This window comes from Schistocerca cancellata, chromosome 6, assembly GCF_023864275.1.
Source record: "Schistocerca cancellata isolate TAMUIC-IGC-003103 chromosome 6, iqSchCanc2.1, whole genome shotgun sequence".
NCBI lineage: Eukaryota > Metazoa > Arthropoda > Insecta > Orthoptera > Acrididae > Schistocerca > Schistocerca cancellata.
The window spans coordinates 729,813,277-729,885,365 of record NC_064631.1 but is presented as its reverse complement, the minus strand read 5'-3'; the positions used below and the strand labels follow the sequence as shown (position 1 = coordinate 729,885,365).

General features: G+C 41.7%; 1 non-coding gene and 1 pseudogene across 1 annotated transcript; both read right to left on the bottom strand.

Annotated features, from left to right (window-relative positions):
- Positions 1–28,251: 28,251 nt before the first annotated feature.
- On the bottom strand, positions 28,252–38,375 carry LOC126088495 (protein DEK-like; annotated as a pseudogene).
- A 30,004-nt stretch (positions 38,376–68,379) lies between these two features.
- Trnal-caa (transfer RNA leucine (anticodon CAA)) lies at positions 68,380–68,454 on the bottom strand. The gene has a single exon. It is a non-coding gene; the product is annotated as a tRNA-Leu (tRNA).
- Between the last annotated feature and the right edge of the window lie 3,635 nt (positions 68,455–72,089).

The window sequence follows — 72,089 nt, the reverse complement described above, 5'->3', positions numbered from 1 at the left end:
CCACTATTCAAATTTTCATATGTTTTACAATGATTACAAACACTTGCTTACCATTGTACATCAGCTTGTTGTTGGCGTCCATTTATTAAAGTTCGACCGCAGGAACAGTTAGAATTTCAACATAAAAATTCTTTCTCTCCTCATTAATTTCATCAACAATATCATTTGACTGATCACATAATTTCTCAGCAAAGTATGATAGGCTATTGAAGTGAATATTGTATATTTCTTTTCTTTTGTCTACTCTGTGTACACCAAAATAAATCTTGAACATTTGCTCTACTAAGTCGTAATCTGTACCTTTGTATTTTCTGACATAAAATAATTTATTGTCTTTAGGTCTTCCACTATTATAGATCAATAATCATCCTGACAGATGAGTTACAGATAATACACCACCAACTTTAATATAATTTTTCTTGGCATAGTGTTTTGATGTTGCAATGTATATAACTTGTTCTTTTTCCATCTCTACTACATCAGAAATTACACCTCTTAAGTGAAGGCATTTTTTTTCCTTTTCTTTTAATTTTATTGATTTCTGTTCGATAATTTTTTGAGATTGAATGGCTTTATTTTCTTTTACAAACTCAGCATAATCACGAAATATTTCTTCAAGAGCAATATAGAATTCTTTAATTTCGTTAGCTACCTTAGTTCTCAAACAAAGTTTTTTTAAGTTTTTAATCGGCACTGAAATCCATGTTTTTTTTATTATTTGGTGTTATCTGTTTAGCTTCATTTTGAGTATATTCGTATTGTAGAGCAAGAGGATCGTTATATTTCATTTCGGTGTAATTATTTAAGGATTGTACTAAATTCCTTTTAATGATGAGGTAATCTTCAGCTGATGGCACCACATTGGCTGAAATTCCATACTTAATAAAGCATAAATTGTCGATTTCATAAAAACATCCTTTTTATTAAATAAAGGAATCCAAATGTCATTTAACCAACTTCCTAAACTTAATTCATACTTCCTTTACTAGTGACAACTGCCAGTTTATGTAGAATGAAAAAAACATTAGTAATTTTTCAGGGGTGACGCTCTGCATGCCTGCAATTTTTGTGACAGACGTGGTTGAGAGCAAATACTGTTGTTTAAGATCTGCAGGGGGAGAATATTCTCCTTCGAAAAAGTTGGTGAATCGCCCAGAGAGACGAGCACAATTGATAAAATAGTATGCGAGGGGAAGGAATGTATCTTCAGATAATGAATATTATAAGCAACAGGTCGATTAATAAGTAACTGTAATTTTAACTTCTTTATGTGTAATCTGTTCTTTACTACTTTTCATTGTTTTAGTTCTTTGAAGCAATTCCAAATCTTTGTGATGTTAATGTGATGTTCAACTTTTATTTGATGCAACAATTCTGATCTAGTTAAACTTAAATTATTTTCAGTTATGCAATCATCAAGAGCTTGATTTATTTTCTCCTTCATTTCTTCTGGATAAATAACTCCTCTTCTTTGGGCGTTATCGGGTCTAAAAAGTACATTTCCTGTAAGAGATTTTTAGTTAAATCATTAATGAAATGGAAAGGCTCGTTTATGTTTTTAATCGTTAATTTAGCACTCTTGAGCAGTTGTGTGTGATGTAAAACGACGATTTCCTTGTCCTTTTTATCTCTGAAGTTGTCTAATACTCGTGAATCATCTTTTCTGTTTTATGAATATCATATACTTTATTGTAAAAACAGATATAGAATTTATCTTGCTCATTGTGTGAAGAATTGAAATTCAAGTTTCGAATAGACAAATTCCACTGTTTTTCCAACTTTAAAGTTGTTGATTAAGGAGTACCTTTATGATGTAATTATGTAAATGTATGCACTTTTTGTTTGACTTTGTCAATAAAAACTTTCATACTCATTTTGAATTCTTTGATTCTTTTGTTTTCCTCTTTCAATTCGTCTTTCTCTTTTGAGTCGAACGAGAGTCTGTTTTGAAATCATTGGCGAGTTGCTCCTTCTTTTTTATTGTTTGTTGCAGTTTATATTCGCCGAATTTTCGAATCGAAGGAAGAACTTCATGAGTGACCCATTTTCTAAACACGTTTGCTTCTTCTTTTTATATTTTCAAATTAAAAAATAAAGACCTCCATCATTGATAAAAACTGAAGATTTTTCGTTGTCTCTTGAGGGTGTCTGAGACACTCTTTAAATCTTCAAACATTTTACTGTCATCTACATCCACATTTTCTCTAATTTCCTGTTTTGTGTCTTCTAATATTTCAGTAGAATCTTTTGCTTTGAACCATGGATTATTCTCTTTATCAATTATTACAAGCACTTGTTTCTTGTTGTTTGTAAGCTTGTTGTTCATGAGGTCTACAATCGACTCCATTTTATACAGAATGAAAATACAGTAAATTTCTTTGGCGTCATGGTCTGTTAATTATTCAGGTGCCTGGAATTCCATCTGCAATTTCCTTAAGAGTGTGTTATTATATATCACAATTAGTTTTTCGTGAAATATGCATTGTACTAAAAACTCACAAATGAAATAAAAAACACACAGTAGAAATACTAGTGATAGAAGGAAAATTAAGAACGTAAATACTTTATCTATAAATTTAACAAGCCCACAGCAACATGCAAGAGGATTCATTTATTAAGGAGTAATTTTAACCCTTTCAGACCTGATTTTTTATTTACTCATAAAAAATCTGACATCATTTTTACAGTATGGTGAGTCTCCTGACAACATTTTTCTAAGAAAAAATTTCGTGTGATCTCTAGTTTTCTAGATATTTAATGTACACAAATGTGTTCATCAGGTCTTGAGCTTCATTCATGTCATACATTAAGGAGGTTAACAGTATGAATCAATTATGCCACTATTTATTTCACTTTAAAACAGAGGAAACAATAAAAATAATTCCATATTACATTCTTATTTAAAAAACAATGGTCAACACCTGATTTTAACATTTAGTATGAAACTGCAAAAAACAGTTCATGTCCTTTTGGAGACACAAATGTGTTTTACATTTTCTGCACTGAATTCTTGAACACCCTGTACATTTAGGAAATTTAAGTCTTGGAGCGCTTACATCATGCAAAGGCAAATGGTCAACAGAATCAAACTGTATCTCTGTAGCTGGCCGTAATTCTCCTCTTTTTCTTGGTGTGACTCTCATGTCTGAAGCCAGTCCTTCTTCATACGGATGCCCCCTCTTCTTTTCAGTCACTTTCTTTTGGCACAGTATCAATCCATCTGCTGCCCTGATACGAAAGGAAGAAGGCCCATTTGCTTCTTCTTTGGGACGGACAGGTTGTCTGCATCTCGTCTGTATTTACAACCAACTTTGCACAATGGCAAAGTCAACAGCGTGAAGAATCATACGCAAGGCCATTTTCGAGATCTGATGAAAACTATGTAGCAGCTTATCAATTGATCAAATAGATCCACACTACCCACTGCATGATTATATTTTCTCACAATTTCAAGTCTCTCTACTTTCACATATTATGGTGCTTTTTGTCCCAAAGCTCAACTTCATCCACTGAGCCATTACCAACAAAGTTTGAGCACAATACAATTGGCCTATTGTCTAACCATTTACACATGGTAATTTCATCAGCACTAGTGATTTTTTCATAGTAACCTCTGGTTTGTTTCATTATTGTTTTATCATCTGAAAAAGGCAAGTTCTTTCCAAATCCGTTTTGATGGACAGTACCTGCTGCATTGATGCCTTGAGATTTCAGAACTTGAAACAGGAGGACCTAATCCAATTTTTTTTACAGCATGCAGTATTTAGTTCAGTTGTAGCGCCTTGATCCAAAAGGAAATCATGAAACTCAAGTTTGGAAAGTAGGAGACGAGATACTGGCAGAAGTAAAGCTGTGAATACTGGGCGTGAGTCGTGCTTCGGTAGCTCAGATGGTAGAGCACTTGCCCGCGAAAGGCAAAGGTCCCGAGTTCGAGTCTCGGTAGGGCACACAGTTTTAATCTTCCAGGAAGTTTCATTGATCCATTCTGTTATTTAACCATCGCTGGAGATTGCATGGCTATTTACAGATCCAAATATTTACCGAAAAATACAATCGCTGTATTGAATAAAGAACAGAAAGAGAATTATAATAAGAATCCATAGCTTGGTTAAGCAGTAACAACATTCAACAAGCTCTTAAAGGTGGTAAAGTAAGAATAGCTGGTGCAAAAGTAGATGGGTTTGGTAAAGAAACTAATACTGTTTATCAATACCATGGCTGTTATTGGCATGGATGTAAAAAATGTTTCAAAAGTGAGACGATTAACAATAAAAATAAGGAGACAATAGATGACATTTATCAAAAGACTTTGAGAAGAAGTCCAGAAATACGAAATGCTGGATACAATCTGGTAGAGATGTGGAAATGCGATTGGGTGAACTCAGCAGAATATAAAAGGCTTAAGAAATTAAAGCAGTTGCCTGAAATTGTTGAACTGTTGAATCCAAGAGACACTTTTTGTGGTGGTCGAACAAATTCAATAAAATTAAGAGATAAAGCAGATGGTGTTAGCTCAAAAGTAAAATATATTGATGTATGTAGTATTTATCCTGTGCAATTTCATGATTTATATCCTGAACAACATCCGAGAAAAGTATATAGAATAAAATATTATTCTAAAAATGGTATGGTTTAATAAAATGTGAAGTATTGGCTCTTAGAGGATTGTATCACCCTGTTTTGCCTGTACATATGCAAATCGATAAAAATGGAAAACTGTTGTTTCCTTTGTGTGTCAAATGTGGTCAAGAAAAAATAGATAAGTGCAATCACAGCGATGATGAAAGAAGTTTTATTGGAACTTGGGACGACTGATGAAGTGAAGAAAGATGTAGAAAAAGGATATGAAATTTTAAATGTGTATGATGTTTGGGATTTTAAAAATAAAATCAATATGTTGTTTGAAAATTATGTGAAAGATTTTCTGAAAATAAAACTAGGAACCAGTCAATATAATTTCGAGTCTGCTGAAGAGTATATCAAAACAGTTAAAGTGAAATTGGATATTGACTTGGATCATAACAGAAAAAAGGAAAATCTGGGAAAACCAGCTGTTGCTAAGATACGTCTTAATTAATTATGGGGAAAATTTGGGCAAAGGCAAAATATGAATCAAACAGAATAGGTAACCAATTTACAGCACTTTTATGAGATACTGCTGGATGACCAATTAGATAACTTAGATATCAATTTTATTGCAGAGCAGATGGTTCAAATGAGATATAATTTCAAGGTTTATTAGATGGAAAAAAACACAGCTACAAATATTTTTATAGCTGCATTCACTACATCAAATGCAAGATTCAGATTATGTGATATGTTAGATAAACTAGGAGAATCTGTTATATATTTTGATATCGATTCTGTAGTATATATTGATGATGGTGAAAATACTGTGGAAACAGGCTGTACGTTAGGCGAATGGATTGATGAAATGGGAAATAACTGGATTACAGATTGGGCATCAACAGGCCCAAAAAGTTACTGTTATGAGAAAAATGATAAAAAGACAGAGATGAAGGGAATGGGCTTCACTCTAAACAACAGGAATATTCAAAAGTTGAATGGTGAATCCATGATATGGCTAATTGAGAGTGAAGTGGAAGAAAAGATACAGTTAGAGTACAATCAGATAACTAGAGATCATGAAACAAAAAATCTGGTCAACAAATAGGTTAAGAAAGACTTCTCATTTCAGTATGATAAAAGAGTGGTTCTAGAAAATTTTGCTGCAGTGCCTTATGGCTATTGAATCTCTTCTAATGAAAAAATAAACTTCATACCACATTCTTTATACAAATAATATAAAGTAGTTAGTTGCATTTTGTTGTATTCTGTGCTGTCTAAGTTTTGGGTTATAGAGTGAGATACTTTTAAAAATAATGAATAATCTTTCAAATATTTTTTGTAGTTTTGTTAAGAAATTATTAATAGACAAATTAGAATCAACTATTTGCTTTACATTCATAAAATAGAGAGAACTGGAGTTTTCTAATTCCTCCCATATTTCTGTACCAGTTTCCTCATAGCTATCAAAGTTCTTTTCATGTTTTTCTCCATAAATTCTCTTTAATACATTAACACGTTCAGTATGATTCTGACTTTTCAAGTGTTCTATAATTTATGATGGTTTAAAATATTCTTTGCAAGAATTACACTTAACATGTTTCTCTCTAGGATTGTTACTTCTCTCAACAAAGGTGTCAAATTTAAATTCGTCCCACACATTAGTCATATTTATAAAGATTAAAAATTTAAAAGCTTATTAAAATTTTGTTCTACATAAATGGGCGCTCTACTGAAGAAGCTCAATAATGAAAGCAATTCTAGTTTGTTTAAAAAGATTAATGAGTTAGAAGTAAATAAATTTTATTATATTACAGGGTGTGAATATTTAAAAACTAGAAATGGGGGGAAAGATTGCATGTAACTCGATGGAAAATTCACAGCTACTTTACTAAACAGATACAACACATTAATTAGTGGTTGGGACTTCCAGTATTTTGAAGAAGGTGACATTAAGCTAAAATATAAAGGAAAGAAGAAGATTAAAAATAAAGATTACGAATTTCATGTTCTGGAGTTCGTTGTGTGACTTTTGGGTGCGTTGGTTCGCACACTCAAGTGATTCGTTTATAAAAAATGTCATTAAGTAAGTTTCTAGTGTGCTCAACCTACCTGTTTATAACAAAATGAAAAATGTCAATAAATTACCTGTGAGTGCGCTCAGTCTGCCCACTTACTACTTAAACGATTTACTTCCTTTCTTCCATTTGTCTCCTGCCATTTGACTACCCTATTGCATTCTTTCTGTTCATATTTCTAAGCATTTTCCGAGAGAGAATTATCGGGGGTGGCTGCAAACCAGTTGGAAGAGAGCAGCATATCGTTGGTGAATTTAAATAAAAATAATTATTCATTTGTTTAAATATTAATTTACAGCTTCGTATCACTTACTAACTTTACAAATCAACCAAAAATTGTTCTGTAACACCAGAAGTACGAAAAATTCATATTTAAGTAAATAAACACTGTACATGAATTAAGAATATAGAGGGTGTTTTGAAAAGATTGACCTGGTTTTGGGCAGTAATAATTACAAAACGTGGGACGCGCCGGCAGGGAAATCCGTTTTTTTTTTCGTAATGGACGTGTCCAAGGTTTTAAGAAAATCGCCTTAGCTGTCATTCAATACCTTTTCTCAGTTTGCAGTCTCTCACAAGTAAGATAACGTCTGCTTAATGGAAAGCGTCTTGTTTGCTGTAGTTTTCAAAGAGTCAGTCAGTGATTTCGGCCCAGCGTGCTTTTGTCTATCGTTGGCTGGTGAAAGCATTCTGCTTTTATACTGATTCATATCATTTTACAAAATTGTTGCAAAATTTCACTGACTGTAGTTCTTCCCAAGCGATAGGCGTAGTGGATATCAGCATCCAGAAGCAAAAACAGAAAATACATTTCTTTTCAGGCCTATCGCTGCAAAAGAAATAGAAACATGGGAGAGATACCTGTAACGCCGGAAATGCATATCCTCCTATTTCCATCTATTGTACTATAAATTTGTTTTCCTTATTTTTGTTACCTGAATATATAACATTTCTGTGTCTTCGTATATTGTAATTGTTTTACTATTTGTATATATATATATTTATGCATTTATGTCGATGTATAATTGGTTTGTTTCGTAAATATTATTTGTATTTTTACGCTGGGTCTTGCCTAGGGAAAACTGCTATCGAACAATTACATCGATAGGTCGTGTGAAGAATCAAAGTGTGTAGGATCTTTGGTAGTGTTAACTCTGCTGCGTGGAGTGCGGGCTGGGCAAAGAGGGTCTGGCTGGGGTGGTGCAGTGGAGCAGGTGTGTTGTGTGAAGCTCCCGCGAGTTGCCGCACTTTCGGGGTTTGGCAGAATGTAATTGCGCTCGACTTGCGATGATAGTTTCTGACATGGTGTCGCGGACGGGAAGCATTAGCTGGCGCACATCAAGAGCCCGTTTCGCCTGGTGACCGTGTCGAGAAGAAGGCGGGCCAACATCCAGCTTCTGCAACAGCGACGGCCGACAATGAGTGACTGTCGCCACCTCCTCGATCGACGGCTTCAAACCTTCAATCAACCAACAAGGAAGACTGGGAGCACGTAAAGTCTTAGAACTGTATGGCAGACCTCAGCTTTTAAAACTGTTCCATTTTTGTAACTATAATTACAGCAACTTAGCGTGAACACTTGTTGCTCATTGTCCCAATTGCATTACCAAGCAGGGTCCCTTCCTTTTCTGGAATGAACCCGAGTGTCGTTGAAATTCAAACGCCAGCATTAAAGTATTATAATTCGATTTAAATGCTTTAATTTCGAAGTTCAGTTAAAGTATTCATAGCTGGCCACAGTATTTAGATTGCACAAGCACAAATTAAGAGTGCGAGTTTTGTTACCGTATTTTAGCTTACCTGTGACTGCAGCTCAGCTTGGTACGTACTAAATTTTACTATTGTTAATTGTTCAGAATCGTTTAATTCAAGTTCAAAGTTAAATCTCTTCTTTCTAAATTGCGTAGATTCAAGTAGCTTTAGAAATGATTGTTGAGGTAGTCCAAGACTAACTGTATTTTACTGAATTTCGATGTGCTTCAGAAAGAAAGCTCACTATTAACTTCAGTCACTAAATTAACTTTCGATTTTCCTGTTTTATTAATTCTTTTGCTAAATTAAGTCAGAGTGTAGCGAAATTTATTACTTCTGACAAACTTTCAGTTTTCACACTGCACGTGTCAACCTTCAGTTGCCACACTTCTAGTGCTAATTATATGTGTAATAACCTTTCTTTTTCAGTTACTATAGTAATTGTCCTTAGGACTGGCGACCGTAATTTCCCCCAAATCTCAAATATCTAATTAACGCTAGTTAATTGTTAACGTAACGGCCGCACATTTACTTTCTTTATTAACTTTACCCTTTTCAAAATTAATTTCCACCTGTTTCATTAGCATTTTTCCTTTCATTTAGATGTAACTCTTTCCTCCCTCTTTACCGACAAATTATCTTCGGTGACGATTGCTTTTCCCAAATTTCCATTAGGTACATGCGGTTTAATTTTTCACTGTCATTAAGGTCGATAAGTGAGGGGGAGGTTACACGTGGCGACCTGGTGACAGGACAATCTTCGGATTTGAGGTTGTTCTGGACACGAATTTTGCATTGTGCAAATCTCGTAACAAAGTACTGGTTACAAACAGGTCGTTACGTCAGCGAGATTAAGTAGTGGGAGGAATCCTAATTAGATTTGAGATTTGTCATTTATATTGGAAATTATTAAAATGAGTGAAGGCAACAATTGCCAAAATTTGGTAGACTTGGATACGGAACAATCGGTCGAACAGTGGGAAACGCGCACCGCGGTACCCATTGTTCAGGGGCAGGCGGCTAGCATGAAAGACGCGACAGCCGAAACGCAACAAAGAGCAGAAATGGAATTCCAAACTTTAGAAAATGATCATACAATGTAAGGGACACTGCAGGGACACTTCGACGGTTCCGAAGTTTCTGAAGGTGAAGAGGATGTTTCGCTCGGCCCAGGCACATCGTATTTACAACCGGATGGAGTCTGCAATGCTACGTGAGAGGATTCATCAGGCGCGGCGAACACTGGCGGTAACCAGCAGTAAACTTTTTCATCTCCACTTGTTTCTTAGTAATACTATGCAGTGTTGTGATTGGAATAAGATTGACTGTCTAACATTCAAAACTATGGAAGTTAGTGCAGAAATGTCAGCAAATAGGCAGAAGAAGAAGTTCAATAACTTACAGAACAACATTTCTGGAGGTTCAGTTGAGGACAATTCTCGAACTATTATTAACCTGTCTGATAAAGATTTGTCAAAAGTTGAAATTTCTGTACTAGCGAAAGGAGGCAATTTTGCTGTGACGCCCCAAAACGTACCCACTGAGGATATTGTAGCAAATATTGAGGCCGGTATCCGTCAGCTGCCACAGCAGTCCGCTGACGTAATTAGGATGGAAACGGCTAGGATTTTACGTATGTGTAAGCCACCTAAAACTAATTTGTCGCAGGCTCAAAGGAAGGCGCTGAGGGATATAAATGGAGATAAAAACATTATTGTTCTTAATGCAGATAAGGGTAATGCCACCGTCATACTGAAAAGTGAGGACTATCATGGAAAAATCAAAGACATTTTAGTTCCCTCCAATTACAAAAAACTCCAGAAAGATCCGACTATTAAGATTTTAAGAATGACAAATCGACTGGTGAAAGCGTCTTCATTTGGCTCCGACAATAAGAAGCTGCTTTGTAAAACAGAAGCATATCCACCTAGACTTTATGGCTTACCCAAAGTTCATAAACCTGGGATTCCGTTGAGGCCAATTGTCAGCGCTATAGGCGGACCAACACACGAGTTAGCTAGACACCTGGCCTCAATGCTGCAGCCTTATGTTGGTAGGACGGACAGTCATATTAAAAATTCAGCTCATTTCATTGACAAGTTAAAGGAAATGAGCGTGGGCCCGGATGATATCCTCGTCAGTTTTGACGTTGTGTCATTATTTACCATGATTCCGGTAAACGAAGCTATCTTATGCATAGCGGATATTTTTCCTACCGATATTGTGGCATTATTCCGACACTGCCTCACCACAACCTACTTTCAATACAATAATGACTTTTATGAACAGATTGACGGGGTGGCTATGGGCAGTCCTCTCAGTCCTGCTGTGGCTAACTTATTTATGGAGACTTTTGAACAACGGGCGTTGCAGACTGCCAGTAAGAGACCAGCCAGATGGTATCGCTACGTCGATGACACGTTCGTAGTATGGACACACGGAGCAGAGGAGTTGGATGCCTTCCTGACACATTTAAACAGCGTTAATCCGAAAATCCAATTCACTATGGAGACGGAAAGGAATGGGCAATTGAACTTCCTGGATGTGTCTGTGATTAAACGACGGGACGGAACGTTGGGCCATAAGGTGCATAGAAAGCCCACACATACTGATCGTTATCTACACAAAGAATCAAACCACCACCCTAGACAAAAAAGAGGTGTAATGAAAACTTTCGTAGACAGGGCGTACAAAATTTGTGAACCTGTTTATTTAAAAGATGAGATTGAACATCTACGGTCAACGTTCGTGAAGAATGGCTATTCTAGCAAGGATATAGATCGAGCACTTCGCTCTAGGCAGAAAATCAGGAGTAACGATGAACAACAGTCGTCCAAGGCCAAAGTTTTTCTTCCGTTCATAAGTAAGGTCACAGACCGCATTGGGAAAGTTTTAGGCAAGTATGGGGTGGAAACTATTTTCAGACCCACCAGAAGAATAAAAGAATTTTTAAGGTCGGCAAAAGATGCACGAGACCCTTTGGCTACACCGGGGGTATATAAAATTCCTTGTAGTTGTGGACAGGTTTACATCGGTACCACAAAGAGAAGTGTGAACACCCGTCTTATTGAACATAAGAGGAATTGCCGCCTGGGTCACACGGATAAATCGGCCGTAGCGGAACATGTTTACCAGGAAGGTGATCATGAAATAAAATTCAGCGAGACGAACGTCATATCAAAAACCACGCATTATTATGCACGCTTGTATAGAGAGGCTATCGAGATTGATAAACATCGTAATAATTTTAATAGGAAAGACGAAGGTGTTAAACTGGATAAAATTTGGATGTCAGCGTTGCACCGCAAGCGTGACGATCGATTACATTCAATCGACAATGTTGGCATTACCAGAGACAATCTCATAGCCGACGCCACGTGATCGACTGTGGCGCCCTCTGTACTGCCTATATAATCAGCGCTTCGTCGAGTTCTCTTCGCAGTTCGCCGCTTTACCTCCGAGGATGTCTCCCGCAGTCGGAGACGAAACTTCAGGAGAGTGTTTTATACTTCGACCACGGCCTATCAGCCCGGAAGTTTTAAGTTTAGAAAATGTTTCGGAATCGGAAGTGAAAATCAAATCTGAGTCCCTTGATGACGAATACGGGGGGACAATTAAAGAGGAAGCCGCTACGGAAGTAAAACCGGTAGTTTCCGGGAATTTAACTGATTTATTGAATGTTTTGATCAACGATATCAAGAGTCAATCGGCAGAAATTAAAGCTCTGTCTGCCAAGCTAGAAGATCAGGCTGCCAAGCTAGAAGATCAGGCTGCCAAGCAAGAAGCTCAGGCTGCCAAGCAAGAAGCTCAGGCTGCCAAGCAAGAAGCTCAGTCTGAAAAAATTGAACGGATGCTAGACAATCAGAACAAACCTATTAACGTTGTTAACAACAATGTTGGAGTTGTTAACACAAAAGTTGATAAAATCAAAGAAGATATTGTTGTGATTAATACCGAAATCGGTAATCTTAAACAGGAAATGATAGGCGTTCAGGCGGAAATTGCGAGCATAAATACTCGTTTTGATTTCGAAATTAGCAGAATCGAGAAAAGTGTAGGAGAAGCAGTTGCTCCGATCATCGAGAATAAGGTGACGGAACAAATTCAATTAGTGAAAAAAGAGGATCAAAAGAAGGTGGAAACTTTAAAGGCTTTAGTATCCGAAGTAGATACCAAAGTGACGAAGCAGGCTAATACCTGCGAAGAAAAAAAAGGGAAGTAGAAACGCTTGCGACAACCACTTGCCAAGTAATTACGAGAGTGTCGGAATTAGAAAAGAAACTTGACGAAAAACAGAGCTATGTGCCAATCTGTGCACATAGTTCGGAATTGTTGACGAAAGAGGAGCGGTTCGACCCCATGAAACAAGGCGGTATACACGCGACGGATCTCATTAAGAATTGTGAAAGAGTTTTACCCAGATCATGGACTAATGAGAGGAAAATTAATGCGGTTATTGATGTGCTGGCTGGTGATGCCAAGCGTTGGGGCTTAAACCTCAACATTACGAAACTAACTTTTGACGAGTTTAAAAATTTGTTTCTGGCTGAATACTGGTCAGAGCAAAAACAGCAAAGCGTCTGGCGCGAATTTGTCGTATCGAGACCTTTCGATGCGAATTCGCGCGGTTCGATGAAGGAGTTTTGTGAGGGCTGGATCCGCAAGTTGGAATATTTGCGTGATCGCCGCACGGAATCCGAAATAGTCTGGGAACTCTACAAGAAGCTTCCAGATGATACAAAACGCTACGTAGGAAGCAATTACAGGACAGTAAATGATTTCCTGGAAAGAGTGGAGGACGAGGACAATTGGCGCAATAATCGCGACAGTGGTAGAGGCCGTGGTAACAACAACGGGTACCACAGCAACCACTACAACGATAACCATGGGAATAATGCATACCGCTACCATGGCAGCAATAACAATAATGGTTCGGACCGTAATAACAATCGGTACAATGCAAATAATAACAGGAATGACGGAAACCAGTATCATACTAGCGTGATACGGGCTTCGCAGAATAGTAATAACGCCAGAGAGTGTGATCAGCTGCCTCAGCAGCATCCGGGGAGCGTATCTGCTGGGACGAGACAGGGAAACCATTAGCCGCGCCGGTGAGGGGCCGACAGGGCGTGGAGAAATTTTGGAGGCCCAATAACAAGAGAAAACCCAGGTGTCGCCGTTATGAAAATTCCGTATTGAATAATCAACGGCGGGAGAGTGTGCCAGTGTTAAGAGAAAGGAGTGCGCCCACAAGTAGTAGATCAGCTGTATACGCGGCAGTAGAAAATACATTCTCTGTCAGTGAGAACAATTTAAGTAGTGTTCCGGAAATTGATTATAAAGTGGCAGCTGTAATACCCACAGCGGAACTGGAGATTGAGTTTAATAATGATTCACAAGTGTTCAGAGAAGATCAGATGTCGGATAAAACGTCCGTCATCGAGCGAGGGGATGCAGAGAGGGATGAGGTCTGGTTAAGGCAGTTCGGTCGCTTATACGACGAACTAAGAGATTATAGGGGCCTGTATGAGAGAAGTGTTTATGGGGAGCGCGTGCAGGATTTTCCGCGTCTCGTCCCGCAGGAAGATAGTGTTTGTGAAATGATAGAAAGTTCTGGCCCTAACCGGCAGACTTTACTAGAAATAGTTGATGTTAATGGGGAGCACGAGCAAGATTCGTCGTGTTTCGTCCCGCAGGAGTTGGATGTTGAAGTAGTAACGGAAAGTTCTGGCCCTAACCGGCAGACTTTAACGAAAGTTATAGTGGTAGAAGTAGCCGACCCATCCGACGCAAACCTCCAGTTTAAACATTGCGAAAGTATTAAGGAGAAAGATTACGAAAATTTCAGTGATAGCCGGACACGATTGGTAGAAAACCACGTAGATTACAGCGTGTATGAGGTTAGAGCTGACGTTATACGGTCAGACGGTAGCAGTGTGGGTTGCACAGATCCAGAGGAAGTAATTGCAGATACTACTGGGCACATTCCTCCAGGTAGATTGGCAGATGAGATTAATCTGACCAAAGTGGAATCAACAAAGGTGACGATTAATGAATTGATAGCAAAGCAACACTCACTAGTTGACGAGTTACAGGAAAAGGTTTCGGTATTGGAGGCGAGGCTACAGACTACGCCCCAGGACAAACGTGTTCAAATTATAACGGTATGTGAACAGAGGCTGAAAAAGCCGCCAGATAAGCCGGATTTAGGATCAAAGCCGGATGGTTTTTTCTGGAATGACCTGGATATAGACGAGGATTTACTGTGGGAAAATAAAGAAACAGTCGAGGACAAGTGTAGACAGATAGTGGTGTCTGTTAATATGCACGACCTACAACTAAACGTGTTGATTGACACCGGTGCAGAATTGAGTGCTGTATCTGGGAAAATATTTGAGTTACTGAAAGACAGACCCGGCATCGTAGTTATGCAAGTAACAGGAGTGAAAATTATTGGTGCTACTGGGAAGGCCAGTAAACCAGTCACAAAACAGATTTTTGTCAACTTCAAGATATGTGGGGCACGATTTGAACAAGAGTTTGTCGTCGTGCCAGACTTGACTACGGAAGTAATTATCGGGTTAGATTGGCTATTAAAGTACCGAGCAGTGATTAACTGCGAAAGCAAAACTTTGACATGTATGTCACTAGATAAAACAATGGTAGTTGGTTTTGACGAGGCAGGAGATGGTGTGCATAGGCAATACCAGCCTATACACATTGTTAACTGGCCGGATGACATTGACGTAGGAATGAATTAGAACGGTCGTAACGTGAGGAATTTAGGCATTGAAAAAAGTGTAGAAAGTGAATTGGAAGAGATAATCAAATTCTCTCCACGGATTGACATTAGTATTGGTGTGAAAAAAGATCATTTGCGAGAAGTAATGAAGCTAAAAGCCGATGCTCGCATGCGTCGTCATGACGCTAAAGCGCGTTTTGCTAAGTTTGCAATCGGAGACTTAGTACTTGTAAAAGCTCATGAGAAATTGAGCGAGATAGACAATGAAATCTCTAAACTTAAGTTTGTTTATAATGGACCATATAAAGTCATTGGTATACCTCACACAAATGCTTATTGCTTAGAGTATCCAAGCTCTGGAAAGCTATTAGGTACACGGAACATTGTAGACTTGAAATTGTACCAACCTAGGATCGATTAATACCACACAATGGGTAATTTGTACAGTATGTAAAATAGAGTGTAAGATTTAACGATTTGCTAGATTGCCATGTTTTTGACTGACCAAGGTCATTAAAGAAGTTGTAATTAATAAGTAATTAATTTTGATTAATCAATTTAATTTTTAATCTCTTTAATCATGATCTAATCAACTGAAAAATCCAAGCTGCTAGTTTAAGTTTTCAGCTGAGTCACAGTAGATAAATATGATTTTGTAAATAGCTGTAAGATTTCATGAATGTGTGTTTTACTAGTCATTGCCGATGTACTTAGACGCTGTTTTAAGTTTCAGGCTAGTACATGCGTGTGATGATGGACAGTGTTGAGTTATCCACTGTGATAGTATTGAGGGACTCCTTGAGATTACTCGGGAGTGAGTTTTTCCTAAAGAATTCAGTGAAACGGACGTTCTGGAAATGCCGTTACACAGGCGAGTGAGATCAAGCATGCCGCACAGGCGGGCGCAACAATAGTGGCGAGGCGGAGCCGCTGTCGGCTCTTGTGCCGCTGTCGGCTCTTGTGCCGCTGTCGGCATTCTTCGTACTTGCGAGTACGGAAGGCGGAGTTGTTTTTCTTCCCGGACAGCTGATGTGAAAGAATTCTGCTGTCAATATTTATGTTTTTGTCGATCTGCTGTATATTATTTCTTGTTTAGCGTGGACTTTCATGGCAAGAGTATTAATTATGAAAAGGTTATATAAAATATGTATTCTATGTAATTAATAATTAATTTGCGTATTTTGATCTACCTGTTTTTATGACCATGTACTCTGATTAATTTTGTAAATAGTATTCCGTTTCTTGATAGTGTTACGGATTTTGACGATTTTGGAATAGCTAAACCATTTTCTATATTTTCTATGAATTTTAATATGTTGTCAACCTGTTTTATTTTGATCAAGATGACAGAGTAGAATAAGATTAGGAGTGTCTCCACTCAATTATTATCGTCTAAAAATTGGTTTATGGTTAATTAGGCGAATGCTAAATTTTGTTGATGTTTTGTTGTTGTTGTTGTGGTCTTCAGTCCTGAGACTGGTTTGATGCAACTCTCCATGCTACTCTATCCTGTGCAATCTTCTTCATCTCCCAGTACCTACTGCAACCTACATCCTTCTGAATCTGCTTAGTGTATTCATCTCTTGGTCTCCCCCTACGATTTTTATCCTCCACGCTGCCCTCCAATACTAAATTGGTGATCCCTTGATGCCTCAGAACATGTCCTACCAACCGATCCCTTCTTCTGGTCAAGTTGTGCCACAAACTTCTCTTCTCCCCAATCCTATTAAATACTTCCTCATTAGTTATGTGATCTACCCATCTAATCTTCAGCATTCTTCTGTAGCACCACATTTCGAAAGCTTCTATTCTCTTCTTGTCCAAACTATTTACCGTCCATGTTTCACTTCCATACATGGCTACACTCCATACAAATACTTTCAGAAATGACTTCCTGACACTTAAATCTATACTCGATGTTAACAAATTTCTCTTCTTCAGAAACGCTTTCCTTGCCATTGCCAGTCTACATTTTATATCCTCTCTACTTCGACCATCATCAGTTATTTTGCTCCCCAAATAGCAAAACTCCTTTACTACTTTAAGTGCCTCATTTCCTAATCTAATTCCCTCAGCATCACCCGACTTAATTCGACTACATTCCATTATCCTCGTTTTGCTTTTGTTGATGTTCATCTTATATCCTCCTTTCAAGACACTGTCCATTCCGTTCAACTGCTCTTCCAGGTCCTTTGCTGTCTCTGACAGAATTACAATGTCATCGGCAAACCTCAAGGTTTTTATTTCTTCTCCATGGATTTTAATACCTACTCCAAATTTTTCTTTTGTTTCCTTTACTGCTTGCTCAATATACAGATTGAATAACATCGGGGAGAGGCTACAACCCTGTCTTACTCCCTTCCCAACCACTGCTTCCCTTTCATGTCCCTCGACTCTTATAACTGCCATCTGGTTTCTGTACAAATTGTAAATAGCCTTTCGCTCCCTGTATTTTACCCCTGCCACCTTTATAATTTGAAAGAGAGTATTCCAGTCAACATTTTCAAAAGCTTTCTCTAAGTCTACAAATGCTAGAAACGTAGGTTTGCCTTTCCTTAATCTTTCTTCTAAGATAAGTCGTAAGGTCAGTATTGCCTCACATGTTCCAGTATTTCTACGGAATCCAAACTGATCTTCCCCGAGGTCGGCTTCTACTAGTTTTTCCATTCGTCTGTAAAGAATTCGTGTTAGTACTTTGCAGCTGTGGCTTATTAAACTGCTTGTTCGGTAATTTTCACATCTGTCAACACCTGCTTTTTTGGGATTGGAATTATTATATTCTTCTTGAAGTCTGAGGGTATTTCGCCTGTTTCATACATCTTGCTCACCAGGTGGTAGAGTTTTGTCAGGACTGGCTCTCCCAAGGCCGTCAGTAGTTCCAATGGAATGTTGTCTACTCCGGGGGCCTTGTTTCGACTCAGGTCTTTCAGTGCTCTGTCAAACTCTTCACGCAGTATCGTATCTCCCATTTCATCTTCATCTACATCCTCTTCCATTTCCATAATATTGTCCTCAAGTGCGTCGCTCTTGTATGGACCCTCTATATACTCTGCTTTCCCTTCTTTGCTTAGAATTGGGTTTCCATCTGAGCTCTTGATGTTCATACATGTGGTTCTCTTATCTCCAAAGGTCTCTTAAATTTTCCTGTAGGCAGTATCTACCTTACCCCTAGTGAGATAAGCCTCTACATCCTTACATTTCTCCTCTAGCTATCCCTGCTTAGCCATTTTGCACTTCCAGTCGATCTCATCTTTGAGACGTTTGTATTCCTTTTTGCCTGCTTCATTTACTGCATTTTTATATTTTCTCCTTTCATCAATTAAATTCAATATTTCTTCTGTTACCCAAGGACTTCTACTAACCCTCTTCTTTTTACCTACTTGATCCTCTGCTGCCTTCACTACTTCATCCCTCAGAGCTACCCATTCTTCTTCTACTGTAGTTCTTTCCCCCATTCCTTTCAATTGTTCCCTTATGCTCTCCCTGAAACTCTGTACAACCTCTGGTTCTTTCAGTTTATCCAGGTCCCATCTCCTTAAATTCCCACCTTTTTGCAGTTTCTTCAGTTTTAATCTACAGGTCATAATCAATAGATTGTGGTCAGAGTCCACATCTGCCGCTGGAAATGTCTTACAATTTAAAACCTGGTTCCTAGATCTCTGTCTTACCATTATATAATCTATCTGATACCTTTTAGTATCTCCAGGGTTCTTCCATGTATACAACCTTCTATCATGATTCTTAAACCAAGTGTTAGCTATGATTAAGTTGTGCTCTGTGCAAAATTCTATCAGGCGGCTTCCTCTTTCATTTCTTATCCCCAATCCATATTCACCTACTACGTTTCCTTCTCTCCCTTTTCCTACACTCGAATTCCAGTCACCCATGACTATTAAATTTTCGTCTCCCTTCACTATCTGAATAATTTCTTTTATTTCATCATACATTTCTTCAATTTCTTCGTCATCTGCCGAGCTAGTTGGCATATAAACTTGTACTACTGTAGTAGGTGTGGGCTTCGTATCTATCTTGGCCACAATAATGCGTTCACTATGCTGTTTGTAGTAGCTTACCCGCATTCCTATTTTCCTATTCATTATTAAACCTACTCCTGCATTCCCCCTATTTGACTTTGTGTTTATAACCCTGTAGTCACCTGACCAAAAGTCTTGTTCCTCCTGCCACCGAACTTCGCTAATTCCCATTATATCTAACTTTAACCTATCCATTTCCATTTTTAAATTTTCTAACCTACCTGCCCGATTAAGGGATCTGACATTCCACGCTCCGATCCGTAGAACGCCAGTTTTCTTTCTCCTGATAACGCATCCTCTTGAGTAGTCCCCGCCCGGAGATCCGAATGGGAGACTATTTTACCTCCGGAATATTTTACCCAAGAGGACGCCATCATCATTTAATCATACACTAAAGCTGCATGCCCTCGGGAAAAATTACGGCTGTAGTTTCCCCTTGCTTTCAGCCGTTTGCAGTACCAGCACAGCAAGGCCGTTTTGGTTATTGTTACAAGGCCAGATCAGTCAATCATCCAGACTGTTGCCCTTGCAACTACTGAAAAGGCTGCTGCCCCTCTTCAGGAACCACACGTTTGTCTGACCTCTCAACAGATACCCCTCCGTTGTGGTTGTACCTACGGTACGGCTATCTGTATCGCTGAGGCACGCAAGCCTCCCCACCAACGGCAAGGTCCATGGTTCATGGGGGGGTTTGATGTTTTGAGCATATGCATTTCCGCTGTTTCTTTTTTGGGACATTTTCTAAGTCTGTTTAGGTTACACGAACATCCTCAGACAATGTGGGGCACGTGTAACGCCGGAAATGCATAACCTCCTATTTCCATCTATTGTACTATAAATTTGTTTTCCTTATTTTTGTTACCTGAATATATAACATTTCTGTGTCTTCGTATATCGTAATTGTTTTACTATTTCTATATATATATTTATGCATTTATGTCGATGTATAATTTGTTTGTTTCGTAAATATTATTTGTATTTTTACGCTGGGTCTTGCCTAGGGAAAACTGCTATCGAACAATTACATCGATAGGTCGTGTGAAGAATCAAAGTGTGTAGGATCTTTGGTAGTGTTAACTCTGCTGCGTGGAGTGCGGGCTGGGCAAAGAGGGTCTGGCTGGGGTGGTGCAGTGGAGCAGGAGTGTTGTGTGAAGCTCCCGCGAGTTGCCGCGCTTTCGGGGTTTGGCAGAATGTAATTGCGCTCGACTTGCGATGATAGTTTCTGACATGGTGTCGCAGACGGGAAGCATTAGCTGGCGCACATCAAGAGCCCGTTTCGCCTGGTGACCGTGTCGAGAAGAAGGCGGGCCAACATCCAGCTTCTGCAACAGCGACGGCCGACAATGAGTGACTGTCGCCACCTCCTCGATCGACGGCTTCAAACCTTCAATCAACCAACAAGGAAGACTGGGAGCACGTAAAGTCTTAGAACTGTATGGCAGACCTCAGCTTTTAAAACTGTTCCATTTTTGTAACTATAATTACAGCAACTTAGCGTGAACATTTGTTGCTCATTGTCCCAATTGCATTACCAAGCAGGGTCCCTTCCTTTTCTGGAATGAACCCGAGTGTCGTTGAAATTCAAACGCCAGCATTAAAGTATTATAATTCGATTTAAATGCTTTAATTTCGAAGTTCAGTTAAAGTATTCATAGCTGGCCACAGTATTTAGATTGCACAAGCACAAATTAAGAGTGCGAGTTTTGTTACCGTATTTTAGCTTACCTGTGACTGCAGCTCAGCTTGGTACGTACTAAATTTTACTATTGTTAATTGTTCAGAATCGTTTAATTCAAGTTCAAAGTTAAATCTCTTCTTTCTAAATTGCGTAGATTCAAGTAGCTTTAGAAATGATTGTTGAGGTAGTCCAAGACTAACTGTATTTTACTGAATTTCGATGTGCTTCAGAAAGAAAGCTCACTATTAACTTCAGTCACTAAATTAACTTTCGATTTTCCTGTTTTATTAATTCTTTTGCTAAATTAAGTCAGAGAGTAGCGAAATTTATTACTTCTGACAAACTTTCAGTTTTCACACTGCACGTGTCAACCTTCAGTTGCCACGCTTCTAGTGCTAATTATATGTGTAATAACCTTTCTTTTTCAGTTACTATAGTAATTGTCCTTAGGACTGGCGACCGTAGTTTTTCCCCCAAATCTCAAATATCTAATTAACGGTAGTTAATTGTTAACGTAACGGCCGCACATTTACTTTCTTTATTAACTTTACCCCTTTTCAAAATTAATTTCCACCTGTTTCATTAGCATTTTTCCTTTCATTTAGATGTAACCCTTTCCTCCCTCTTTACCGACTAATTAACTTCGGTGACGATTGCTTTTCCCAAATTTCCATTAGGTACATGCGGTTTAATTTTTCACTGTCATTAAGGTCGATAAGTGAGGGGGAGGTTACATACCTTTCGGAACGGTTATCGGAAGGTCGGCGTTTTGAAAAGCGCATCAGGTGGCATACATGGAAAGCCATGTACATCTACTTTAACCACCTTATGTTTCTTGTAGACGTTATTGCAAGAAATAATACGGATGAAGTTTGAATTCAACTGAAGGAGGACAGCAGGGCACAGTTGTTGAGGTAACTAAGAATTACACTAGACATCGATGTTAAGATCCTCAGGACTGAAGAGGACAAAGGCTAATGACACAGAAACTGAGAACACAGAAGTACAACTTGTTGTGGTATTGAAAGAAGATATGATGACGAACCTTCTGTCATTTTATGTTGTCATTGCTGAATGATTTCAAACGACTGCTTGAGTATCTGAACATATTAACCCAAATCTAACCACGGAACACCAGTTTCCTTAGCACTATCAACCATTAACTAGCTAGTCAGACATACAAGGTGAAGAAAACTGTCGCACTTGGAGGTCGGCATGCGATTCTTCATCCAGATTCAAGACAAAAGTTTCTGTAGCAGATCGGGAAATTTTGTAAACCCACATGACAACAAAGGGCTGGCAACACTGTTGCATCGTGCTGCACATCGAAACGTACAGAGGAACGTGTAGCGCGCTGCACCACTGTGACCTGCTCACTGAGCATAAACTGACTGAAGTGATATTCCATGTTCAGCCTTTCAGAAAACTGTTAATAGTTTAACTGAACCCTGAACCACAGGAAACTAAATTAGTTCATCAAATCAGCTACATAGTGACAGCGCAATGGCGCAATCTTATTCTGTCACCACTATAAACATAGATAAAATAAAGTCCAGTTTGAAATTATCGGCACTTAAGGAATTTTTGTACGAATCTGCGACTGATATTGCTCTGTTACAAGAAGTTCTAATGTCGGTTTTAGTAATTCCTGTTTATGTCAGTTACATAAATGTATCTCACGATACAAGTCTTGGAACAGCGATTTCGGTGAGGGAAGGGATTCCAGTACGTGAGGTGGAACGACTCGAACCCGTAAGGGGAATAGGACTAAATGCCTATGATACATCGTAAACATGTATGCTCCTTCAGGAAGTTCTCACCGAGCTGACAGGGCACGTTTCTTCAAAGATGAACTGATATACATGTTAAGGAAAAATCCTAGACATTTATGATTTTAATTGTGTTTTAAATCGAAAAATCACTTACCTAATTTTAATTTCTCAAATGAGCTAAAACAACTAGTTAACTGGTTTAGAATTAAATGATATACGGGAAATCAAATACCCCTCCATTGTTCAGTTCACTTACGGCCTGGAAACATCTCGTAGCAGGATTGATGGATTATATATTTCTAAATATCTTGAAACTTCGGTGACAAAAGTAGAAACCATTTCTACATACTTTTCAGACCATTCAAGTGTCTTAGCTTGCAGAAACCTAACAAGACAGCCAGTTCGACGATTCAAGAATCAGTGGAATTTGAACATTTCCTTGTTAGTAAATCTTGATTTAGAAAACATAGAAGCATGGGCAATATGCTTGCGTGCTCATAGTAGATATGCCACTGGTGGGTTAAAATGGCGAAGCCAAAGTTGAGGAAAGTTGTTATTCAATACAGTGCCCAGAGCTCAAGAGAAATAAAATGCACTATAGAATATTACTACTCCGTTTTGAGAGATATAGATGATTAGGACCCAGCAGGTTCCTTACTTCGGATAGCAGACATCAAAAAAGTCAAAACCAAGTTACTTAATATCGAGAGAAATCAAATGGAAGGGTTGAAAATAAAATCAAAGGCAAATTCGGTGTCAGAAGACGAAAATACTTCCCTGTATCATTTAGTGAAGCATACGAAAAACGGAAGAGAGGCTTTTATTGATGAAATTCGAAAGAAAAACGGTACGATTCTCAGAAACCAGCAGGATATCATGGACGAAATTTATCGCTACTATTGAGAGCTATGTGAAAGCAATGATGCATCCTTGGAAGACTTTCTTGACATCCTAACCCCACAGCTGACAGAAGAGAACAACGAAATTTTCTCGAGGTAGTCTGTGAGGAGAATGTGTGTGAGACTCTGTGCGCCTCACTCCAGCAGAGTTTTACATCCGTTACTGGCCAATAGTGAGTGCGAAAATCACGGATATCGTAAATGAGGTTGTTCAGGGTACAATGATTCCGGCTGAGTTTAAGGAGAGTAAAATTGTTCTTGTGCCAAAAATAATGGAAACAAAGTTTTAAATAATTTTCGTCCAGTTTCACTGCTGAATTCTGATTATAAATTAATAACTGGAATAGTAAACACGATAATTTCATGCCTTACAGATAAAATTGTTAGTAAACATCAGAACTGCGAGCAAGGCAGAACCCTTTCCAAAATCTAGCAGCGTTCAGGGATATCATTGTAATTACTTCTGTAACAAACGTGAAGTGTCCATTTTTTTAGATTTTTATGAAGCCTTCCATGTAGTAAATCATGAACATCTTCTACAGACGTTGAAGAAAATAGGTTCCAACGATAGGATCATACAGTCGATAAAAAACAAAGCAACTGGAATAAATGCAAAAATAGCAGTGAACTGTCAACAGTCCAGGCCGATACAAATAAAACCAGGTTTTCGTCCAGGAAGTAATGGAGAGAGGTCGTCCAAGGACTAGATGACTCTAAAATCACAGGACGCGATTCTTGAAAGCATTCTTGTTGTAGTGTTTCACGACGAAGAACTGCATCCACAACATTACACGTCAATTCAACGCCAGAGCCCAGAAGATAGCTCTCGACGAGTCCGGTTTTCTTTACAATACTTTGCGTGATGCATTAGAAAACGTTTCACTTGGTGCTCGGCGACAGCTGTGATTTCATCATGATGGCGCATCGCTACACTTTGGAATAAATGTAAATGTCGTGTGAATAGGGCCTCCCATCGGGTAGACCGTTCACCGGGTGCATGTATTTCGATTTGACGCCACTTCGGTGACTTGCACGTCGATGGGAATGAAATGATGATGATTAGGACAACACAGCACCCAGTCCCTGAGCGGAGAAAATCGGCGACCCAGCCGGGAATCGGACCCGAGCCCTTAGGATTGACATTCTGTCGCGCTGACCACTCAACAACAGGGGGTGGACACAATTTGGAATGAATGTGCATAACTACTTAAATGAAGCGTTTCCAGGGAAATGGATTGGTCGCGGTGATCCAACGTTCGGACCTTAATCCACTAGATTTTTAATTGCGGGGACCCCCATGGATGTATACGACCTAACAGGTCGTTTACAAATTTCGCTTTTTTCTTCCCGAATATTTCCAACTTGCAAATGTTGCTAAATGATTCCTGCCCATACAGGCTGCTAGTATAATTGGTATAATTGGGTAGGCTTCCTTGGCCAGAGTCATTTAACATAAAAGTAACAGGCAACTCACATCCCAACTCTGTCCTCCGTAGGCACCTACTATAATTAAGTTCACGCTCCTTCCGCTCCAAGTGACCAATCATAACTACGACCTATTAAAACTATGACGTAACGCCATGCTCAGTCAGCGGCAGTCACAAAATACAGGCGACTCCTCACAGATATAGCGCACAAGTAGACCCAAAAGAACGCCACTGTAACTGTGGTCGAAACGTTGGTTTCTCCAGTATAGCTTTTTACACTTCGACGCGGTACGACACTCGCAAGACTTTTACGTCAAACTGAGCTGCAGAAGCCTACGCAATTATCAATGAACACCTTGTTTCTAAAATCTGAGATGCAGTTAACTGAAAATCACTTTGCAGGTTCATACCAACTTACACTCTAAAAGTCGGTTACCAAGTTCTTGTGATGCAATAAAGAAATTATTGTCTTGATACACCTGTTTTCTGGTCGGGAAACAGATGTTTCTTAATGTGCATTGCATGTTGTGCGTCTTTCTCCCGGATTTTTTCAGGCAGGCGTCAATTTCTATTTCTTCATTTATGTCCGCAAAGTATCCCGAGTATTGCAAGGTTCTCGATGCTGTAAAATGCTGTATCTTGGCAATAATTTCTTTGTTGCATCACAGTAACAATTTCCTTTAAGGTACTCCGCAGTTTCGAAGCTGCATTTAGCTATTAGTAAACATGTTCTTGTAGAATTCCACATAGTCTCCAAACATGAGAATCCGCAGAAATTTATCCAAGACGGGGCAATATTCTAAAATATAGCTGGTTCTGTGAGTTTGAGAATTCATGGTGCCTCAGAAACTAAATTTAAAGGTAACTGCACAAAATCGTTTGCATCTCAAACGACTGACAGGTGTTCACTCAATGTTTACAGATAGGTTACTATGACACTGAAATGGTAAGAATGTTTCAGTAGTACATATTTTGATAGTATGAATATGAATATGGGTGACAGCATTTTGATTCAAAGCTCTGAAATTTCATCTTGTTTATGATTATATTTACGGTATTCAACGAGCTTTTCATAAGGAATATTTCAGTTCATAAGCAGGTAACATTAGGTTTTCTCTGAAAATGAATATATTGAAATAGGAAAAACTTAGAACGGTAAAAATTCTGTCGAACAGCATCAAAAACAATGAACAGAAATGCCAAATCAATACTCCTGAAACTGGAGAAACAAAGATTTACAGTTGTAGGCAGCCGCAAGACGCGCGGAAAATTCTGCGCTTTCTCGCTCTTTCTACTGTCCAAACAATTTCGTATCACTCGTTGCGAAGTAAAGGCGGTTGAAAATGAAAGTACATGACCGATAAAAGTGGACCGTATTTAGAGACTACACTGCGAAGCACATTTACAGATGCGTGCGCGCTGCTTGGCGTCACGGCCTGTTCCTGCCGTGCATTGTGTGGAGGGGCGGGCAGAAAAAGTTCTTACCTGCAGCGAATGTCCAGTCGCTGCTGCGCCCTTGTTGCGCGTTGCATCAATACAGAACATTAAGCACACCTCATTTATATATATTTTACAAATACAAATAATCACATGCAACACAAGTTACACCAAACAAACCAGGAAATAAGATGATTGAAGAAATTGTGTCCACTGTAAACAAAAGAAACACTTTAGTAATTTAATAGTTGTGTGCACTAGAGTCTATGTTTGCTGTGGAACAACACAGACCTTCGACAGTGGTCGTTTATAAGTTCCCGTTGCTGTTGAGCGCACTGAAAGAACTCGTACCGTACCATCAGGACCAGGATGTGTACCAACAATGACACCAGACCACCACACGAGGGGTGGCAAATTGTCTTCGTCGTGAAATTGCCTCGTCGTGAAATGAGTCTTCGAAGAGCACCAATGAAACCTTGGGAGGATAAAACAGTGACAAGCTCGATGTGTACTGCCTTTGTTACCATGCAAACGAACAAGGCAATGTAGACCTTTGTCCTAGTTTTGCTCTTCTTACCTCCATTGCTTACGTGTAGTGGCCCTCCATAGTCAACCACATAACTAAGAAAGGTCTGCTTCGCTCAACAGGCACTGAAGGAAGTTGTCCCATGAGCTGTGTTGCAGTGGTTGCCTTCAAGCGGTAGCAAGGAAGGCACTTGAGGATTGTTTGTCTGATTACAAATCTTCCTTTGGGTATCCTGTACCTTTGTCTGAGGCTTGTTAACGGCAGTTGAGATCCTTGCTGCATGCAACAAACGAAGATGCTCGGTCATGACTATTAATTTAGACGCTCAGGAGGAAATATCGTGGGGTGCTTCTGACTGTAAGAAACTTTTGATTGTTCCTATCAATCACCAACCCTTAACAACTGTTCCTCGTCCAGAAAGGGATGAAGTGGGTTCCGTTTGCTTTTCTTGGAGCTTGGTCGGCCATATTGTAATTCTTTAATTTCCTTGTAATAATCTTGCTGTTGCACCATACGAATGACTGCCTTCGATGCTGTGTGAAGTTCTCCTGCTGTTAGTTTCCACTATGCCTTTCAGAGGATTGGCACCTAAGATTGTTTGTATAACTCACATTAAGTATGGAACTTCAAGGCCTGAAGAAACTGACAAGTTGTAAATTCTCTGGAATATTATGTTAATAATAAGCTTCTAAAATTTATCAGTAAAATGAAAAAGCTTTCACTAATAAAGGTAATCTAAAACTGCTCTTAAAAGTATACAGTTCTCTTAATGTAGAATATTGAAACATTGAAACAAACATGCACTTCAGTACACATCTGGACTCTTTCCCATGGTATTTCTATTAAAGTTTTTTGGTTCTTACAACTGCAAGAGATTATTTCTTGTTATTTTATAAACCAAAATTTAAGTCAAATAATATTCTCTTCATATGGTCATTTTTATTTAAAATTGTATAGTATTCTGCAAGATGCACATGAAGTGCAGATACCAGAATCACAAAAACTTGCAGCAGCATATTTTTCATGTAGATATAAATGATTTTACTGTTACTTCAATGAAATCCTTCTCGTGTGCTAGATCAAATGTGGATAACGAGCATATATTTGTTTACAAACAGTATTCATTGATATTTCTTCGAGGTTAGCTCCTTCCAAAATTTCTTTGACATGCGCCTTTATTTCTTCATCTGTAGGTGGTGTTTTTGCCTTTTTCCATAGAGGTTCATCTTCAGATGAAGACGTGTCATCACTCTTACTAGAGGATTTCCGTTTTTTAGCTGAAGATTTCTTCTCAGGCTTTTTGTTTGGAGTCTTTTAGCATTAGCTTTCTAGAATGTCTATTTAGATTGGCTTCTGCGATCTTTCTTTGATTTTGACTCGTACTCTGAATCATCACTGCTAGCTTCTTCATCAGTTTCATCTTGTTTGTCTGCTGCTTTATCTTCCGATTTCGAAAGGTCGTGATCGTTGGATGTTTGAGCTGTAGAGGGCTCTGGTCTGGTGTCAGGAACAGGCGCACCAGAGCTTTTGGGTTCTAACAGAAATGTTAAAATTATCTTTACAAGCTCATCACGTTTTCATTTTTTCTCAATGTCTAAAATACAACAAATTGTTTTAAAAAGACTCACTTCCATCTTGCTCAGAATGTGTTTCTTCTTTCCTTACTGTTCTGACCCTTTGTCAATGTCAAACCCACAGAATTTTTGTATGTCGTTTCTCACAAGAGTGACCTTCCCAACTGTGTTCAACAGAACTCTTTGAAGCGGCTTTAGAGCATCAGCCTTGAATTTCTTGAGAAATGCCTCATTCTTGGTATTTCACCCAGCGGAGTTCCTTTGCCTTTTGGTATTTCAATTGCCTTCGTTTCTTTAGGCTCATTGAATTCTTCTTTGATTCCTTCCACTTTCTTTCTCTCTCTTGCATCTGATATTTCCGGGAATTGCTCCAGCAATGGATCTTTCTCATCCCTCGACTTGTCGTTAATTCCGTCAACATCCTCGTCATCCTCACCATCATCCTCTCTTCACTTCCTTCTTTTTTCCAGAATCTTTCGATCTGAATGTTACGATCAGTATTGCATGCAAGGCATCACAGCACTCTTCGAGTACTGGAATTAACTGAATGAGGAAATAATTTTCCTGACACATCCCAATCAAATGATGTTTCCTGTAAGGTTGGATGGTTATCCCTTTTCAGCTGACCAGGCTGCAATACATCAAAAAAGATCGATGCTCGAAGCAGAAGATCAATCTCCCCAGGTTTGTTAAATGATGGGTCAGCTAACCTTACGTGCTTAAGAAGCTGCCACGTGGAGCTTTCAAAGGCTGTTGTGGAGAGTGGCCATGTTATACACGGTAGTAATGCACAGACAGCATGTGTGCCATTATCAGCAACTCTTCAGGAAATTTACACACTGCAAACGTGCGACGACTCTACCTTTTGAACGTTGCTGATGCCACTCATTGCTGTCGGATGCCGACTGAGCTGTAGTCCCATCCGATCTGCTAAGCTTCTAGAGATGAAGTTTATTTGTGGGGCGCTGTCAAGAAGTGCCCTGCATTTGTACACCTTTCCATTTTTGTCGGCAATCTTCACAGGTACAGTAGATAACAATACTTCTGCACGCTGGTGGTTTCCTTTCACTGTGCAGTATGCTTGCTGTTGTACATTCCTTTCTCGGTTTCTACTGTCACTATTACTGGCTTGTTCCTTGTGCAATAATGTGTAGTGGTGGTTGTTACAAATACGGAAGTTGCCAGCACGGCATTCCTTCTGCCTATGATTCGAGTCCAGACAGTTGAAACAAAGTTTTTGTCTGTTCACGAAGTCTATTCTACTAGTAGTGTCGCTCTCTTTGATCTTAGGACACCTACTTAGAATATGCGTTGAGTTGCAGAACGCACAGACGGGAGCAGTCGCGAGAAATGCACGTCGAGAACTTAACCTTCTGCCTTAGTATGCTTCACGGCCCGCTGCTGGGTCTGGGGCAGCATTTTGTCGGGATGAATGCTCTAACGTCTAACAGCTGGTTTGTAGAAATGCCACCACATCTTTCAGACGAGGAAATGTGGTGTCAGCTGTTTTACATTCCCACTGTTTCCTCAGAGTCACACTAATGTAATCTAACAGAATGTACGAGGGCAATATTTCGTGCAATTGGATGACGACCTGCATTACCTCAATAACGTTCAGATTACCCATTAGAAGATTAATCAACATTCGTAAGTCCTTAGCAGATTCAATTCTGACGTTGGGTAGATTCAGAAGTTCTTTTAGAGGCAAATCAACAATTAACTTGGGATTGTTATACCTTTGAACAATCAAATCCCATGCAATCTTGACGTTACTTTCTGTAACCGGTAAGTTTTCAACCAGCTTACGAGGTTCAGCAGACACACATGACAATAAATAATAATATCGCTGGACATCAGTTAAGGCTTCATTGCTAATAATTAGTGCCTTAGAGGCATCGAAGAAATGCGTGAATTCTGGTATGTTACCATTGAATTTTGGTAGTGAAATTGCTGGGAGCTTTATTTCACGTGCACTGCATGAACTTGCAGACTTGGGTGGTAACACAACATCTGACTGGAGCAGTGTCGCTGTCTTTGGTTCTAAATCTAAGCACAAGTCTGCATCGTGAGATTCTTCTACATCGTTAATCCATAACTGAGTTTGGATGTCGTTTCATTCTTCCTCGCTCGTATTTAGCAGTGACTGCCTTACTTTAATGTCGTTGAGGTTGGATCCTCCACGAAAGCTATTAATAAACGTCGAGAGTCTAGTCACTCGCGACTTGATTGCTGCTCTTTTCTTAGTTAAATTTCGTTTCTCGACAGGATCCACGTTTCACGAGATTAGCGCAAAGGATAATAGATTAAGGAAATGGAGCCAGGCGGTACCTGTGGACCGCTGACTGGGCTGCAGCTGCTGGCGGAGGCGGCGACGGGCGGCGCTCACCGGTGCACCGGTGCCGCGTGGTCGGGACTGGACTGCTCGGCTGCGTCACGGCGTCTGCTCGCTGGAGGTGCGCTTCACAGCCCGACCCTCGCGGCGTTTCTGCCTTCGAGAGCTCTGGTGCGGACGTCGGTCACTATAGTCTGTCGGTAAACTGAAGAGCGCGCGCGCGAGTCCCCACTCTCCCTACCCAGCTACGTCACAGGGCGCTTCTAGAGGCTGTTCCACAACGTAGTACCGGCCCTGCCGCGGCGCGCGCTTTAAATTTGTGACGACGCCGTGTACAGATGCGTCCCGTCTGCGTTTATTTTTAGACAAATGCGTTAAGATTATAAGGAAAACAAAAGACGATAGCTTCTTCCGAAACACAACATTATATAGTAGATAATATTAACATAAGAACGGAAGTCAGGATTCTACTACAAACATAGAACCGAATGCCTATTCATATGAATGTATGTTCATCTATTCGTAAGACGAACCAGATATAGTGCAATCAGTCTGTAGAATTTAAGGCTTGCTCTTGCTTTGTGTTTCTACTAAAAGGTAGAAGTTTTCTCTGAAGGGTTGCATTAAAACTTAACAATTCTTGCAACACGAAGAGTGTTTAAAAAGTAACCAGAAATTTATAATTACGTGTGTTGTATTAGTTCGATTCGCATTGCTTTTTTTGTCATTGTCTTCGCAAAAATGTCTGAAAAGTATTTCCAGGTACATCCCATTTCACGCAATGTCTTGTGTAAAACATCTTTCTGCAACGAAAATGTATTTTTCGTTTCACGCCAGTGAGTAATTTCCGTAATGTGGGAATTATTTTTTGGTTTATGTAAAAGTTCTCCATCGTTTGTCGAATGACCGATTTTGTGAAACTGTCTATATCGATGGGTTTCCTCCCTAAATTATTAGTTTTCTTCGCTGCGATTCCAGTAAACCATGCGCCTTGTTTTCGCGTTCCTTCCTTATGCGTCATATTTTGGCGAGGCTGACGTTTGCATAAACTGCAACCCTTTGATTGGGACTGGTAATATTAGCCAACAATTTTTTTTTTTTTTTTTGTGCAGCCTCCTTAACACGAGCTGTAATAACGTTACGGGCGATCGAACGCTCGTTCTGTGCAAATATCTCCTTCAAATTCTGCACATTTTCTTGCAATTTAGGGCGATTATTCATCACTTCCGGATACTGAAGTGTATCAGTGAGTACACAAAGTCAACTGACTGAGATTGGCAACCAAGATCCCACGAACAGAACCGACGTATATCACTGCACTCCGAACTACACCGCTAGACAGGTAACTGGCAACTGATTTTGGGCTGCCCTGTAGGCCAGTGGCAGGGTTCTTCCGGGAAAGACCACTTCCCCCACCAAAAGCGCTGCTCGCTCTTGAGTTTACAGACAGACTATACTGACGCTCGAGAGAAATGCAGGACGTATGCCAATCTCGAAGAATCACACAGAAAGACAAGATAACCGGATACTCGTAATTGGCGGTACGTGCAAATCAAAGCACCTAACTTTTGTGCGAGACACAGTTACAGACGCGCGCGCGCTGCTCGGCGGTGACGGCCCGTCTCCCCTGTCCCGGCCAGCTCGGCCTTGCATTGTGTGGACGGGCGTGCAGAAAAAATTCTTACCTGCAGCGAGTGTCCGGTCGCGGCTGTGCCCTTGTGGCACGCTGCACCAATATAGAACAACACTCGCCTTAGACACAGCATCTACTGCAATTATTTTAGAATTCAGCTTTTCGTTGGTAAAGCATCAGTTTAAAATTTCGATCAAGTCTCAATACCTCCTTTTAAAGCTAAAACATGCCAATACTTTCAAAGTTTCAAAATGTACGGTTTTCACGATCATGCAATACCATTGGGCACATCACTTTCGAATACAGTATGTATCCGACTTTTATTTTTGAAGTTATTTGGAGTTGCTTCGCCACAGCATGATATAAACAGAGTGATTCGGGATCAATGTCACGTAATTTGTGAGGTTACTCTATACTTGAAACTGAACCGAAAACGTCCTATGAACATGTGTCCGATTTTCAGTCGCCACGGAAGTGGAGCAATTTGAAGGCCACACACATCCACGAATGGACATAAGTGTGAATATTGCTTACCAAAATGCGGTGTAGGCGTTGTGGTGGGCAGAATAATGGTGGGACCGATCCATCCTACAAGAGCTGTATGGGTTCTCCGTCAGATGGCAGCACTGTGACGAGGCACCAACTGCAAGTGAACCCAGTGCATAATCGTGGGTTGTATAAGTGAGTAGCTGTGAGGCCGTGGGGGTGTCGCAAGCGAGCGTTACTTAAGTGATTAGGTGCACTGTGTGCATGAATACTAAAATGCCGCTAAGTTCACCCACGTGGGAGATGCACAGATGATGTTTATATGCAGATACTGTAATGGCAGTGCCCGTGTGGCTGTGATAGAATACCAGAGACGTGTACTTGATTGACGAAACCCCTGTGCCAAAGTATTTCTCACCCAGTGCTGCAATGGATGTTTTTCAATTTTTTGTAACATGAGGGCTGTTCGGAAAGTAATGTCCGATTGGTCACGAAATGGAAACCACTGTGAAAATGAACGGTTAGCTATACTTTCAAACTATTTCTCTACGTAATCACCACCTCGACTTAGAAATCTGTCATAGCGCCGTACCAAATTTCCAGTACCCTCGTCGTAGGAGTCAGCCGCCTATCCTTTCCGCCAATTCTCTACCCTTGCCTACAGCTCGTTCTCTGTGACAGATGTTGTCTTCACAGCCAACTGTTCATGTGAGCAGAGAAGAAACTCAGGGTAAGCCAACTGCGGACTGTATTGTGCGTAATAAAACACTTCCCATCGATAACGCTGCAGGAGTGTCTTCATGGCCCTTGCAGAGTGCCGCGGAGAATTGTCACGAAGAAGGAAACGACGACAGTTACGTGGGGTGCACGACGTCAGGCGAAATCCCTAGCCGGGCCGTCATACTTGGCGGGAGGCACTCTTTTCTAGGTATCTTTATGCGCTCACTGTGCGTTCAGAACTGAAAAGAGCGGCGTGACACGACCGACGATGAGACCTTACTTTCCGAATAGCCCTCATATATACAATTCCCATTCTGATTTACAAATACTGTATTTCTACAAAGCTAAATGGCAAAATGAGCTATCTGTTTTATTATTAATATAAGTGCTTTATTCTGATTGTCAAAGTATTTCATAAAATTTAATAAATCATGTAATCAAATTGTTAACGAGAAAAACAATGAAAATTCACGTAACTAATGATAAACTCACATTATGAAATGTAAAAGGAATTATAAAAATTTATCTTAAGTTGAAATACACAAGGAAACCATTGTTATTTCTTTGAGACATCATGAATGACCAATTTTCAGGTAGAAAACACGTTTGTAGATGATACTAAATAGTAGTTTAACTGACATGGCTCCAGCAACAGTAAAACGCCTCCTGATTGGCACCAACAAGCCCTGTGACATAAGATGTTACCTCTTGTGTGGGGTGTCGTGGACCCGATGATCGAAGCAATGTATTTTGGATATGAATATATGCTAAAAATGTCGCTTTGACTAGGTATGAACTAAAAGTTATTAGGCTAAAACTTGTGTTTTATGCCCAGTCTCATTTCACTGCCAAAGATATTTTAAGTCTGAAAATGTGAACAAAGGGGGCGGGGGGGGGAAGAGATACACAGATAGATAGACAGAGAGACAGATAGATAAGAGAGAGAGAGAGAGAGAGAGAGAGAGAGAGAGAGAGAGAGAGAGAGAGAGAGAGTGAGAAGAGGGAGGGAGGGAGGTAGGGTCAAGTATTTTATGTGTTATTAAAAGATATAGTTGAAAACAAGACACGGCAATCAAACATAATTTATGGCGGCTTCTACTTCTTTGTACACAGCTTATCTACAAGTAGTAATAGGGACGCAAATTTGAAATATCCTACATGATGCAAAGTGAAATAACAACAATAAAAACAAATTATGCCCTGAATAGCATATTACTATCTAATCTAGAAACTCTGAGGAGTGTCTAAATTTTGTAGTATTCACTTGCGACTTGAACGGAATGTTGTCTTCAACACGACAGACCTACACTGAAGCACCAAAGAAACTGGCATAGGGATGCGTACTCCAATACGGAGATATGTAAACAAGCAGAAGACGGCGCTGCAGTCGGCAATGCCTATATAGGACAAAAGGTGCCTGGCACAGTTTTAGATCAGTTACTGCTGCTACAAAGGCGGGTTATCCAGATTTAAGAAACTTGTGACGTGGTGCGATAGTCGGCGGAAGAGGGACGGGACACAGCATCTCCGAGGCAGTGATGAAGTGGGGATTCTCCAGTAAGACCATTTCACGAGTGTACCGTGAATATCAGGAATCTGGTAAAATATCGTATCTGCAACATCACTGCAGCCGGAAAAAGATCCAGCAAGAATGGGACCAACGACGACTGGAGATAATCGTTCAACGTGACAGAAGTCCAACCCTTCTGCAAACTGCCGCAGATTTCAGTGCTGGGCCATCAACAAGTATCAGCGTGCGAACCAGTCAACGAAACCTCGTCAATACGGGCTTTCGGAGCTGAAGATCCCATCGTGTACCCTCGATGACACCACGGCACAAAGATTTACGCCTCGCCTGGGACCGTCAACACCGACATTGGACTGTTGATGACTGGAAACAGATTGCCTCGTCGGACGAGTCTCGTTTCAAATTGTTTCGAGCGGATGGATGTGTACGCGTAGGGTAGACAACCTCATGAATCCATGGACTCTGCATGTCAGCAGGGGAATGTTCAAGATGGTGGAGGTTCTGTAACTTTGTGGGGCGTGTGCAGGTGGAGTGGTATGGGACCCCTGATGTGTCTAGATACAAGTCTGAAAGGTGACACATACGTAAGCATCCTGTCTGATCATGTGCATCCATTCGTGTCCATTGTGCATTCCGACGGACTTGGTCAATTCCAGCAGGACAATGCGACACTCCACACGTCCAGAATTGCTACGGAGAGGCTTCAGGAACGGGAGTTTAAACAGTTCCGCTGGCCACCAAACTCCCTAGTCATAAACATTATGGGATATATCTGGGATGCCTTGCAGCGTGCTGTTCAGGAGAGATCTCCACCCCATCGTATTATTATGGATTTATGGACAGCCCTGCAGGATTCATGGTGTCATTTCCCTCCAGCACTACTTCAGACATTGGTCGAGTCCATGCCACGTCGTTTTGCGACTCTTCTGCGTGCTCGAGGGGGGCCCTGCACGGTAATAGGCAGGTGTAACAGTTTCTTTGGCCCTTCAGTGTACATTGACAATGCAAAACATTGTGACCAACGCCAGAATGAATACTGCTTGTGGTCATGTGGGCACATGATGCGCTCAGGAAAGTATGAAAGCCGAGCAGAGAAGAACTGGGAACCATTCTAGCGACAATATGAGCCTCAAATGGGAACGTCCACTGACATAAGGTACTATGACGAACGGCATATTGTTGTGGCCTTGTTCTCCGACCAGTCCGGCAACGGCGAAGCTGGTCGTCTGCTCGAGTGCCACTGTCGTGAGCATCTGAAGGACGGTGAAACAACACGTAGATGACGAGACTAGAGACGTCCACGCCTAAACACAGAATGTGGAGGAGAGAGGCTTGTCCAATGTGTGAAGCAGGATACGTAGTTATTTGTGGCAGGAACAAGTGTTCTAGAGCACGCTGTTGAGCGCACGATGTTGAACATGGCGCTCCACATCGACGACCCCTGCGTGTCCCCACGATGACTCAAGGACATGTCTCGTTTCGATTAAAGTCGACACAGGATCGTCGCGATGTGAGACTTGTCAAATTCATGCCAAGCAGAATTGCTTCTCTACTGCGTTTTTAAGGTGAACGAACACGCTATGAAGCAGGAGCTCGTGTATACGTAAGTATAAGTAAAGTGGGATAGGGGAGCTAGATAAAAATGCTGCCACAGCAGGGGACTCTGAGCCACCTCCGTGGCCGAGGTCGCGTGGCTCTCGACCTGGGGAGACGCTAGTTCGAAACCGTGGTTTCTCATGGTGATCCGTCCACTGGGCAGGAATTTTAAGCTTGGCGGCCACCTACACCACAAACATTATACCACACCCCACACCCACGCAATAGGGATACTATTACATATATTGTAATGGAGTATGTTGAAATAAAAGGAGGGGACTCGCTTAAGCTGTGAATGTTACTTGAGAACATTTCACTTTTGCCATTCGCACAGTAACAAATTATTTTCACGAATGAGAGGCTGCATATGAATTATTCGATGAATTATTTAAACTAGTTTCCCATTTGTCATCTACGCATAACAGTTGCTATACAACGACTACAAGTGTCCAAGTAAGTTCTGTTTCGGAACACCATGCCTGGTAGGCGTCTCTGTTGCTCAGCAGTTTTCGCAGACGTAAGACCCATGTTCATTGTCCAATACAGCCCAGATCTTTAGTAGCACAAAAACAAGAAACGATCGGAAGAGCAAAGTCCTCTAATATTTGTAATACTGTGTTTCGCCGAAGAATGAAGCAGTCATAAAATGAGAAGTAAATATCTGGTAGTAAATGGCGCCACGGAGTTTTCTTCTATTATATTTAGATAACTTAAAAGCAGCAGAGTTCGCCCCTCTTCGAAAGCCCAAAATTTCTAGAACGTTACGTGTGTCATGGCTGTGCCAGTATGAGACCGTGGTGGAACTAATAAGGTCGAGGGAGACCCTCACATAATTGCTCTGTCGGAAGTAGAGAGCAGGCCTCAATATTTTATCTGTCTGTGAAAGCCAACAGTGTTATGGTGTGATTCAAAACCACGTGTTTTCAGTTTTGCAGTCATTCTTTTCCTTGTACTGATGACAGTTCTGAACTTTAAACGTAAGTACTGTTCTCAGAAATCCTTGTATGAAAGCTGGAGAAACTTCAAGGCGACTCTGATATTTCTGCAACGGACTAACGTTCTCTTTGCATAATCTCACGATGTTATGTCTAATCTGAATACAAAATGTACTCGTGGAAACAGTTCTGTGAAGTTCTGCGACTTCTTTTGCAGCCTCCACTGTCGAAAGTGACCCGGAATTCAACGAATAATTCCACAGTAATAACTGAGGCCGAAGCAGTATCCGATGATACAATGTAGCCGAATTTCTTTTCACATTGTCGCAGAGACAGTAGTCGCTTTTGCTAACAGATGGCGGCACTGTGTGGCGGTCATATGACGAGGTTGGCGTCTCCGGCGACAGAGCGCGCCGCGTTCGCCACCGCGAAGGGCCAGTGGCGCAGCGGCATGCGGTCGAGGCGGCCGTCGAGCAGCAGCACCAGGTCGTCCAGGAAGCGGGCGTCCAGCAGCTCCCCCCGCACCCGCCGCGCTTCCTCCAGCAGGCCGGCGACTCGCTGCTCCTCCGTCTGCAACAGCGTGCGTTCCCTGAATTCATCCAAAGCGCGAAAGTCTGCCACATATTTGAAATTCTGTTGTCTTGGCTGTATTTTCATCCCTCTCACGTCACATACGTCGGGGGTGGGCTGAGGTAAAATCGGAACGATTTAAAATGTGTCAAAGTAATTTGGAAACTTAAAAAAGTGTTAAAATTGCATGTGGTTCGTAAGTACGGTTGCCAGATCCAGTTTGCAGAAAATCGAGACTTAGGGAGTAGTGCCTCAATCAATTGGCGTGATAGGGACACTGAAAAAAAAAAAAAAAAAAAAAAACGGGCGTCAATTATCAGTCATTAGACGGTAAGTACACTGGGTGGATAAAAATATGGACACATCACAAAAACCACACATTCTCATACCTAATGTGGTGAAGGAAACCCGTTGACATTCAAAACAGTTTCCAGTCGTCTCAGAATGGATAAATACAGAGCCTGTATGATTTTCTTTTCAAGGGAATATTGTACCATTCTGCCTGCAAAATAGTGGCAAATTCAGGTAATGATGTTGAGGGTAGAGAACGATCTCGCACCCTTCTTTCCAAAGTAGACCACAAAGGCTCAGTAATATTGAGATCTGGTGATTAGTGGCCAGGGAAGTTGAGACAGTTCATCCTCGTGCTCGTTAAATCGGTCCTGGATGTTGCGAACTCTATGCAAATGGGCCCTGTCGTCTCGAAACACAGATTCAACAGTACGGAACAAACGTTGTACAGTGGTACGGCCCTGACAAGCCGAAATATAATCCTAGGCAGTAATGTGATCTTACCGAATAAACAAGGAGCCATGGTATACCATGATATGATTGCCCAAGTCATCACCTAACTTCCAAATTTCACAGAAGTCCTCCTCTTTAACTTGCAAGATTATCTCTCGTGGAAGAAAATATATTGCGGAGATATGGATTAACCAAATGTTTACAGAATGAATTTTTATTCTGCAGAACCGCGCGGGATTAGCCGAGTGGTCTAAGACGCTGCAGTCATGGACTGTGCGGCTGGTCCCGGCGGAGGTTCGAGTTCTCCCTCGGGCAAGGGTGTGTGTGTTTGTCCTTAGGATAATTTAGGTTAAGTAGTGTGTAAGCGTAGGGACTGATTACCTTAGCAGTTAAGTCCCATAAGATTTCACAAATTTATTCTACAGCGGAGTGTGCGCTGGTATGGAAGGCAGGAAATGAGACAAGGTGCTAGAGGAAGTAAGGCTGTGAGGACAGGTATCTCAGCCGGTAGAGCACATGCTCAACAAAAGCAAAGGTCCCAAGTTCGAGTTCTGGCCCTTCAGTTTTAGTCTTCCAGGTAGTTTCATATCAGTGCACACTCAACTGCAGAGTGAAACTTCATTCTGGAAGTAGACAGAATCATTTGAACCCCCTGATATACAGGGAAGTTCTGCCTTGCCTGGAGAACACGGACGTTGCTTTCTTTCACCTTGTACTGTAACTTAAGTGCAAGTATTCTGAGTTCGCGTCTAGTCTGTAACCGCTACACTGTTGCCGATGTGTCACATCTTAGGTTCCTGACAGAATACGCAAATACTGAGATTGGCATCTAGAACTACTGTAATTAAATATGGATGAAAAAATTGGCCTACGAAATACAGTATCGAAAGTAAAACTGAAGTTAGTGACAGGATAAAGTGTAAGAAAATACCACCGTTATAGAATTCCAACATGCGTCTCAGAGACCAGCGCTAACGAGTCTTCATCTATGGCAATGCTCTACAAGCCGCATGACGGTGTGTGGCGAAGAGTACTTCTGTTACAGCCATCACTTCCATCCTTCTCTGTTCCTTTCGCAAAAATGTGTGGAAAGAACGACTGCCGGTAGAACTCTGTATGAACAATAATTTCTCCTATTTGTTTGTCATGTTCATGTGACGTAGGTGGGAGGAAGTAATACGTTATTCCCCTAGGAACTTACGCTATCGGAATTTCAACAGTAAACTTTTGTGTGATACATGAAGCCTCGATTACATCAGGGGCAGGTATGCACTCAGGGGAAAACTTATTGTTCTCCTTTGATTGACAGGTACTTAACCTATTGTTCTCCTTTGATTGACAGGAACTTAACCTGTTGTTCCACACCTCTCCCCTCTCAGGAAACCGCCCACCCATGCTGCTACAGGTACATTTTGGGGTCTGAGTTATTGGAATACCCCCTCCCACTCTTATCAATTTGATTGACTACTTAATTAAATTGACCACAATTAATTAAACTTTCACCCTCAGGTAGACCCTCCCCCCACAAATTGACAGGATAAAGACTCAGATGACCGGTCATTTGGAGGGAATTCGGTTGCAGTGTGTGGAATATTGTTTAAACACTTTAGGCAATGTAAAGGATATTATTTAATTATTTATGGCAGCGTATGGAATATAGTTTATTTATTTAGTTAAATAATTTGTCCAGATATCGATTGTTGTGTATGGAATATTGTTTAAACAATTCCGATAATGTGTAGAATATTGTTAATTTAAAAAATTTAGGGGATTCAAGTCAATGTATGGAATATATGGAAATTGGTGGCCCTTTGGTCGAGAGGAAGAATCTCATAATAGGAAATTGAAGGGTATATTGTTTATTTATACAAAATTCAGTTTGTGGGGTTGGATTTCTCTTGCTCATCATTCTCTGCTGTTTGGAAATATGTAGGTCTTGTAAGAAGTAATTACATGGGGCAAAGAGGTTGCAGAACCTGATATTCAACACTCAACTCTGGGTGTCTTAACCTAATGTTCAGCCATTTGTCGGCACTTAGTCTATTGTTCTGTTAAGTGATTTTCCATGTCACTCCCATTTCCTTAAACTATTGTACTGCCTTTGATACCAAATGAAGTAATTAGTTATGTCCTCCCACCATTTTTCTGGTACACTGTTCGAATTTCACATGCTTTTGAACATCTTATCTGGCGCATTCTTCTTTGTCACTCACCCCCTTAAAATATTGTACTGCATTTTACATAAAAATTATGCAAATTAACCTAATGTTCTGCACTTAACCTGCTGTTCTGCTCCATGTCACCCACTCATGTACACACTCCTCTTAACTATTGTACCCCTAACACCATGTTGATGTAAAAAATTTATGCAAATTAATTAACAGATACGCTTTACATGTGTGGGATAGCTTTTTTAATTCGCAGCGTCCTAGTGGTTGGTGAAATCGATGGAATATAGTTTAAACAAAGGATCGCTTGTAAAAAACACATCCCGCCGTCCCCTGCCCACTGGACCACACAGGACGCTCCCAGGAGTTGGGATGCACTGGCAGCTCCCACGGAGTGAATACCCAGCCATCAGCTGCCAAACCACGCGCATGTGTCAGCTGAGGTCCCGCAAGGACGAGGTGGCAGCACCTCTTTCATACTTGACACCGAGAAATTCCTGTCGAAATACGTGTTCACCTAGGCACCGTGGCTGGCGCGCTGACGCAGAGCTGCGGGTCCAGCAATATAGAAATCTGTTCCAATGTTTCCCAGAATACCACAGGGCGCCTTGTTCCTAGCAATCCTAACGGGACATCGAGCTGCAGCTAGCCATGCACCTGTGCTTACCTGCCCACCGTGGCTGACACATCACCACAAAGGTTTGCGCAGTGACCAGGACCTGTTTCGAAAGTGCCCAGAATAACAGGGACTGCACTCTTCCCGATGGTCCTAACAAGACATCACGTGTTCCCTTCTTGGAAATCGTGATTTCCTGCTTTCAACATACGTCTCAGAAACGTTAAACGTTCTCACCGCTAAAAGCGTTCATCATGTCTGTGCACACTCGCAAAAACACCGTTAATCATAAAAGCATTCTTCTTGTTTGGAAAGAGAGCACTGTCTAAGCACAGATTGGGGGGGGGGGGGGGGGAAGTAAGAACAGAATTCGAAGCACTGTCCTACAGAAGAAAAAATGGCGGGAATTTTCGGTATCCTACAGCTACAGGTCTGGAGATGTCCTAATGTCACAGTGGAGGATGAGTGACGGCATCCCTGCCAGAGATGGATGGTCTGCTTCAGCTCGTCTTTGTACACTTGATTTCTCATAACTTTCTGTAGAGACCTGGTCTCCATCTCGTTCAAATCAGTTTGTAGACACTCCTATGCCCCAGCACAAAGGACGTCTTGTGAATGAATGGAACATTCTGATTGGATCTTACTGAATTTACCCTCCAAATTACAGATTCTGCCAGTAAGGGATCACTGTCTGCCTCTTTTTTTAATTCTGCAGACGAGACTTTCAGTGGCAAAACTATTTCTACAGGTCACTGTATTGCACCGACAATTAAAGCCTGCAAATTGGCCTACAGATCGTCAAATTCAGAAAGACTCTTACTGCCGGCCAAGATGGCCGAACGGTTCTAGGCGCTACAGTCTGGAACCGCGCAACCGCTACGGTCGCAGGTTCGAATCCTGCCTCGGGCTTCATTGTGTGTGATGTCCTTTATTTATAACGTATTGTGTCTCGATGCCACGTCAGAAGTTCGGTGATATATCGACTGGGTTATAGGCGATGGTTGATTGAGAAGGATCACAAGCAGTAGATGGTTTTCTGGTGGAGGTCGTAAGAAATGTGCACTAGCCTTACAGATCTCTAGTGTTACACTCTTCAGTAGAAATGCTGTCTGGGATTTGGAATCAAGTCTCTCCATTCAACCGCATACCTGCTTTGGATCCTATGGAGAAGTCCTTCAATGATTAAAACCACTAGTGAATGATATTGCTAGCACTCCCACATCCTCAAACGAGTCACCTTTTTTGAACCTATCAGCTACAGTAAAATTTAAGATAGTCCCAATACCTCTTATAACTGCCGCCTTTTCTGCAGCTTTGCGCATGTGATCGTTCCAATTTAAGTAGGGACTGAGCAGAAGTCAGAGAGAGCTGTATCTGTCACCTTCTGCAACCCATGTAGAAACAGAGTGCCTGAGGTAGTGCGACAGGACCGTGTTTTGACCACTCGGTGGAAGTCGGAACATGTCGTAGCTCAGCCAGCAGTGTACGATGTGTAAGGTCAGCGCCAAACGAAGCTTGCTCCTGCAACACGAGGTAGTATAAAAGACAGTATGGGAACTGGGAGAAGGACGAGGATTTTGCTACAGCATTGCGGTGCATCCCCAAACTACATACAAGTAGTGCTGCCCAATACGCTGTCTTCGTTTTTCTGTACCATCCAACAGAGAAAAATTACGCAATATTAAAGCTCCACTAACTTCTTACGATGGAGAACTCGATAAGATTTTTGCCATATCTCTCTCCTCCCATAAATCGAAAATATATACCATCTGCATGCCGGCATCGAGCACATGTGATGATCCTGTTAAATATGCCGCTATTGATCCATTTCATGGACCACTGTAAAGCTGCGTCGTCAGCACTGTAGGCGGATGACCGTATCCCACAAACTGTACTATAAGTCGAAGAGACCGTCCCTGTGACCCTGTTTCGTTGTTTGAAACATTGTTTTCTTGTGCTGTAACACGCTTTGTACACTGTCATACATTTTTTTTTTCGTCACAACTTCGAGGTCTGTGTCAAGTTCTAAACTGACATTATCACGTTCTTGTCCATTACTGCCCACAGAAAGCTAGAAATCGCATGGTGTAAAGCATGTTGTTACTGCTGCTGCCATAAAACACCACACACACGGGATGATAAATAAAAGACAGTTACAACATAAGAAAAGTGGAAGTGAGTGGTGCCGTTGTGGAGAGTTTCCAAACTGTTATCCGAAGATGATTGAGGACCTTGCGATCGAACCGCCGAATCTTTCCATCAGTAAATGGGGTATGTTCTCAACTGACTCGGTTGTTTTAACCCCCTCCACTGACGGAATGACCCGCTTCCTAATTCCGTATGTATAAAACCAATACGGACTTGTAGCTGTCACGCCTTTGCGCTTACTGCTACGTATTTTAACTGTAAATAGCTCAGTCCTAATGGTAAGAGGTAGTAGTGAATTCACGTTGTTAATATTTGAATACAGCACAACTGCCACAAGCTCAGCTCACTTTTACTCCACTCCTACCCTCGCCATTGTACCACATTAACTAGGTGCTACGTGGACCTTGCTAAATTCACTTGCGTATACATTTTTGACCGTTACTCGCCAGTATTTACCTAATGATTAGTACACTCCTAACCGGACTATTTCCCTAAGAGCTGTGATGATTGAACGGGTTCGATCCACGGCCTACAGTGCCCTACAGTTCACACGGTAACACTGCCTACCTGACCCACTTAACTTGGTAGTGAGCTTATGTATCCAATCACCACTGCTAGCAGCAGTGGATAATCCTATCAGCACGACGAGAGCAGGAGACTTACCGTCGAATCCTCCTGAAAATACTTATAACTACGGTCGCCAGCTCTGAAGGAGCAAAAGAATAAATCAATTTTTGGCTCGTTTCAAAGTGAAATGGCTTGAGTTGAATTTAAACTTAATTCTGAATATTACTATTTCTGATCATTCTAGATGATTTTACAAAGCAAATACTCTCTCAATTTCTGTGAGTTGGCTTGGTAATTACTACCAAGACAGTTTATGCAACTTGGGTTAACAAAATTCTATCCTTCAACTTATTTAATGATTTTGGATATTACTCTTTGGACAATTGATACGGAATTAGTTAAGTGACTTTACTTGAAAGGTTACTCAGAAAAATTTAAGTAACTATAAATAGGCGACTCATTCTGGTGTGACCATTGCTCTTTTCAACATTCTTATACGCTAAACTATTCTACAACCAAAAGAATTGTAAATGAAAGAGGCGATGGTGGCCTCAGTCTGATTTCACTATACTATGTTTGAGGTTACTACACTTTACAATGAACAACATGCGTCGTAATTTTACTCATTACTATATTCTGTCCTCTGCACTTGCATAAAAGAAAACTGGTATTCTCCTTTTACATGTATACAAAGTTCGACTTAACAATTGCAAGCAGTCTTGCCTTGGGTAGACGTGTCGGTGCTGGTGGTGAGATGCATGTGGCTAACGCAGCTCTTCACGCCTCATGCCCTTAATGGCGGCTGGAACTATGAGCCGTAGCACTCGTATAAGCTACTGCACGTCCGCCATAAAATCTGGGCGCAGGAACTCTTACAATCAGCCCCAGTGGCATAGAGGCGGCTTCAATAACCATTTGTCGCGTTTTACTCCAAAAACGGCGATGATATTCGCCTCTTCTCTGTTGCATAATCACTTTCGCGTGAGCACAGTTACGCATGTCCAATCACGTCAACACTCCCCAGGCCATTTCATTGTTCCGTCCCTGTGTCTCCAGCTACCCCTAGCTACACTCGTATCACCAAGAGTGGGGGCATTCCCCTACCACCTTTTTACCGAAATCATTTAGTATTTAAGAATATTTATATTTATTACCCTGGAGTTCATACCAGTCATAATGATTTACTACTAGCGCTTTACAACATTAAATTATACAATAATAACTTATAATTACCAAGAAAAAGAATACATTTGACTCCGAGAGCTTAGTGCATTGTCTGACAGGTAGCGCTAATTCCCAGTTTCGCCAATAGATGGCATCAGGGTGCACTCCCTGGCAGTCTCACACAAGCGCGCCCGTTTCCGACGCGCGGGCTCCAAATTACTGCCAGCCCACCATCATTTCAGTTCCGTTACAACCTCTATATTTAAACTCATCTGTCACAGTGACGGATTAACTGATAGCTCCGTGTTCCATTTCGACTGATTCCTCATTTTGCAGTCATGTGCACGATCACTGTTTCAGTGCTAGCCATCCCCAGAAGATGTTGCCCCTCCACCAAAACTTTTTCCAACTCAGACAAGCAATGTCAGTCAGTCATTATGTGGTAACCGACAGCGTTCCAATGGACAGGTGGGATGGAAAAGACACCGTCGATGTACTGCAATAATAAGCATCACAGTTGATAGTGCGAACAGTTTTAGCGATTTTACAGTAATTTCAACACCGACCAATGACGCAACAGCATGTTTTCCAATTTCAGTATCATAGCTAAACCGCCCCTTCTCTACTTTGCGAGTATTATTGCAAATGTAGATAGATGACTGTGCAGTACATTCATTCATTGTTAGTTCTCGAACACATACATCATCAATGTATACCAGACATCGCTCTACATATTTCTAGCACCTCAAGCATAGCGCATAATTTATGATCTTTTTCTATGTGGACGGGTCTCACAGAGCATTCTCGCAGTCTTAGGATAAAATTAGAGACGGAAAGATCCCCTCACACTCTCTTTGACAAGCCCGCCTGCAGCTCCATTACCGATTTAATCTGTGGCTGATCAGAAGTAGAGCCCCTACATTCCGCGTCTCGTGAATGAATGGAGCTAGCCGAGTCCTCGCCCATTCCATGTACACAAAATTTCTCCAGATGCACCCATGTCAAGGAGGTTCGCGCTCCTTATCGGTATAGCAACTTAATTGAAAGTTTTGTGATGTAATAGCAGGCAGTTAAGGAGAAAAGGAAACGGTTGGTTTTTGTGCATGCTGGAGCTCCAGATGGCTGGAGTTCAAAGCATTTGTAAGTAAATCAACCACGCTAGCAACTCTAAAGTATTGTTCTAGAGTCTGGGATCAGTACCTGGTAGGTATTGGTAAGAGAGAACATAAACACACGCACACCTAGGGCTACACTTCCGCACTTGAAACAGGCTATAATGTTAGATCGCTCCAGCTTCTGACCTATTAGTCATATGGTATGTAACGCTGTTAATATTCCAATGTAAGAAATATGTTTCCAGTGCATGACATGCATCCTTCTGCCGGTTTCTCTACGATAAATACGGTAACAAACCGTAAAATGAAAAAACTACTTCCTTAAAATATCGATTCTGTGTGATATGTGCACAATATACCTTTCCAGAGATGTATAGCATCCACTGTGCCCATCTGATAACGGTTCATAAATTAAACTGTGCCTGAATCAGTCCTATATAAAATGATCGTTACTAATGGAGAATACCTCTTAGAAGGAAACAGATAAATGTTCAAAAAATGGTTCAAATGGCTCCGAGCACTATGGGACTTAACTTCTGAGGTCATCAGTCCCCTAGAACTTAGAACTACTTAAACCTAAGTAACCTAAGGACATCACACACATCCATGCCCGAGGCAGGATTCGAACCTGCGACCGTAGCGGTCGCGCCGTTTCAGACTGTAGAGCCTAGAACCGCTCAGCCACCCCGGCCGGCACAGATAAATCTATATTAGATGCATTTGTCATGTGGAATTACACGTCATGCCGCCACTAACTATGTAAACACAACATATGTCAAGCAAATGTATACACAGGGATTGCAGTGCCTCACAAACACCTATCGCTAACTTAGAATCATCTTAGTTATGTAACTGAAGTCTTGATTTTATACTCAAGATGCAACAGGGGAATGGAGTACATCACATAAACCTTCGCTCGTTTAGAGGAATGTGTTATGTTTCGTCACACATGAGCACATGAGGTGGAGTCCTCTGATGACCAAGAGATTCACTGTCAACGATCGCAAGTGGACACTGTTCCAAGACCCTCACAGAACACATGGTTGTATACGAGTCAAACGCAGGCTACGGTACACGAATGATGCATCCTGACAGAACATTGGGAAAAATGGGTCAAAAGATCTGCAGTAACTTATCCCTCCCTCCCTCCCTCCCTCCCTCCCCCCCCCTCTCTCTCTCTCTAGAATCTGCATCTACGTCCATACTCCGCAAGCCACCTGACAGTTTGTGGCGGAGATTACCTTGAGTATATCGGTTCTCCCTTGTATTCCAGTCTCGTATTCTTCGTGGAAAGAAGGATTGTCGGTATGCCTCTGTGTGGGCTCTAATCTCTCTGATTTTATCCTCATGGTCTATCTGCGAGATATACGTAGGAGGGAGCAATATACAGCTTGACTCCTCGGTGAAGGTATGTTCTCGAAACTTCAACAAAAGCCCGTACCGAGCTACTGAGCGTCTCTTCTGCAGGGTCTTCCACTTTTATCTATCATCTCCGTAACGCTTTCGCGATTACTAAATGATCCTGTAACGAAGCGCGCTGCTCTCCGTTGGATCTTCTCTATCTCTTCCATCAACCATATCTGGTATGGATCCCACACTGCTGAGCAGTATTCAAGCAGTGGGCGAACAAGCGTACTGTAACCTACTTCCTTTGTTTTCGGTTTGCATTTCCTTAGGATTCTTCCAATGAATCTCAGTCTGGCATCTGCTTTACCGACGATCAACTTTATATGATCATTCCATTTTAAATCACTCCTAATTCGTACTCCCAGATAATTTATGGAATTAACTGCTTCCAGTTGCTGATCTGCTATATTGTAGCCAAATGATAAGAGATCTTTCTTTCTATGTATTCGCAGCACATTACACTTGTCTACATTGAGATTCAATTGCCATTCCCTGCACCATGCGTCAATTCGCTGCAGATCCTCCTACATTTCATTACAATTTTCCGTTGTTACAACCTCTCGATATACCACAGCATAATCCGCAAAAAGCCTTAGTGAACTTCCGATGTCATCCACAAGGTCATTTATGTATATTGTGAATAGCAGCGGTCCTATGACACTCCCCAGCGCCACACCTGAAATCACTCCTACTTCGGAAGACTTCTCTCCATTGAGAACGACATGCTGCGTTCTGTTATCTAAGAACTCTTCAATCCAATCACACAATTGGTCTGATAGTCCATATGCCCTTACTTTGTTCATTAAGCGACTGTGGGGAACTGTATCGAACGCCTTGCGTGTCTATGGCCCTCTGAGTCTCGTGGACGAATAACACGAGCTGGGTTTCACACGATCGTCTTTTTCGAAACCCATGCTGATTCCTACAGAGTAGATTTCTAGTCTCCAGAAAAGTCATTATACTAGAACATAATACGTGTTCCAAAATTCTACAAGTGATAGACGTCAGAGATATAGGTCTATAGTTCTGCACATCTGTTCGACGTCCCTTCTTGAAAACGGGGATGACCTGTGCCCTTTTCCAATCCTTTGGAAAGCTACGCCCTTCTAGAGACCTACAGTACACCGCTGCAGGGAGGGGGGCAAGTTCCTTCGCGTACTACGTTTCCTCTTTTGAGCGATTTTAATTGTTTCTCTATCCCTCTGTAGTCTTGTTCGATATCTACCATTTTGTCATCTGTGCGACAATCTAGAGAAGGAACTACAGTGCACTCTTCTTCTGTGAAAAAGCTTTGTAAAAAGACATTCAGTATTTCGGCCTTTAGTCTGTCATCCTCTGTTTCAGTACCATTTTGGTCACAGAGTGTCAGGACGTTTTGTTTTGATCCACCTACCGCTTTGACATAAGACCAAAATTTCTTAGGGTTTTCTGCCAAGTCAGTACATAGAACTTTACTTTCGAATTCATTGAACGCCTCTCGCATAGCCCTCCTCACACTACATTTCGCAATTTTTGTTTGTCTGCAAGGCTTTGGCTATGTTTATGTTTGCTGTTAAGTTGCTGTGAATGCATCATCACTCTATCCTCTACCACTAAATGGTACCCCGTTAGAACTCCATCTCAACCGACCACTCCATCCAATCTACGTAATCCTTTAACGCAAATGCAAGTAAGTGTAGAGGCAGGTGGTTCTCTGTTTTTCCTGCCATAAAGTAAAATGCTGCCTCGCCGAAAAAAAATGATGCTTTCCCTGGTTCCTGATACCTCTATGTCAACGTTTTGCCGCATTCCTGTTGCTGTTGCATACTCGTTCCCAAGTGAAAGAATTCTTTTGCACCAATTTCTCTCAATTTATACATATTTTCTGCAATTCTATCAATTTTTTTTATGTCGCTTCTACCCATACAATCATGACATGACCTCTCTTCCCGTGTTCCAAAATTTCTTGCAAATGTAATACAGCTGCCAACACTTAGCCCAAATGCACTGTTTGGGAGGCTGTACTAAATTTCATCCAGTCGCCTCCACCCCACATATTCCACATTTGCAGTGCGTTTGCACTTTTTTCTGTATGTCTACGTATATGCATGTGTCGCAGATAGCTCCCAGGAGCCATAGTAGACCAGAGTGAGCGCTCGGGTGTGGATCTGCCACACGTTATACTCGGAGCGAAGTTGGGGTGCAGATCCACCTACAAACTCTAACCTGGACATGGCATAATGTCGATCCAGACCCCAACTTCACACCAGGTATAAGCGTGTTACAGCAGAAAACAACATGTTTCAAACAACAACACAGGGTCAGAGGGAGGGTCTCTTCTACTTATAGTGTAGTTTGTAGGATACAGCCATCCTCACACAGTGCAGGTGATGCAGCTGGTCCATGCAACGGATCAATAGCTGTATGTTTAATCAGATCGTCACATGTGCTCGATGCCGGCATGCAGATGGTCTTTGTTTTTGATGAATGGGAGGAGAGAGATGTGGTAAAAAATCTTATCGATTTCTCTGTCGGATGAAGTTAGTGGAGCTTTAATAGCTTGTAATTTTTCTCTGTTGGATGATACAGATTCCTGCATGTCAACAGGTATGGGAAGGAGAGGCTGGCAAAGCTTATAGGTGACAGTGTAGTGGGTGGTGGTGGTGGGATCACTCATGCAAAAATTCGTGTAGTAGTTGCTGTTAGAGCTGCATCTTTTTTACACTGAAGTCAGCTGATAGGTATACCTGCTTAAAGGAAGTCCCTCTAACTAACGGCTCACCTTCAGAGGATGTAATGTTTCCAAGTAGAGAAGGAGTTAGCGTATTTCATCAGAATGTAAGAAGTATTAGAGGTAAAGTTAGTGAACTGCTTATAGATGTTGACTCTGAAATTACTGGTATATCAGAACACCACTTAAATAATTTGACAATTCAGAGGCTTCCTTTACCAGGATACAGATTAGCTGGCTGTTTTTCAAGGAGTTCCTTGTGGGGTGGTGGAGTAGCTATGTACGTAAAAAACAGTATTCTGTTTGAATCCATAGACGAATCATGGCACTGCACTGAACAGATACACTCCTGGAAATGAAAAAAAGAACACATTGACACCGGTATGTCAGACCCACCATACTTGCTCCGGACACTGCGAGAGGGCTGTACAAGCAATGATCACACGCACGGCACAGCGGACACACCAGGAACCGCGGTGTTGGCCGTCGAATGGCGCTAGCTGCGCAGCATTTGTGCACCGCCGCCGTCAGTGTCAGCCAGTTTACCGTGGCATACGGAGCTCCATCGCAGTCTTTAACACTGGTAGCATGCCGCGACAGCGTGGACGTGAACCGTATGTGCAGTTGACGGACTTTGAGCGAGGGCGTATAGTGGGCATGCGGGAGGCCGGGTGGACGTACCGCCGAATTGCTCAACACGTGGGGCGTGAGGTCTCCACAGTACATCGATGTTGTCGCCAGTGGTCGGCAGAAGGTGCACGTGCCCGTCGACCTGGGACCGGACCGCAGCGACGCACGGATGCACGCCAAGACCGTAGGATCCTACGCAGTGCCGTAGGGGACCGCACCGCCACTTCCCAGCAAATTAGGGACACTGTTGCTCCTGGGGTATCGGCGAGGACCATTCGCAACCGTCTCCATGAAGCTGGGCTACGGTCCCGCACACCGTTAGGCCGTCTTCCGCTCACGCCCCAACATCGTGCAGCCCGCCTTAAGTGGTGTCGCGACAGGCGTGAATGGAGGGACGAATGGAGACGTGTCGTCTTCAGCGATGAGAGTCGCTTCCGCCTTGGTGCCAATGATGGTCGTATGCGTGTTTGGCGCCGTGCAGGTGAGCGCCACAATCAGGACTGCATACGACCGAGTCACACAGGGCCAACACCCGGCATCATTGTGTGGGGAGCGATCTCCTACACTGGCCGTACACCACTGGTGATCGTCGAGGGGACACTGAATAGTGCACGGTACATCCAAACCGTCATCGAACCCATCGTTCTACCATTCCTAGACCGGCAAGGGAACTTGCTGTTCCAACAGGACAATGCACGTCCGCATGTATCCCGTGCCACCCAACGTGCTCTAGAAGGTGTAAGTCAACTACCCTGGCCAGCAAGATCTCCGGATCTGTCCCCCATTGAGCATGTTTGGGACTGGATGAAGCGTCGTCTCACGCGGTCTGCACGTCCAGCACGAACGCTGGTCCAACTGAGGCGCCAGGTGGAAATGGCATGGCAAACCGTTCCACAGGACTACATCCAGCATCTCTACGATCGTCTCGATGGGAGAATAGCAGCCTGCATTGCTGCGAAAGGTGGATATGCACTGTACTAGTGCCGACATTGTGCATGCTCTGTTGCCTGTGTCTATGTGCCTGTGGTTCTGTCAGTGTGATCATGTGATGTATCTGACCCCAGGAATGTGTCAATAAAGTTTCCCCTTCCTGGGACAATGAATTCACGGTGTTCTTATTTCAATTTCCAGGAGTGTATTTGAATGTTGTGCAGGGGCAGTTGAATTTAGTGAAAATAGATTTCTAATTGTTGTTGTTTATAGGTCCCTTAACCCTGACTTCAGAGCATTTCTGTTCAAGCTAGAGACGGTTCTTGATTCACTTTGTAGAAAGTACCAGTAATCAGTTATATGTGGTGACTTCAATATAAATTTTGTATATGACGGAGCAAGAAAAAGGATGATGGCAGATCTCATAAATTCCTGTGATCAGATGCAGTCAGTGTTTTTTCCAACTAAGGTGCAGGGGAACAGTAGCACAGCCATAGACAATATTTTTATTCATTCTTCATTACTAGAGGAGCATTGTGTTAGTAAAAAGGAGAAAGACCCTTCAGACAATGATGCACAAATTTTAACACTAAAAGGCTTTAGTACTCAAACAAATGCCACATTTACTTACAAACTATGTAGGAAAGTTAATGCAAAAGCAACATATAGTATTTTAAGCCTTGTCAAGAAACAAGAGTGGCAGGATGTTTATAGTGCTGATAGCGTAGATGATAAATATAACGCTTTCCTTAACACATTTCTCATGCTCTTTGAGAATTGTTTCCCATTAGAACGTTCTAAACGCGGTACTAGCAGTAATAGACAGCCCGGGTATCTGAATAGTGGCATAAGGATATCATGTAGAACAAAGCAGGAATTATATCAAAATGTTAGAAGTAGTCAGAATGAAGCTAAAGTATCCCATTACAAATAGTATTTTATGGTGATTAAAAATGTTATTAGGAAGGACAAGAGTATGTCATATGTAAATAGAATAGCTAATTCACAGGATAAAATTACAATCATATGGTCAGTTGTGAAGGAAGTGTCTGGTGAGCAGCACAAGGTCGACAATATAAAGTCAGTTCGCAGTAAAAATATTTCTGTTCCTGATAAATCAGATATAGGTACAGTATTTCACAATCATTTTCTGAGAATTGCTGGTGAATTAAATTGTTTCTACAGGGAATCATATAACTTTCTTGGCAAATGCCTTTGCGAGATTGACGTCTGAAATACTTCTCTGTGATACAGACAAGAGGGAGACTGAGTCAATAATTAAATCACTGAAGACTAAGGACTCTCATGGTTATGATGGAGTGCCTAACACAATATTAAAGTACTGTGCTGCACATGTTAGCTTTGTATTTAGCCATATTTCTAATGTTTCCTTTAGGAATGGTGTTTCCTGAGCGATTAAAGTATTCAGTAGTAAAGCCGCTTCATAAAAATGGAAAAAAGGGATAATGTAGATAATTTTAGACCTACTTCCATGCCACCAGTGATTGCTAAAGTTATTGAAAAGACAGTGTATGTAAGGATAATTGATCACTTTATATCACACATGTATAGTTTGGCTTTAGAAGTCATTTAAGAATCATTTAACAAGTGAAAATGCTATATTCTTTTTTTCTCTGTGAGGTACTGGATGGGTTAAATAAAAGGTTTCGAACACTAGGCATATTTTTTTTATTTAACTAAGGCATTTGATTGTGTTAATCACAAAATATTGCTCCAGAAGTTGGACCATTACAGAATACAGGGAGCTGCTCACAATCAGTTCACCTCTTACTTTATCAACAGACAACAAAATGTCATTATTCGCAGTGTCGAGAATAGATGTGATGTGGGGTCTGAATGGGGTACAGTCAAGTGGGGGGTGCCCCAGGGATCGTCTTTGGGGCCACTCCTGTTTCTTATTTATATAAATGATATGCCCTCTAGTATTACGAGTAACTCTAAAATATTTCTGTTTACTGATGACGCTACTTTGGTAGTAAAGGATTTTGTGCGTAACATTGGTTTGGTTTCAAATAGTGCAGTTCATGACCTAAGATCATGGCTTGCAGAAAATAAACTAACGCTAAATCACAGTAAGACTCATTTTTCACTGTTTATAACTCAAATTTCAACAAATCCTGACGTTTTAATTTCACAGAATTGGCAACACAGAGAGACAGTAAGCTGTCGTGGAAAGCCCACGTTCAGAATCTTGTTCAAAGACTTAATGCTGCCATTTTTACTATTCAAATGGTATCTGAAGTGAGTGATCATTTGACACGAAAATATATATTGTTATTATATTTTGGGGTAGCTCTTCCCATTCTTAAAGGATATTTCTGGCTCAGAAATGGGCTGTTCGGGCAATAAGTGGTGTAAGTGCACGAATCTCTTGTCGACCCCTGTTCATGAATCTGAGCATTTTGACGTTGGCCTCTCAATAAATATATTGCTTACTGTCATTTCTTGTTAACAATATTAGCTTATTCCCAAGAATAAGCAGCTTTCACTCAGTTAACACTCGGCAGAAATCGAACCTGCATTTGTATCGGACTTCCTTAACTCTTATGCAGAAAGATGTGCCAGTATCTACATCTACATCTACATCTATACTCCGCGAGCCACCTTACGGTGTGTGGCGGAGGGTACTTATTGTACCACTATCTGATCCCCCCTTCCCTGTTCCATTCACGAATTGTGCGTGGGAAGAACGACTGCTTGTAAGTCTCCGTATTTGCTCTAATTTCTCGGATCTTTTCGTTGTGATCATTACGCGAGATATATGTGGGCGGTAGTAATATGTTGCCCATCTCTTCCCGGAATGTGCTCTCTCGTAATTTCGATAATAAACCTCTCCGTATTGCGTAACGCCTTTCTTGAAGTGTCCGCCACTGGAGCTTGTTCAGCATCTCCGTAACGCTCTCGCGCTGACTAAATGTCCCCATGACGAATCGCGCTGCTTTTCGCTGGATCATGTCTATCTCTTCTATTAATCCAACCTGGTAAGGGTCCCATACCGATGAGCAATACTCAAGAATCGGACGAACAAGCGTTTTGTAAGCTACTTCTTTCGTCGATGAGTCACATTTTCTTAGAATTCTTCCTATGAATCTCAACCTGGCGCCTGCTTTTCCCACTATTTGTATTATGTGATCATTCCACTTCAGATCGCTCCGGATAGTAACTCCTAAGTATTTTACGGTCGTTACCGCTTCCAATGATTTACCACCTATGGCATAATCGTACTGGAATGGATTTCTGCCCCTATGTATGCGCATTATATTACATTTATCTACGTTTAGGGAAAGCTGCCAGCTGTCGCACCATGCATTAATCCTCTGCAGGTCTTCCTGGAGTACGTACGAGTCTTCTGATGTTGCTACTTTCTTGTAGACAACAGTGTCATCTGCAAATAGCCTCACGGAGCTACCGATGTTGTCAACTAAGTCATTTATGTATATTGTAAACAATAAAGGTCCTATCACGCTTCCTTGCGGTACTCCCGAAATTACCTCTACATCTGCAGATTTTGAACCGTTAAGAATGACATGTTGTGTTCTTTCTTCTAGGAAATCCTGAATCCAATCACAAACCTGGTCCGATATTCCGTAAGCTCGTATTTTTTTCACTAAACGTAAGTGCGGAACCGTATCAAATGCCTTCCTGAAGTCCAGGAATACGGCATCAATCTGCTCGCCAGTGTCTACGGCACTGTGAATTTCTTGGGAAAATAGGGCGAGCTGAGTTTCACATGATCTCTGTTTACGGAATCCATGTTGGTTATGATGAAGGAGATTTGTATTATCTAAGAACGTCATAATACGAGAACACAAAACATGTTCCATTATTCTACAACAGATTGACGTAAGCGAAATAGGCCTATAATTATTCGCATCTGATTTATGACCCTTCTTGAAAATGGGAACGACCTGCGCTTTCTTCCAGTCGCTAGGTACTTTACGTTCTTCCAGCGATCTACGATAAATTGCTGATAGAAAGGGGGCAAGTTCTTTAGCAAAATCACTGTAGAATCTTAAGGGTATCTCGTCTGGTCCGGATGCTTTTCCGCTACTAAGTGATAGCAGTTGTTTTTCAATTCCGATATCGTTTATTTCAATATTTTCCATTTTGGCGTCCGTGCGACGGCTGAAGTCAGGGACCGTGTTACGATTTTCCGCAGTGAAACAGTTTCGGAACACTGAATTCAGTATTTCTGCCTTTCTTCGGTCGTCCTCTGTTTCGGTGCCATCGTGGTCAACGAGTGACTGAATAGGGGATTTAGATCCGCTTACCGATTTTACATATGACCAAAACTTTTTAGGGTTCTTGTTTAGATTGTTTGCCAATGTTTTATGTTCGAATTCGTTGAATGCTTCTCTCATTGCTCTCTTTACGCTCTTTTTCGCTTCGTTCAGCTTTTCCTTATCAGCTATGATTCGACTACTCTTAAACCTATGATGAAGCTTTCTTTGTTTCCGTAGTACCTTTCGTACATGATTGTTATACCACGGTGGATCTTTCCCCTCGCTTTGGACCTTAGTCGGTACGAACTTATCTAAGGCGTACTGGACGATGTTTCTGAATTTTTTCCATTTTTGTTCCACATCCTCTTCCTCAGAAATGAACGTTTGATGGTGGTCACTCAGATATTCTGCGATTTGTGCCCTATCACTCTTGTTAAGCAAATATATTTTCCTTCCTTTCTTGGCATTTCTTATTACACTTGTAGTCATTGATACAACCACTGACTTATGATCACTGATACCCTCTTCTACATTCACGGAGTCGAAAAGTTCCGGTCTATTTGTTGCTATGAGGTCTAAAACGTTAGCTTCACGAGTTGGTTCTCTAACTATCTGCTCGAAGTAATTCTCGGACAAGGCAGTCAGGATAATGTCACAAGAGTCTCTGTCCCTGGCTCCAGTTCTGATTGTGTGACTATCCCATTCTATACCTGGTAGATTGAAGTCTCCCCCTATTACAATAGTATGATCACGAAACTTCTTCACGACGTTGTGCAGGTTCTCTCTGAGGCGCTCAACTACTACGGTTGCTGATGCAGGTGGTCTATAGAAGCATCCGACTATCATATCTGACCCACCTTTGATACTTAGCTTAACCCAGATTATTTCACATTCGCATTCGCTAATAACTTCACTGGATATTATTGAATTCTTTACTGCTATAAATACTCCTCCACCATTGGCATTTATCCTATCCTTGCGGTATATATTCCATTCTGTGTCTAGGATTTCGTTACTGTTCACTTCCGGTTTTAACCAACTTTCCGTTCCTAATACTATATGCGCACTATTTCCTTCAATAAGAGATACTAATTCAGGAACCTTGCCCTGGATACTCCTGCAGTTTACCAATATTACGTTAACTTTTCCTGTTTTTGGTCTCTGAGGACGGACGTTCTTTATCAACGATGATAATGTCCTCTCTGGTAAGCCGTCAGGTATTTTATCGTTTCGCCCAAGGGGGGGTCCCCCTAACCTAAAAAACCCCCGTGTGCACGCCACACGTACTCTGCTACCCTAGTAGCTGCTTCCGGTGTGTAGTGCACGCCTGACCTGTCTAGGGGGGCCCTACAGTTCTCCACCCAATAACGGAGGTCGATGAATTTGCAACCATTATAGTCGCAGAGTCGTCTGAGCCTCTGGTTTAGACCCTCCACACGGCTCCAAACCAGAGGACCGCGATCGACTCTGGGCACTATGCTGCAGATATTAAGCTCAGCTTGCACTCCGCGTGCGATGCTGGTTGTCTTCACCAAATCAGCCAGCCGCCGGAAGGAACGAAGGATGGCCTCAGAACCCAAGCGGCAGGCGTCATTCGTTCCGACATGTGCTACTATCTGCAGCCGGTCACACCCAGTGCGTTCAATAGCTGCCGGAAGGGCCTCCTCCACATTACGGACGAGACCCCCCGGCAAGCACACCGAGTGCACACTGGCATTCTTCCCCGACCTACCCGCTATTTTCCTGCTGCATCAATTTTCAATACGCTACAACTCGAATTCAAAAATCTTAGCAGTAATCCTCGCGCACTCAGATCGTAACAAAAGTTTCCTGATGGGTCACTCTTTCTATTCTGTCGAGGAGTTCCTCGAAAAATTGAGCTGATTCTTATTGTATTGTTGATTGCGTTTACTTAAACTTATGTATTGACTTTTTTGGGTTCATAAACATTTATTTTTATCTGTTATTACTTTTATGTTGTAATTTCGTGTACTGACACTTTCAATGACCTTGGAGATTTGTTCCTCAGTTTGGCCCTACGGAACTTGGCGGATAAATAAATAAAAGTAAAAATAATAACGACGATAGGATGTTAGGATGATAAACGTGAATGGGCTCTGAGGGACGTGGATCTGGTTCGGACAGCAGTACTTGCTTGTAGTTTAGGGATGCACCACAATGCATTAGCAAAATCCTCGTCCTTCCCCAGTTCCCATACTGTCATTTATACTACCTTTTGATGCAGGAGCAGGCTTCGTTTGGCGCTGACCTTACACATCGTACACTGTTGGCTGAGCTACGACATGTTCTCATGTCCACCGAGTGGTCAAAACACGGTCCTGTCGCACTAACTCAGGTCACTCTGTTTCTACACGGGTTACAGCAGGTGGTAGATACAGCTCTCTCTGACTTCTGATCAATTCCTACTTAAACTGGAACGATGACATAAGCAAAGCTGCAGGAAAGGCGGCAGTTGCAAAAGGCATAGGGATTATCTAAATTTTTACTGTAGCTGATAGGTTCGAAAGAGGTGACTCGTTTGAGGATATGAGAGTGCCAGAAATATTATTCACTAGTGGTTGTAATCATTAAAGGACTTCTCCTCAGAATCCAAAGCAAGTATGTGGTTGAATGGAAAGACTTGATTTAAAATGCCAGACAGCAATTCTACTGGATAGTGTAACACTAGAGATCTGAAAAGCTAGTGCACATTTCTTACGACCTCAACCAGAAAACCATCTACTGCTTGTGATCCTTCTCAATCAACCCTCGCCAAAAACCCAGTCGATATATCACCGAACTTCTGACGTGGCATCGAGACAGAATGCATTACAAACACTGGAGAAATATCTAACGGCGGAAATCCCGGATTCATACAACGTTCCTTAGCCGAATCACTTTCTAAATTCGGCAATTTTATTACGACGTTGCGCCATCGGCTGTGGGGAACCGTACTGCTGATCTGATAATATACACTCCGGCGATCACCGTCTATATTCAGTGTCGTGGTATTTGTCTGGAAAAAACCACTTCATTCAGAGGTAACGCCAGTATAGCTCTTAGCATGGATACTTGTATGCACCTGTGGAATCAAGACCACTTGCGACAGTAATGAGGACGTTGCGATCGTGTTTTTTAATATCTGGCTGTTTCTAAGACGATTACACCTCTCTTTCTAAGACACAGTGGTACCACTCGCAAGAAAAACTTATGAGGCATATCCAACCATCGCTGAATTTCGGTCGGTATCATTTCGCATCACAGGCAATCAGTTATTGGCCAAGTATTATACTTAGTAGTAGCGGATGTGTGATAGGCTCGACTTGAGCATCGGGCTTGTAAAGTATGTGTTTGTGTTTCGAAATGTGCAACGGAAATGATTATGTCCAGTTGTGAGGAAGGTAATGGGTATGACGTGGAATACTGTGACAACAAAGGGAAGAGTAAGTCAAGTCATACGAGTGGAACAGATATTTCTATTTCCAGAGTCACAGCCGTCAGCAAGGTGTATTTCCGATGCTTTGCTCATTGTCGAATGTCGTCCAGTTGAGACCGTAAGCGTAATGTTTAATTGCAAGTACATGGATAAAATATATATGTGGCTGATTTTCCTAGGGCGATTGTGTCTATGCGTGCTTGGCATGCAGCGCCGTTGACCTGTGGCGGGAATGATTCGCGTTTCTGGCTAACGGTAGGAGCTGTGCGAATGGAGAGGCCTGTTGGGGTATGGGAATGCAGCTGAAAAAAAAAATGGCTCTCAGCACTATGGGACTTAACGTTTGATGTCATCAGTCACCTAGAACTTAGAACTACTTAAATCTAACTAACCTAAGGACTACACACACATCCATGCCCACGGCAGGATTGGAACGTGCGACAGCAGCGGTCTCGCAGTTCCAGATTGTAGCGCGTAGAACCGCACGGCCACTCCGGCCGGCAATGTAGCTGACTTAACCGTGTTGTCCTCCAGACGGCCGAATATCAAACCAACACTTAGTATGTGTTGGACAGCTTTCGTGATCGCCTGGAAGTTTGAGAAGTTTCAATATGGATGTGTATTTGCGCTGGACCATTATTCCCTCACATGTAAATTGTCCGGTTGACTGCTTCAGCACATTTCGCGCCTTTATTTTGTTGAGGGAACATCGATTGTGGTGTGTGCATCCAGCAGGTGAAAGACAGGTGGAGGACATGTTTGCTGTTTCTCTAGACATGAGAAACACCTTAGTTGACTTTGTAAATTATAGAGATGATTTGGAATCTGTTACATCACCGACATCAGTATTTGCGAGTGGAAATATCAGTTTCCTCTAGCTTTTTTTCGAGTTTCCACGTAAAGGTCTTTGCGGACACGATAAGGTTCTAGTTCCTCAGTGCTTTACAGCACGCTCCACCTCGCTAAGGTATCGGGTTTCTAGAGAAATAATTTTCGGAGTATATCTTCGGAATTGTGATGTGCGAGCACTACTGCTAAGCAAGCGATATTGCTATGTGCTTGATATCGAGCAGTATCGCGCAAATGGTATAATATTCAGCAAACCATATGAAAATATGTGTGTTCCTGTAATCCCAGAGTCTGGAGATCAGTGCAGAAAGCAAGCACGTAAGCAGCAACGGTGCCGCCATTGTGCCAATGGGAACCGACCCAGCCTTTGTACATCAGTTCTGAGAGTGGATTCGGACCGCTGAGTGCGCTCTGATCACTCATCAGGAGGCGGATGACCACCCGCGGGAAATGTTTAGTGTAGCGAGGAGCGTGCCTACGGTGCATGTGCTTATGCTGTCTGTCTTCATGGTCTGTGTATGAGTGTCGGGCGGTCAGTAGATATATTGTTGTTGTTGTTGTCTTCAGTCCTGAGACTGGTTTGATGCAGCTCTCCATGCTACTCTGTCCTGTGCAAGCTTCTTCATCTCCCAGTACCTATTGCAACCTACATCCTTCAGAACCTGCTTGGTGTATTCATCTCTTGGTCTCCCTCTACGATTTTTACCCTCCACGCTGCCCTCCAATACTAAACTGGTGATCCCTTGATGCCTCAGAACATGTCCTACCAACAGATCTCTTCTTCTAGTAAAGTTGTGCCACAAACTTCTCTTCTTCCCAATCCTCTTCAACACCCCTCATTAGTTATGTGGTCTACCCACCTAATCTTCAGTATTCTTCTGTAGCACCACATTTCGAAAGCTTCTATTCTCTTCTTGTCTAAACTATTTATCGTCCATGTTTCACTTCCGTACATGGTTACACTCCATACAAATACTTTCAGAAACGACTTCCTGTCACTTAAATCTATACTCGATGTTAACAAATTTCTCTTGTTCAGAAACGCTTTCCTTGACATTGCCAGTCTACATTTTATATCCTCTCTACTTCGACCATCATCAGTTATTTTGCTCCCCAAATAGTAAAACTCCTTTACTACTTTAAGTATTTCATTTCCTAATCTGATAACCTCAGCGTCACCCGACTTAATTCGACTACATTCCATTATCCTCGTTTTGCTTTTGTTGATGTTCATCTTATATCCTCCTTTCAAGACACTATCCATTCCATTCAACTGCTCTTCCAAGTCCTTTGCGGTCTCTGACAGAATTACAATGTCATCGGCGAATCTCAAAGTTTTTATTTCTTCTCCATGGATTTTAATACCTACTCCGAATTTTTCGTTTGTTTCCTTCACTGTTTTCTCAATATGCAGATTGAATAACATCGGGGAGAGGCTACAAACCTGTCTCACTCCCTTCCCAACCACTGCTTCCCTTTCATATCCCTCGACCCTTATAACTGCCATCTTGTTTCTGTCCAAATTGTAAATAGCCTTTTCTTCCCTGTATTTTACCCCTGAAACCTTCAGAATTTGAAAGAGAGTATTCCAGTCAACATTGTCAAAAGCTTTCTCTAAGTCTACAAATGATAGAAACGTAGGTTTGCCTTTCCTTAATCTAGCTTCTAAGATAAGTCGTAGGGTCAGTATTGCCTCACATATTCCGACTTTTCTACGGAATCCAAACTGATCTTCCCCGAGGTCGGCTTCTAGCAGTTTTTCCATTCGTCTGTAAAGAATACGCGTTAGTATTTTGCAGCCGCGACTTATTAAACTGATAGTTCGGTAACTTTTACATCTGTCAACACCTGCTTTCTTTGAGATTGGAATTATTATATTCTTCTTGAAGTCTGAGGGTATTTCGCCTGTCTCATACATCTTGCTCACCAGATGGTAGAGTTTTGTCAGGACTGGCTCTCCCAACGCCGTCAGTAGTTCTAATGGAATGTTGTCTACTCCTGGGGCCTTGTTTCGACTCAGGTCTATCAGTGCTCTGTCAAACTCATCACGCAGTATCATATCTCCCATTTCATCTTCATCTACATCCTCTTCCATTTCCATAATATTGTCGTCAAGTACATCGCCCTTGTATAGACCCTCTATATACTCCTTCCACCTTTCTGTTTTCCCTTCTTTGCTTAGAACTGGGTTTCCATCTGAGCTCTTAATATTCATACAAGTGGTTCTCTTTTCTCCAAAGGTCTCTTTAATTGTCCAGTAGGCAGTATCTATCTTACCCCTAGTGAGATAAGTTTCTACATCCTTGCACTTATCCTCTAGCCATCCCTGCTTAGCCATTTTGCACTTCCTGTTGATCTCATTTTTGAGACGTTTGTATTCGTTTTTGCCTGCTTCATTTACTGCATTTTTATATTTTCTCCTTTCATCAATTAAATTCAATATTTCTTCTGTTACCCAAGGATTTCTACTAGCACTCGTCTATTTACCTACTTGATCCTCTGCTGCCTTCACTACTTCATCCCTCAAAGCTACCCAATCTTGTTCTACGGTATTTCTTTCCCCCATTCCTGCCATTTGTTCCCTTACGCTCTCCCTGAAACTCTGTACAACCTCTGGTTCTTTCAGTTTATCCAGATCCCATCTCCTTAAATTCCCACCTTTTTTAGTTTCTTCAGTTTTTATCTACAGTTCATAACCAATAGACTGTGCTCAGAGTCCACATCTGCCCCTGAAAATGTCTTACAATTTAAAACCTCGTTCCTAAATCTCTGTCTTACCATTATATAATCTATCTGAAATCTGTCAGTATCTCCAGGCTTCTTCCATGTGTACAACCTTCTTTTACAATCTTATAGATATATGCATGATGCAAAATGGACTACTTTTTATGGCGCAGGATACGAATTGTATGTTTACAACATTGACATGGTATGTGGTGATATATTGTTGGGCTGAAGATGTGTTTCACTCTCTAATACTCAAGCTTCCATCCTCAGTGGCAGAGCAGTGTAATTGAGTAAGAGTCTTTCTGTATTTGACAAATTGTAGGTCCATTTGCAGGGTTTAACTGTCAGTGGAATGTGGTGATCTGTACAAATAGTTTAGCTGGTGAAAGTCTCGTCTGAAGAAAGAAAGAAAAGAGGCAGACATTGCTCCCATACTGGCAGAATCAGTAATTTGGCGGGTTAAATCAGTAAGATCCAATCAGAACGCTCAATTCGTTCACAAGACGTCCTTTGAGCTGGGACATAGGAGTGTCTACAAACTGATATGAGCAACATGGAGACCAGGTCCCTACAGAAAGTTCTGAGAAATCAAGTGTACAAAGACAAGCTGAAGCAGACCATCCATCTCTGGCAGGGATGCCGTCACTCATCTTCCACTGTGACATTAGGACATCTCCAGACCTGTAGCTGTAGGATACCGAAAATTCCCGCCATTTTTCTCTTCTGTAGGATATTGCTGATTGCGTAATTGTTCTCACTTGACTACCCTGTCTGTGGTTAGACAGTGTTCTCTTTCCAAACAACAAGAATGCTTTTGTGATGAACGGTGTTCTTGCGAGCGTGCACAGATATGATGAAAGTTTTTGGCGCTGAGAACATTTAACATTTCTGAGGTGTATGTTGAAAGCAGGACGTCACAACGTCGAGGAAGGGAACACGTGATGTGTTGTTAGGACCACCGGGAAGAATGCAATCGGTGTTATTCTGGGATATTATCGAAAGAGGTCCTGGTTGCTGTGCGATCATTTCTTGGAGATGTATCAGCCACGCTGGGCAGGTAAGCACAGGTGCACAGCTAGACGCAGCATCAGTATGAACAATGCGCACTGTGCTATTCTCGGAAACACTGGAACAGATTTCTATATTGCTGGGCCCAAAGCCCTGTCATCGCGCCAGCAACAGTGCCTAGGTGAAGACGTATTTTGACAGGTACTTCTGGGCTGTCAAGTACGAAAGGGATGCCCTTGCGGGACCTGGACTGACACCTGGGCGTGGTCCGCCAGCTGATGGCCGCGTCGCATCTCTGTGCATGACGACTGCTGGGAGTGTGTGCGACAGTGTCCTGCGCACTCCAGTGGACAGGGGACGGCGGGATGTGTTTTTTTTTATTAGCGATCATTTGTTTAAACTACACTCCTGGAAACTGAAATAAGAACACCGTGAATTCATTGTCCCAGGAAGGGGAAACTTTATTGACACATTCCTGGGGTCAGATACATCACATGATCACACTGACAGAACCACAGGCACATAGACACAGGCAACAGAGCATGCACAATGTCGGCACTAGTACAGTGTATATCCACCTTTCGCAGCAATGCAGGCTGCTATTCTCCCATGGAGACGATCGTAGAGATGCTGGATGTAGTCCTGTGGAACGGCTTGCCATGCCATTTCCACCTGGCGCCTCAGTTGGACCAGCGTTCGTGCTGGACGTGCAGACCGCGTGAGACGACGCTTCATCCAGTCCCAAACATGCTCAATGGGGGACAGATCCGGAGATCTTGCTGGCCAGGGTAGTTGACTTACACCTTCTAGAGCACGTTGGGTGGCACGGGATACATGCGGACGTGCATTGTCCTGTTGGAACAGCAAGTTCCCTTGCCGGTCTACGAATGGTAGAACGATGGGTTCGATGACGGTTTGGATGTACCGTGGCACTATTCAGTGTCCCCTCGACGATCACCAGTGGTGTACGGCCAGTGTAGGAGATCGCTCCCCACACCATGATGCCGGGTGTTGGCCCTGTGTGCCTCGATCGTATGCAGTCCTGATTGTGGCGCTCACCTGCACGGCGCCAAACACGCATACGACCATCATTGGCACCAAGGCAGAAGCGACTCTCATCGCTGAAGACGACACGTCTCCATTCGTCCCTCCATTCTCGCCTGTCGCGACACCACTGGAGGCGGGCTGCACAATGTTGGGGCGTGAGCGGAAGACGGCCTAACGGTGTGCGGGACCGTAGCCCAGCTTCATGGAGACGGTTGCGAATGGTCCTCGCCGATACCCCAGGAGCAACAGTGTCCCTAATTTGCTGGGAAGTGGTGGTGCGGTCCCCTACGGCACTGCGTAGGATCCTACGGTCTTGGCGTGCATCCGTGCGTCGCTGCGGTCCGGTCCCAGGTCGACGGGCACGTGCACCTTCCGCCGACCACTGGCGACAACATCGATGTACTGTGGAGACCTCACGCCCCACGTGTTGAGCAATTCGGCGGTACGTCCACCCGGCCTCCCGCATGCCCACTATACGCCCTCGCTCAAAGTCCGTCAACTGCACATACGGTTCACGTCCACGCTGTCGCGGCATGCTACCAGTGTTAAAGACTGCGATGGAGCTCCGTATGCCACGGCAAACTGGCTGACACTGACGGCGGCGGTGCACAAATGCTGCGCAGCTAGCGCCATTCGACGGCCAACACCGCGGTTCCTGGTGTGTCCGCTGTGCCGTGCGTGTGATCATTTCTTGTACAGCCCTCTCGCAGTGTCCGGAGCAAGTATGGTGGGTCTGACACACCGGTGTCAATGTGTTCTTTTTTCCATTTCCAGGAGTGTAGATTCCATCGTTTTACCAACCAGTAGGATAGTGTGAATTAAAAAAACCTATCCCATACATGTAAAATATATCGATTTAATTAATTTGCATAAATTTTTTATACCAACATGATGGTAGAGGTACAATAGTTAAGGGGAGGGTGTGCATGAGTGGGTGACATAGAGCAGAACAGCAGATTAAGTGCAGAACACTAGGTTCATTTGCATAATTTTTACGTAAAATGCCATGCAATAATTTAAGGGAATGGGTGACAAAGAAGAATGCGCCAGAAATGGCGTCCAAAAGCATGTGAAATTCTAAAAGTGTACCAGAAAAATTGTGGAAGGACATAACTAATTACTTAATTAGGTATCGAAGCCAGTACAATGGTTTAAGGAAATGGGGGTGACATGGAAAACCACTTAACAGAACAATAGGTTAAGTGCCAACAAAGAGCTGAACATTAAGTTAAGACACCCAGAGTACAGTGTTGAATATTAGGTTACGCAACCTGTTTGCCCAATGTAATTACGTCTTGCAAGACCTACATGTTTCCAAACAGTAGAAATAATGAGCAAGAGAAATCCAACCCACAAACTGAAATTTTTATAAATAAACAATATATCGTTCAATATCCTGTTATGAGATTCTTCCTCTCCACCAAAGGGCCACCAATTTCCATATATTCCATACACTGACTTGAATCCCCTAAATTGTTTAAATAAACAATATTCCACATGTTGTCTAAATTGTTTAAACAACATTCCACACACAGCAATCGATTTCTGTAGAAATTATTTAACTAAATATATAAACTACATTCTGTACACTGCCATAAATAATTAAATTATATTCTGTACATTGTCTAAAGTGTGTAAACAATATTTCACACACTGCAACCGAATTCCCTCCAACTGACTGATCAACTGAGTCATTTTTCTGTCAATTTCTTGTAGGTGGAAGGGAGTGATGGGAGGGGGCCTACCAGAAAGGGAAGAGATTAATTAATTGCTCAATTTAGTAGTGAATCAAATTAATAAGAGTGGGAGGGGCTATTCTAGTAACTCAGATCTGAGAGTGTACCTGTAGCAGCGACGGAGGATATTTTTCTGAGGGGGTGGTGGTTGGAACAATAGGTTAAGTTCCTGTCAATCAAAAGGAAGGATCCTTTTAGCTGAACAATATGTTAAGTACCTGTCAATGAAACGAGAACAATTGGTTAAGTACCCGTCAATCAAAGGAGAGCAGTAGGTTTTCCCTTAGTTCATACCTGCCCCTGATGGAGGCAACCTGCACTAACAAATGCACTGATGACCCTGTTGTTCCACTACTATCGCATGGTGACATGTACTGCTTTGAATTTGTTGTACTATAATTCAGATGGTATGTTGACTAGAATGGATGGCTTCTATTTGATAACATGGTACTTCACTTATTATTCTATCTAAAATAAGTTAATTCTAATTCTGTAATTTTCTTGTATTTTAAAACTGAAGATTGCTATTAGTAGCCGAGATCTGGAAATGCAAGAGAAATAAGAACTAATGAGCTTACAACTGACTGCTGAGCGGCTATTGTTCGTTACTGTACTGCATTATCAACTAGTAGAGAAATACTCGTATTCGAGCACAAAAATCGTGATTATGTTCCTGTTTAACGTACTCTGATTGAAAAGGTGGGTACTATCTACTTCATTCTACCTTCCTCAGCAACTTTAAAAAATTTCTATGTTAGGAGTGAAACATTCTCATTGTAGAAAGAGATTTTCACTCTGAAACGGAGTGTGCGCTGATATGAAACTTTCTGGCAAATTGAAACTGTGTGCCGGACCGAGACTCGAACTCGGGACCTTTGCCTTTTGCGGGCAACTGCTCTACCAACTGAGCTACCCAAGCACGACTCAACCCCCGTTCTCACAGCTTTACTTCTGCCAGTACCGCGTCTCCTACCTTCCAAACTTTACAGAAGCTCTCCTGCGAACACTTACCCGCGAAAGGCAAAGGTCCCGAGTTCGAGCCTCGGTCCGGCACACAGTTTTAATCTGCCAGGAACTTTCATTTATTTATTTATTTATTTAAATATTTAAATGTCAAGTTCTGTAGGACCAAATTGAGGAGCAAATCTCCAAGGTCATGGAACGTGTCAGTACGTGAACTTACAAAATAAAAAGTAACAACAGATAAAAATAAATGTTCTTGAACTGAAAGAAAATCAGTCCATAAGTTTAAGCAAACGCTATCAGCAATACAATGAGATCATCTTAATACTGTTTGTAATGGGCTACTGTAGCTTGATTGTGACTGCTTCTAACATTTTGATATAATTCCCACTTGGTTCTACATGATATCCTTATCCCACTAGTCAGCCAACCGGGCTGTCCATTACTGCTTGTACCCCGTTTAGAATGTTGTAATGGAAAGCAACTCTCAAAGAGCATGAGAAATGTGTTATGGAAAGCATTGTATTTATCATCTATATTATCGGCGCTATAAACATCTTGCCACTCTTGTTCCTTGACAAGTTTTGAAAAACTCTCTATTGCTGTTGGATTAACTTTCCTACGTAGTTTGTAATTAAATATGACATTGGTTAGAGTACAAAAACCTTTAGTGTTAAAATTTGTGCATCATGGTCTGAAAGGCCATTCACCCTTTTACTCACAGAATGCCCATCTAGTAATGAAGAATGAATAAAAATATTGTCTATGACTGTGCTACTGTTCCCCTGCGACCTAGTTCGAAAAAACACAGTTTGCATCAGATCATATGAGTTTAGAAGATCTACCAAGATCCTTTTTCTTGCAAAATCATGTACCAAATTAATATTGAAGTCACCACATAGAACTACTTTCTGGTACTTCCTACAAAGTGAATAAAGAACCCTCTCTAGCTTAAGCAAAAATGCTCTGAAGTCGGAGTTAAGGAACCTATAACCAACAGCAATTAGAAGTTTAGTTTCACTAAATTCAACTAATGCTGCACAACTTTCAAATATCTGTTCAGTGCAGTGTCGTGATACGTCTATGGTCTCAAATTAAATACTGCTTTTTACGTACAGAGCTACTCCCCAACCCCGCAAGGAACTCCTTGAGAAACAGCCAGCTAATCTGTAGCCTGGTAAAGAAAGCCTCTGAATTATCAAATTATTTAAGTGGTGCTGAGATATACCAATAATTTCAGAGTTAGTATCTATTAGCAGTTCACTAACTTTATCTCTAATACCTCTTATATTTTGATGAAATATATATTAATATTCTGATTATAATGGCGACATTTTACAGCAGATTTCTCCTTGCTATGTGGTTTTAGAAACGGCGGTTTCTCCTCACAACGGATTTTACATATGCATTTTACGTGTACAAGTAGGTAACTTTGAAACTCTGTATCTCGGAAAAGGCTAACGATATTAATAAAATTTTCTGGGGTTTTGAAGATCGGGATCTTAGGAAAATATTGTAAGAATTTCAGCCATTTGCTGTGAGTAGCCGTCTTTGAATCCGAGACTCGGTTCTGGTACGAAAAAATGCAAAAAAACCATTTTTCGGTGTTCTATAACGAACTGCACGTGAGCTAATACATTTGAACCTCTGTGTCTTGGATTCAGATAAAGATAACAAGAAAATGCTCAAGGTTGTAGAAGCTTGGGATCTTATGAATATATTGTAAAGATTTGTGCTATTCTCCTTGCTGAGGCGTCTTGGAATCTGCATCTCAGTTTTTACACGAAAAATGTTAAAAAAAACTTTTTTTGCGGTTTGTAAGGAACCGCCAATGAACTAACGCTGTCTCCACAAGTTGCTTAAGACCCACTGTAGACCACATCAAACGCAAGAAAACAAACCATCTGCTTCATTTAATCCTGTACTGTAGGATACTGACACTAAGATGATCCTCCTGTTGAGTATACAAGTGGTCCTTAACCCAGCGGCTGTCCAAAACGCTTGTCTATACCTTTCTTTCATGGATGGAAACCGATTTATGAGCCCCAGGCAAATCCCGGTTTTATGAGTCGTGTTTTGGAACGTAATGCGCGATTCGTTAAATTTATTTACGTCCAATGGCAGTTTCCAGTTCATGGACCAGTCAGCGATCCCTGACAAATCATCCTGCATTTAGTTTGTGGCCTGGCGTTGCAACCCTCCTGTAGACAACAGCATCGTTCGCGAAAAGCTTCATGGAGCTTCCGACAAGGTAAGAAAGGGCAATGCACTGGCGAAGCTGAATTTGTGTAACTCGCGCAGAATACTGTCGCCGATGGGTAGTGACCAGGTTTCATCCAAAGCGCTGTGTTCGAAAGGGGACGCCGATAAGTGTTCCCCACCTTTCGGCCGGTACGATGACAGAATCTAGGCGCGCGCCTGCAGTCTTTCTCAAACTATTTTACAAAAACTGTTGAGTAAAAAAATCAATTTGCTTTACTTAGAGCTTTGTATGTCAGATTCATGATGCTGTGCCCATCATTTCGTTAAAGGTCATAGTTATTGTGATATTTACGAGAAAGTAAGAGACAGCGAGGAATTCGGTAAAGTATGCAATGAAAAATAGATGTTGCTATGATTTTGCGTTTGGTGCATATTACATAATATGTTTTTGTACATGAAATTCAGCTAATGTATAGATCTTTTTTTAGATCTTGAGAAAACTGATCTGATGTAGCACATCTACTTGCGATCGCACTGCGCCAGCGATAAAGCCAGAGTGGAATATGCACAACCTTCTCCATACTTCATAAACGGTTTCAGATATCGAAATGAGATTTTAGCAAATGACAGCACGGAAAGAGGAGAGTAGTTTACCATAACGTTACTATGTAAAACTTCATTATCTACCGTGTTATTCCAATAACTACAGACTGTTTCAGCGAAAAAATGTAATTTTTCAACGAGAAATGCTATGGGTTTTGGAACAACATATGTGAAAAGATTACACGTGTTTTTGTACCGAGGATGTGCTTTTTCATAAGCTACTGTCTTCACTTTTCCGCAGTTTCTCACTTAATAAACGTAATAAACCACTGTTTCAGAATTCTCTCGTAATTGTGTCTTTGGAACATGTTTTTGAGGGGAGACAGTGTAAACACCTCTGTGTTTCCGCAAATGAAGTAAATTTTGACATGGCAACCAGAGAAATGTGTAGGTTTTGCTCAAAATTCGCCACCCGTGACGCTTCTCTGAAAGTTACAAGTGGTTAACAAGCCAGACGAAAATAAATGGATACATTTTCGGCGGAATTATTTTTAGATAATAACGAAAACAGTGGCGACAACAGATCTTTTCGAAAGGTCACCAAGCAAGTGTGGTGTTGGAGGGGCCCCACTTATTTACAAAAAAAAAAAAAAAAAAAAAAAAAAAAGAGTGAGCATAGGCCCCAGTTGAGAACGGCACTTCCTCTCCAGCGCTCGCAATTTCCCCAACAGCGCTCTGGGCGAACCCCCACTGCTGCCGCTTTTCTTCCGCAGACTGCACATCTAGTGGCCAAGGCATTTTGCGCACACTATACTCAGGTGATTCACCTGAAAAGGTTTCCGACTTG